The sequence below is a fragment of the Emys orbicularis genome, chromosome 18 (assembly GCF_028017835.1).
Source record: "Emys orbicularis isolate rEmyOrb1 chromosome 18, rEmyOrb1.hap1, whole genome shotgun sequence".
NCBI lineage: Eukaryota > Metazoa > Chordata > Testudines > Emydidae > Emys > Emys orbicularis.
Genome location: NC_088700.1, coordinates 17,910,924 through 17,983,012, shown reverse-complemented (window position 1 = coordinate 17,983,012; position 72,089 = coordinate 17,910,924). Strand labels below are relative to the sequence as shown.

Below are 72,089 nucleotides of genomic sequence, written 5' to 3'. Positions count from 1 at the left end.
CTCCAACACCACTGCCTTCAACACCTGAATTTTACCAAGAGGTTTCACATCCAAGTACTGATCCTGGCCTATGCCTTCTGACAAAGCAATCACAAACCCAAGGTGATGCAGCTACAGGAGACATAGTGAGACTCTACCAGCTAGTTCATGCATGTGAACATTAAGATCTTTGTATGCAAAAAGTTCTGTTCCCAGTCCACTAAAGAAGCAGCTTTCTTACTGGGCTATGTCTAGGACAAGAAAATGTTGTTCAAATTTAGATTAGGGTTTGGGTTTAGGATTTGGGTTCAAATGTGATCTGTTATGGTGAGAATTCAGTCCAATTAATTTGTGATCTGCTGACATAACACACTTCTGGAACTCCCCCTTCTGGAAGAGCTAGACTCCAGCTGTTTGATTCAGACACAGCTTGTGGATTCAGGCCATTCCCCAGTGTTTGAGGGTATTTCTGGTCTGGGCTTTGGTTCAGATTATTCTCTCCTGGTTTAGTTTGATAACTGCCACCATCAGTAGTACAAGTAGGGTGGTACTCTTCACCACCCAGAGCCGGCAAGAGATTTTTAGGGGGTACAGGGTAGCAGAAAGACTTGGGGCTAACCCCTGCCTCCAGGGGGCTGCGCTCTGCTCCTTAAAGGAGCAGAACACAGCTGGGGGGGCATTCATTTTGTATATGGCTTTAACAGCACAATGCAGATGCTAACAAACTTAAACAAAGGCTTTGTTTACATTTGTTAGCATATGTATTGTGCTGTTAAATTGGTCATGAGTCCTCAAGAGGGGAGGGGTATGTGTGTGTGTGTGGGGGGGGAGGGACGGAAGGTGTTTAGTGTTTTTTATTCTGTTTCTCCCCATTGGCCTGAATTATCCATGACATTCATACTGCATCACATCAAGTCCAAATCATTAGAGGAATGCCTCTGCTTGCACTGACCAGAGGATGTTTGGATTCTGATGTCAGCCCAGTTCTGCAGCCTGACAGGAATCAGGTGTTGTCCCCAGTGTGCATCGAATTTTTCTTTGCAGCCAAACTAGTCTAACATGCATTTTGCTAGCTGGAACTGGAGCAGCAAAACAAAGAAAACAAATGCCTCATTTTCCAGCTTTGTGGGTCAGAGAACTATAAGTGAAGATTATAATGCTGGACACTGACAACCTTAAATCAGCTGCCTCAGGAATCTGCCAAGAACTTTGCTGAAAATATGTTCCTCATCTTAGCAATGGAGCTAAGACTTATCACACATCTGCCCACCTTTATTCGAATGACGCTCCTTCTGATCTGACAGCTCAGGCATTGTCAGTTTCACCTAGAACAATTTACAAACTTGGAACCTAATCCTATAAACCCTTAATCATTTGATCAATCCCACTGAAGACAATGGGACTATTTGTCCTCAGCAGACTTTCCTGTTACAGGGGTATAAGACTAGGGCCTTGGCTACACTGGCAATTCACAGCGCTGCACTTGCTGCGCTCAGGGGTGTGAAAAAACACCCCCCCTGAGCGCAGCGAGTGCAGCGCTGTAAAGCGCCAGTGTAATCAGCGCCTGCAGCGCTGCACGCTCCCTCGCAGCGCTGCAAGCTATTCCCCTCGGAGAGGTGGAGTACTTGCAGCGCTGCGAGACAGCTCTCGCAGCGCTGGCGGCGCGACTACACTCGCGCTTCACAGCGCTGCCGCGGCAGCGCTGTGAATCTGCGAGTGTAGCCAAGGCCTAGGTCTGTGAAATAAAGAAATGTATTAATTAAGCAATTAAGCAGTGAACATTCCTGAGAAATGTCAACTCAGGACAGTCTTTATGCAAAAGAACAAATGGACACAAATCTGACATCAGGAATCATAACATTCAAAACCCAGTAGGAATACACTTCAGTCTCTCTGGTCACTCAATAATAGACCTAAAAGTGGCAATTCTTCAACAAAAAAACTTCAAAAACAGACTCCAACGTGAAGCTGCAGAACTGGAATTAATTTGCAAACTGGATACCAGCAGATTAGGCCGGAATAAAGACTGGGAGTGGTTGGGTCATTACAAAACCTAAACTTAATTTCCCCGATACTAATTTCTCCGAACTGTTACTCACACCTTGTCAACTATTTGTAATGGGCCACTCTCTTACCACTTCAAAAGTTATTTTTCATCCCTTGGTAGCCTGCTGTTAATTGATTTATTTTGTTGGACTGACCTCACACTTGGTAAAGCAACCCCCATCCTTTCATGTATTTATACCTGCTCCTGTATTTTTCACTTCATGCATCTGATGAAGTGGGTTCTAGCCCACGAAAGCTTATGCCCAAATAAATGTGTTAGTTTCTAAGGTGCCACAAGTCCTCCTTTTTGTTTTAACTCAGGAAATGTTGAGCTGGGCCTGGGACCCAGAGTTCATATCTGAAACTGCTGGTGGGCAAAAAGAAGGAGTGTTCATACCTAGAGGGTTTGATTTGGTTTCAACTATATTGATAACCTGCTGGTTTACATATGTCATCAAAATATGAATGCTTAGCTACAGTTTATCCCAGCTAGCTGAGTCTCTTGGCTCTGCAAAACTGGGCTGGGAAAGTGTAAAACAAGGTTTTCTTGTAGCCTAGGTTGAAAATTTTTCATCAACATTGTTTTTCAGTGGAAAACTGGGTTTTGACTTAACACTCCCCCCCCCCCCCCCCCCCCCGAAAATGCCTGCTTGATGTGGCAAATGTTAACTTTCTGGTTAAAAGAAATCAAAATATTTTCCATTGAAAACATTTTGGTTTTAATTTTTGTGATAAAATAAAGCACTTTCCAACCAGCTCCACTTTTTGTGAAATTGCCGGTATATCTTCCTTCTACTTGGGCAAAAAAATCTACTAAAAACTGCCTTTCTCACCGTATTTCAGCTCTTCGCTACTCAGCTCCAGGAAGCGAAGAGAGACAAGAAAATGAAAAGTAAAGGCGTGGGGAGAAAGTTAGTCAAATACTTTTGGTTTTGAAACTAGTTTCAGTTCAAGTGTTGATCAAAGTTCCAGATTAGTTGTTGTTGACAACTTTTAATGCCTGCCTGAATAACAACAAGCTGATAAGAAGGGAGGCCTCTTTGGTAATGGGAGCTGCAAATGAATTGGTGAAAGGCACAACCTGTACTGAAACTATCTACATGTTTCCACTCTCCGTCTGCCTGTCTGTGACACTCTCTCTTTCCTCTTTGGTGAATATGATTTACAGTAAAAGCACAGGAAACTGAATGATTTCCTCTTAGGAAAGCACCTCACAAAGAGGTAATATTGCAAGTAGTGAAGTAATATCTGTGAGTAAAGTCGTCAAATGATTTGGCTTCATCACCACCTGCTGCATCCTCCAAGGTTTCAGTAAAAGACCTGATCCCAGAGTGAGAGGGCTTTGATGTGGTCATGAAAGTGCATGACATTCAGAAGGTATGAGAGTCCTCAACTGCTCCTAGTGACAGCCCAAGTACAAGCAGCTTTGGATTTTCCATTGTTTTTGTGACAAAGCATTTACTTGATACATCACATGCGATACCACACCAGAATCTGCCACGATCACCCACCTTGAGTAGTACCTTACTCTGCAAATAGGGCATTGATGTCAGTGGGACTACTCATGGACCAAGACACCACTCAGTGTGAGAAAGGGTGGCAGCATCTTTCTCTTGAGAACTGTGGTGGGCCTGTCAGACAAACGGCTGGGTAATCTGCAGTGTCCTGTGGGTGTGACACTGCACAGCTGCCATTTTGCATCTCACCCCCCCCTTCCCCCACTCCTGTGAAGAGCAAATCCTCACACGAGCTTTGGCTGTGGGACCATCACTGTGCGGCCGCCATTTTGGATCTCCCATCCTGTGAGGAGACAGTCCCTTTCAGAAGTTTAAAAATCTTTTTTTCAGATACCTAGAAACGGACAGCTGAAGTTTTCAGAGAGATTTGGGCACCTGGCTCACATAAAAACGAATGTGATGTAGGCATCCAAATCCCTTAGTCAGCGTTGAAAAATCTCAACCAAAAACTTTCTGAAATTTCGAAAGCTGTCCTGACTCAAGAGCCGTTCCCCCTCCAAGCAACTCCACAATGGCAGCTGCAAAAGGTACAAGGGTGGATCTCAATGGGAGCAAGAGTCCTCTACACGTCAAAAGTGATGGCATGGTAAGTGGGTTTATGTGTATGTTTGTGTGCATGTATGGGTGTGTGTTTCGTGGCATGAGGGATGGCAGATTAGGAAAAATGGGAATTTTATATTTTGTTAGGGATAACAGTTTGTCCACAAATATAATAGAATGTGACAACTTTTCTTTCTTTCTTTCATACCCAACCCCCTCTTCTTCGAAAAACACTCTATAAAATACACAGTCATCATGATGGCAAAAGATGATTAACTTTGGCTGTTCCTTTCTCCACCCTGAATGCCATAAAGCGTCTAAATCCAAATGAAATCATTGTGGAGTAAATGAGGCAGTCAAAGGTGATGTGAATTAAGTATTACTTTGCAGGAGGTGGGGTAAACTTGATGGCGAACCATTCCAAACCCAGTGGGAAATTCCTTCGCTCTGGAAGTGCCGGATACCTTTCAGTTGAAAACAATGGGGTTGAGGTTCCCAAGCTGCTTTTGAGCTCCCAAAAAACCAGGAGTGGTTTGTGAGAGAGGAGGATGGCCTAGTAAAGCAAAGCTATTCTCTCTTTTCCATTTTTTTTTGGAGAGGCTCCCCTCACCTCTCATCTAACCCAGCCTTTTCTTCACCACAAGAAAGATTGCTCTGTTATCTTGATGAGATTCTACATAAGTAGTCATTCGTTCATGGTGCGGCTGCCCGCTTTTCCAGGAATTAAGATAATTTGTATTGTTGTGTGGATGATGTCTGCTTGCACTTCCTCTGCGACAATCACACCTTGTTTATTAGGACTCATATGTGTCTTACCCACACACAGCTTCTCTGGCACTAGAGGCTGAGATTTCTTTACCTGTGGAGGCAGGCGGGGAAGTACCTTAGGGGAAGCTGTACGCACAAAGACAGGCATTATGAGAGTTCCTGATCAGACATTTTCAAAGAAATGTGTTCCGTGAGAAACGTGTTGCATGGAGCGCTGATGGAACTATCCCCACCAGCCACTGGAGCTGCTGAAGAGATTGGGATCAGTACAAATTAATCATTTTTTTGTCTTTCCTCCAGTTTCTTTTTTACACATACAAAATTCTCCAAACCATAAAATGCGCACGTACGTCTCTCTAAGTTAGGTTAGCAGTAAAAGTTATAGTCTGGGGGAGATCTGTGGGTTGGTGTGAGAGGAAAGAGCTGAGCTTTATTTGTTTTGCTTCATTTTTAATCATCGCCTACATTCTCCATTTATCTTCCCACCAACCTTCTTTATAGAATCATTAGCAACCCTGCTATCTTTAATCTCAGGGGGTTACACAATCAACTACTATGGCAGGGAGCATGAACCGAGGAAGTATAGTTGCGTGGCTAAAGCAGTTGACCGGGACTCATTATCTGGGTTCATTTCCAGGCTCTGCAACAGATTCTTTGTGTGTCCTCAGGCAAATTGCTTCCTCTCTCTGTGTCTGACTCTCAGTTACAGAGACAAGCACAAAGCTGTTTTCATTCAGGCACTTCCACGTCTCCCACTACACCCATCTGCCTACTCAAACCTTCTTAAAGAAAGACATCCCAAGTTGAAAGTTGACGTTGTCCAAATAATAATCCCCTTTCCACCTCAGAGTGACTGCAGGACATATGGAAAAAGCGTTCCTGCTTAGGAAATAGAAAGGTCCTGCAGTTATAGACATCAGTAACTGTCTGGACTACCCTTTCTATCCAGGAAAGGGTCCAAGAGGTAGGTCTACCTTGTCTCAGGGCATGCTGGGAAGTAAACTCCGCATGCAATCCCATGCATTTTCTCTGAAAAGCACTTGCGTGGGGCGACTCTGAGAGGAGAAGGCTCTTGTGAGAAGACATATACTATAGCTAGTTCAGACTCTTATGTTTAAACATTTGGTCTGGTTCTTTGCTTTGTTTGTTTTACTATTTAACTAAGCAACAACACAGGCAAAAATAAATTCTGCTAAGATTGATGAAAATAATACAAAATAATCTTCCATCCTAACGTACAAGTGCAATCTTGTAATTGTATAAGCCCTGTCAATACCCGCAGCATGCCCTCACCAATCTCTGAGCTATAGCTTGCAGGGGCTTTTCAATAATGTCCCCATCGTGAAATCTAACACCACCACCAGTAAAGCCAGTTCCCAAACTATTTCTGACTGTGCACTTTCCACTGGAGGAGTTTCTCTGTGTTTCTCGAAAGATGAAACTACTCCCATAAGTAAAATTACTCACGTGTGTATTTTCTGGATTGGACCAATCATACTGTTCCCCAGGGTATGAGCAGCTCCTGCAATACCACAAGCATTTCTTGGGCACTGTGGTAATGCAAATGTTCAAGCCAGCTTCTGTGTCAAATTTCCTTCTAAACATCCTAAGGGGTATCTTAATCAAGACTTTCTCTTAAAAAGGGTTAAAAATTTAAAAACAAATCAAAAGAGACAGGGATAACATTTTTAAAAGTGCCTAAATGCCATAGTACCTTCAGGATATGTCCACACTTATGGTGTGTGGAGTACACACACTGCATGTCCAGCTAGAACAGATATAAATAGCACTGTAGCTGGGGAAGGCACAATTTAGGCGGGTAGGGCACTTTACGTGCCTGAACCCCCAGGGTATATACATGGGCTCTCTATATGCTCACGCAGTGCCTCACACAGCTACATTGCTATTTTTAGCACTGTAATGTCCTGCAGCCAGAGCCTTTCTCTTCTGCAGCGAAAGGCTCTGGCAGTGGGGAAAGGCTCTGACAGCTCCCTGCTGTCAGACCCTTTCTCCTCTGGCACCCCCCCTTCCAGAGCCTTTCCCCATTGCTGGAGCCTTTCACAAGGCATGTAGCTACATGTGTAGTGCTTGTCCTCTACACGCTGCCATAAGGGTAGGCCGCCAAAGTTCCATTTTCAAAAGGGACTTAGGGCCAGATGTTCCAATGTATTTAGGGCCCAGATCTTCCCATTGATTTCAATAGGAATTAGGCAACTAAATAGTTTTGATGAGCTGGGCCTAGGTGATTAAGCTGAGAAAGGCATCTAGTGGGATTCTCAAAAGCACTTAAGCAGGTTAGACACTTATCTCCCAATGGGAGATGAACGTCAATAGGCATTAGGGTCAGATTTTTAGGCACCTAAAGATACAGATAGGTTCCTAGTAGAATTTTCAAAAGTGCCTAAGCACCTAATTTCCGTTGCTGCCAATGGAAGTTAAGCACCTAGGTGTTTTTAAAAAATTCCATTAGACACCTAGCTGCATAGTCCAGCATCTAAATTCATTTGAATATATGGCCCATATGCTCCTAAGTCACTTAGGAACTTTCAAGAATTTTATCCACAATGACTTAATTTGAAAGTGGCTTCTAATTTCTTATTTGGGAAAAAAATAACCTAGCTGCGTCTCTAGATCAATCTCGGCAGGTTTTACATTAACTTAAAGCTGAGAGCGTTCTCATAATTTTTGCAAAATGACTTTGTCAAGTTAAAAATAGGGACGGAGGAGGGACAGCGAGAAAGAGTGTCCTATAACCTATAAAAGATGCTGTAGTATGTTTTTTGCTCCTGAATTAAAATTGTATTAGGTCAGTGGTTTTCTTTTGGCATTCATTACTTTGAGGTTTTGCCAATTTCTTGCTAGCCAGTGGCCCTGAAAAATATCAGGCAAGGTATCTGTCAGTGAATAATTACTGGAAATATCTCTTTCCTATTCAGTTTATTAGCATGACTTCTGTGACTAGGTGGAAACCTAAGCTGGTCTATACCAGCTGTATTTGGATCTCCCAGATGAAACCTAAGCCATTAGCATAACACAACAATGAGATAGAGGTTGTTTTGGGATGTTTCTAGTAACGAGAAAATCAATTCTATGCTTTTCACCTCATTCTTTGCTGGCTGAATGTCTGCAAACAGATTGAGAGTTTCTTAAATTTGCTTGTTGTTCAAAATTATTCAATGACATTTCACATTAACGTGAAGAATGGTCTCTGTAGTATTCAGGCATCTCTGTGTGACTTGAGACCCGGGGGGAGAGATCCAACAATGGATGCTTTGCTATTCTTTTCTGGTGTCTGTCATTTGAAGGGCTCACTCTGTGCTTTGACAAATAACAATGGGGAGCGTAATCCATCCAGCACCTTTCACCAATATCCCTTAGTTTCATTTCAGTACTCTAGAACTAGCAAGGTGCCTAGATTGATTAGCCACGTGGAACTCTGATTCAGAGATGTAAAAGAGAGGCTAAACAGCTTTGAATTTTGGGCCAGGAGTACCTCCTTGTAACATTAGGGTAACCAGACAGCAAATGTTAAAAATCAGGACAGGGGGTGGGGGGTAATAGGAGCCTATATAAGAAAAAGACCCAAAAATCGGGACTGTCCCTATAAAATCAGGACATCTGGTCACCTTTTGTAACATGGGGATGGTGGGGATGATGCTAACAGATGAAGGATTTACACGTGCAGTGAAACACAAGGCCTGGTACATTAATCGTGATTAGAGAGCGCTCAGCTATAACGCAAGATAGAACTAGTGTGCCATCTGCTGGTAAAAAGAGATAGAAATAATGCTAGCTGAAGTCTGAACAAATTAGCCTGGGAGAGAGAGTTTGAGTCCCCACCAGATGTTGGGATGGGGGAAGATGTGAACAAAAAGATCCCTCAAAAAATCGTTGGCTAGTATTAGCCAATACACTTGGCCACTTCCCCACAAAGAGGTTTGCTGTTATCACCTTTAACTCATTTAACAGCCTCCCTGCATTTCACTCTCTGACCTTCCATGTCTAACATTTGTTTTATGGTGAGTAACTTGTGCATTGTGTGAGATGATCATGTGGGAGACTCATAAAAGTGTGTTGTATTGTCTTGGTTCTTGCAACATGTTCTGTTGTTGGGTGCTTCTGAAACCTAGGCACTGAAACCTGATAGTGAGGCAGATTATGGTGAGATTTATTGCTCATGTCTGCTTTGCTTAGGTAGCCACATATCAGTGGCTGGCTACACTCTCCACGTACATTCATTCACAGCATAGATGAGTCTCAGCATAAAACCTTGGATGGATTTGCTAGTAGGCAGTCTCTTCTTTGGTTGCTCCAAAGTCCTGACCAGGAAACTGCAGGGGAATGCCCCCATGACCTCACAGCTGTCAAGCAGCCAAAGCTCAAATGTAAGAAACCAACTGAAGGATGCAAAATAATAGAACAGCAAAGATTCAAGTGATGATGAAGGGGGTCAAGAGGGGAGATGTGAGTTTTTCCAGTATCTTTGTTCACTTTTTTATACCGCTTCAATTCAGCAATTTCTGACCTAACCAAACAACTGCAGTAACAACGGATTAACCTTACCTCTGTATGGGACAGAAGAAAACATGGGTCTAAAACAAGGCGTTGCTGATAGGTCCTTTCCTTCTTTATCAGACATGGTATGAAGATGTGGGCTGGGTTCTGTTGTGTCCCAAGTGAATGCCAACCTTTCATTCACATGCTAAGAGTCAGGGTTAAAGGCAAATGACTAACATCTTTCTCTCTAAGGCACCTATATGACTCCCCCCCTCACACCTATTACCATAGCATCTGAGCATCTCCCAATCTTTCATGTATTTACCTTCTCAACGCCCCCCTGTGAGGTAGGGCAGTGCCATTATCCCCATTGTACAGATGGCAAACTGAGGCACAGAGAGACTAAATCCCAGAACCTCTAAGATAGTTAGGCACGAAAATCCTATTTCATATACTTTATCAAATACCTTTGAGGATCTGGGCCTCAGTGACTTGCCCAGGATCACACAGGAAGTTTGTAGGGGAGCAGGAATTGAGCCCAGGTGTCCTGGTTACATGCTAGCACCATAACCACTGGGCTATCCTTCCACTTCAGCTTTAGTGAATGCATCCAGCTGTTGGATGGATGTCAGCACAGCTCTGCCAAAGTGGGATATTTTCAAAATTGTCCAGGGAATTTAGGAGCATAAGTCTCATCAAAAGCCAATCCTTTAGGTGCTTTTGAAATTCTCCCTGAAAGTGAGCTGTCCAACCACGCATGGGGGCTTGTATAAGGTCTGGGATGCTTTCTTCAGTGGGCTGTCTCTACCTTGATTCTTCCAAAATCTCAGTCCAGAACACATGGGCTTTGAATCACACCCACAGAAGTGATTGTTTCGTAGACATGATGAGTTATCTCATGAGAAGTTTTCTGTTGAACAGGGGACTCTCCTGTTCCTTGTCAATCTCTAGTCTCTCCTGTAAAAGATTAGGACTGAGGAGGCAGGGGAAAGTGCCTTCAATGCCAGCACTGCTGTGAGCAGCCACAGCTCCGCAACTGGATGTTGCTTTACACATCTGTGCTCATACCCTCAGCCACAGGCTCTGGGCCAGAGAAGGATCAATCACATTAGGGGGACCTTGTAATGGAAACAGGATTTGATCAGTTTCAAAGGATTACACTATGGCAACACTCTTGGGGGCTGGGAGAGGGGAGAATCTTGTAAACAGAGCTTTAAAGGTGGCCTTGAAAAGAACAGGGTCTGGTAAAAATGTTTGCAAGAGGTGTTGTGGCATAGTTGAGGCCTTTGGGAAGAAATGTGGTGGAAGACAGATATATTTTATGTCATTAGCTAATCACACGTGTATTTTTAACCTAACCATATTTTAGCTCCTGCGTGATATAGAAAGTTCAGGTATTTGAGGAGAAAAAAAAGCCCCTCTTGGACAGAGTTTTGCAGGAAGTTGTTGCAACAAGGCACGACCACCTTGGCCAGCAGTGTGAGGTCCTTGTTAGAACAGATCTGCTCATGTCTGTGCTCACAGAGCAAGCATTTTCTTTCCAAGCCACAATCCAGAGATGGCAGAGGAAGAGTCAGAAGCCCACAACTGAGGAGCATGGTGAGGGCAAGGCAAGGAAGAGAGACCAGGGCTTAAAACAAAAGGTCTTTTATTGTCTTTAATCAAAGAGTATGGTACAGAGGAACTACACAGAGGCTTCATTCATTTCTTTCTTTCTTTTTTTTTTTAAAGGAGCCCTTTATTTACACAGGTGTTCCACATCACCATTTTGTAGCTAATCCCACCTTTGCATTTTGCTTGTTTTGTTAGTGATTCCCACCTAGTTGAAAGCAAGTCAGTCAGTTAAATGGTACAGCGAATGTGCTTCTGGCTAGGAAAAAAGGAACACCCTCTAAAAACCTTCGCGAGCATTCCATTGCAATGAGTCCACCAGAATACTTACACCCAAACACTGACAAAAGGGAGCATGCTTTCTGAATAAATTTAGCATCCTGATCATTCTCAGCCTTCTTTACTTAAGGAAATATACCCTGGACGTGCACAAAGTTGATGCATGAAGAAAATGTAGAGGTTTTTTTTAAAAGTAATTGTGCTTTATTTAAAAAAAAAATACAATCAGACACTGTCCTGCTGTGTTTCAGAAAGCATGACAAAAAATGTTGCTTATTATTATCATTATTATTATTATTATTATTATTATTATTTTGTCGTTATATTAATATAAAATTAAGATTTTGCTTATGGTTTAAATTGTACTGCTTCCCTTCCCCCATCTTTCTCTGCGATACATGATATATCTCTCTATATATTTTAAAAAAGCTTTCCAATGACCAACAGAAGTTCAACTAATAATAATAATAATAATGATAATCATACAAATTTGTGTGTGTAAAATATGGCTGGTTCTCAAACTACCAATGTACAACCTTTCCCCCCGCCCCTCCCTTGAGCTGCCCATGAGACCATGGAAGAATCTTGTCACGGACCTTCTGAGGAAAAAAAACCCTCCCAAAATCTAAAATCAATACAGAACCCTTGAGATTGTTGTCTTTGGTGTGAAGGGCATTAACCATGGGCAGCAAAAGCTGGTCTGCAGAAGATGCTGTGGTTGCATAAGGCTGGTCACTCAGACTGTAGAAGGAGCCCCAGTTAGGCCAAGCGTCATTGATGCTTTGGTAAGATTACCAGCTGCCTTATCCCCCTCCCCCGTGTTATTCCAGAAAACCCTCCCACTACCCCCACCCGGCGTCCCAAACTTTCCTCCATCTCCGGGTTTTATGCTCTCTTTCGTCTCCCTTCTAGATTCCGGAAGCTGATGGGTCTCAACTTCATTTCTGCAAACTGGATGGAGTATTCATGGCCCTTCCAGTGGAACCAGTTAATGCCCTGCAAAAACACACAGGCAACATGACCCCATATTAGTACAATCTGCATACCTTGCTCTTATATAGTGCTTTTCAGCCATAGATCTCAAAGTACTCTATAGCTGGGGAAACAGAAGCACAGGAGCGGTGAAGTGACTTGTTCAAGGTCACCTCAGTAGGCTAGCAACAGAGCCAAGAACGGAAGCCAGCTCTCCTGACTGCCAGTCCAGATCTCTATCAACTAGGCTATGCTGCCGGTACATGTGTTATTCTATTCTTTAACCTCATAACAGAGAAGTTGCAATATTTATTATGCTCCTGTATTTCTGCATTATAAACGCATAGATTGTAAAGCTGGAAAGGACCATTACGATCATCTCATCTGACCTATGCAACCCAGACTATAGAATTTCACATAGTGATTCCTGCATCAATCCCAATAAGTTGTGGTTGAATTAGGGCATCTTGCTTAGCAAGAGATCTCCAACCTCAATTTAAAGGCTGGTGAAGAATTTACCACATCCCCTGTTCCAACTCCAACTGCACAATCTGTGAATAGAACAGCAGTGGGTTCCCCACAACTTTTTGTCCCCGAGAGCAACTCCTGGTGTGAGATTAATGAGGCTGTAGTAGCTTTGAGATCCATCAAAGCCAGTATTCCTATGCCGTTCCTTTTACTGACCCCTGCTGGAGGAGGCAGGGGCTTGGGCTAGAGTAACAGTGTCACTCCTCCACGGTTCTCTCCTATATTTACTTCATTTCCAACAGAATGCTCTTTTTTTAAAACATGAGAACCTGTATTTGAAGTGATAAAAGCTCCAGCCCCAAACATTCCCATGAACTCTCATGAGAGAATGAACAAAGAAGGTTGAGAACATGTTTGGATTGAACCGTGATTCTCGTTTGGTGAACATGATTTAATATACCCCCCACCCCATGATTTATTCAGTTTTAATGATGGGGTTTCTCCTGTCTCTCTGAAGCACTATATATTGGCCACAACAAGAGACTGACTAACAGAATGAATGAACCAGTGGCTTGATTTGGTATGGCCACTCCTACATTCCCATGCCTGGTGGATCGTTACGTAACATGGCAAACTCACCTGACTGTGGCTGTTGTCACCGTATCTGCCCATCAGATTGACTCGGTGACAATTCTTGTACCAGAAAGCACCTTTGTAGGACAAAGCACAGTTTGTGATGGCAGCGTCATTGTCCTTATCAAAGGTGGAGAAGGACCGTCCATTGTGATAGGTCATGGAGTCACCTATGTAGGAGAAACAAAGAGAATGGTGTCAGAGTTTTCACCTGGCTTCTATTCTGCATGTGCAAATGATTCAATGGTTAGGGGCAACTTTGAGTTTTTTGGGCATAAAATACCTTGGTTGCTCCTGCTGAAAAACCTGGCGGTGCATATCACAAGTTTTGCAGAGACCACTTTGAAACCGTGGTCCTGAATTTCACTTGAAATGCTATTTGCCAATAAATAAAGGAGAGATGCGCCCACACTGTGAATTTTGCCTCTGTATCCAGATTCTGAACCCACCACAAGCTTCTTGGGCTTCAGATCTGAAGTTTTGGTTCAGGCCCATCTCGGCTAAAAATAAATACCAAAAGTAAACGAAGGCCAGTCCACGGAGCTATGCTGATCTACATCAGCTGAACATCTGACCTAAACATCATCGGTGTATAGACTTCAAAAAATGACAAATATACACATTTTAAAACTAAGTAGTTTAAATGGATTCCCCGTTCACTCACTGCACTTGCTGAATCCAGGATTCAAGCCCTCAAGGTGCAGCGTTTCTCTTGTTCAAATCAATGTTATATTGTTTAACAACTGCAGCAGAGCAGGGAACTTCATTTCTTACGCTACTTTAGGTGTCAATAATGTTATCAGGAGACACGAAGAACCCCTAAGACCTTTAACTTCAGCCTTGACAGATGCTCAATTGCCTTTCCATTTACCTCTCAAAAATGCACTCACCAAATTTAATTCTATGCAATGTGTCCTTGGATCTGGCAACGCAACAATTGTCTGAAGTGAATTTGATCTCCACGGTCACTTCTACGGCTCTGTGTAAAATTGCTTTGGGGCCAATTTCTGCAGTTCGTGCACTCGGGACTCAATCCTGGTCCTCTGTCCAAAGCCAGAGTGAACAGACAGTGCAGGGGGATCTTCATGTAGGTCACTAATGGAACGGAATCTCCCCTTTAGGAGGTGGCACAGCAGTGATGCTGTTACTGTAACCCATAAGCTGAAACAGCAGATTCTACCTCAGTCTGTTTGCCCTATAATGGGGGAGTTTGACTAATGGAGCTGTATAATTGCTAAGCCATTGGCTACACTCCTGTCCCTGCTACTCAGCTATTCAGAGAGCCACCATGGACAGCTGCAAGGTGCATAGTCCCCAGAGAGTTCTTTCTGTGGCCAAGCACAGCAGAATCACAGTATTTCTCTTTTGTTTAAGCCCTTATGCTCCTATGGCACAGGATTTAGCCCTTGGTCCTTACTCTGTCAACACTGAAGCCAAAGACGGGGCTGGACATGGTCTGCAGGCCTGTGCTTAATGGGATTGAAGGAGGCAGAGGAATTCTTCAGTAACATTATCAAGCATGTTATAACAGGCATCAGCGGCACATTCTTAACAAATGGCGCTGCGGCAAGCTATTATAAGCCCTATTAATGACAGGTAGGTATTGCTAAAACGAGACATAGGTCTGTTTTAGATGTTTGTTTACATTCTGTCATAAGCATGTTATAAAATGTGGCATCTGAAGGAGCAGAGCATTTAGAATGGAATCATAGAGGAAAGCGATCCTTTCGCATTTTCCAATCTCCCCCCAAAAAGACTTACCTGCTGTGACAACAATCCCCGTTGTTGCTCTGAACCAAATGGAAGGAAATTGTAGCTCCAGCCAGATATGGAGAAATGCATAGCCCTCCCCCCCGTCCTTTCCTGGCCTATTTCGAGTCTGAAAAAATATCAGTTTTAACCCACCTGCCGTTCCACTGTATCCATCCACTTTTAGCCGATAACGGGTCTTGGAGTCTCCCACGCTAAACCTGTCATAGAGAGCGTAAGCTGTCTCGCCCTTGTCTCGCAGATCCACACGCAGCTCATACTGGCCCTGGGAAGTGATTTTGTGGAGGTTCTCCAGACCTGTAGTAATGAATGGATAAATGAGTAAAGAACCACTGTGTTGTCTCTCTCGATCTTCTGTCCTAACATCTTATCGCCACATATTACATCTTCCTGCCATGAGCCTCTTTAGAGAAGCCAATATTGTGGTCAGCGACGTGGCTGTCATGCCTACAAGTGACTCATTCTCTTTTGTTTCAGAAAGTTCTTGGCAATCGCTTACCTATCCAGAATTCATCCTTGGGATCTCCAAACCCAGCAGCGTAAGTCCTCCAGTTCCTGTAGAAATCCTCATTTCCATTGTGGCGCCTCAGAAACACCTAAAACCCCAACATGCCAGTAGCGTTATATTTACAACAGTTGTGACTTTTACACACTAATGGCTTCCCTATACCAACCATCCCAAAGCAACATGGGCACTGACATATTTCAGCCCAACTAGTATGATTTTAGCAGGCCCACTGAACGTTATTTTTAAACAAGGCCCAGGTTTCTGCTTGGGCTCCAAGCCACCTCTGTATTTCGCAGCCTTGTAGTCAGTCCCTGCCCTCTGCTTTCTTAGCACTCACTCAAAGCTCAATATCACTCAGCCAGGTCCTTCGGTATCCTTCAACCTGTTGTCCATGAAGCCTCAGTATTTCTCAAGTTCCTTTCCTTCACTCTTTGACACTTCTCAGACTCTCAGGCCCACCTGGCTTCTTTGAATTCCACAGATTCTCAGCACCGTACTTTGCTGTTCTCCTTGCCTCTGTTTTTACTGCCCTGCTTACCCACCCTTCAGTGTGACTGCAGAACGAATGCATTCTTCTCAGTCCTCGTTTCTCCTGCAAAGTTTTGGAAGTGGCTGCACCTCTGCTTCAGTCTCCCACCCTGACTGCAGTCGGATTTAGAACTAAAAGTTAAATTTCCCAAGTGTTTTGGCACGTTAATGCAACATCATTAATAATGCAGTAATTGATTGAGGCTGGGCCCTGTCTCATGTTCTTGACCCAGGCACAAGGCAATAGTGACATAGAGGTTTTGGATCCCTTCCCGCAGTATACTCACAATCCATCCACCTCCATCAGAGTTCATGTCACAATACACCTCCATAGGCTGTGACTTGTTTCCATTCGTATAAATGGTGTAAAGTCCAGAGGCACTTTCTCCATTCAACAGAGCTTGGGAGCAGTCTCTAGGGTAAGGATAGAGAAGTCCAACTGCACACAAAAGAAAAAAGCAGAGAACAGCGCTTGAGAAATCATTTATGAAAAGGGATGCATCTTCCTGTCATTTAGGTAATTAATTTGTGAGCTCTTTCTGGTGACAAGGCAAATGAATCTATTTCATTTAGAAGAGATACTGCTAAGAATGGAGTAATACACTAGTGGTGCACAAACTTGAAAATGTGCAATGGAAAAATCAACTTGACTGTCCACAAATCTGGATGAAAAAATACTGATATTTTGCAGTTATATAGCACATTCCTTCTTCAACTTGCTCATTAACTAATGAATCCTTACAGCACACTGGGTGCATTAAACATTAGTGTCCTTAGTATACAGTTGTAGAAATTAAATCAGAACACTTAGGTGACATGGCCAAGAAGGAGTCAAGTATCAGAGGGGTAGCCGTGTTAGTCTGAATCTGTAAAAAGCAACAGAGGGTCCTGTGGCACCTTTAAGACTAACAGAAGTATTGGGAGCATAAGCTTTCGTGGGTAAGAACCTCACTTCTTCAGATGCAAGTCTTGCATCTGAAGAAGTGAGGTTCTTACCCACGAAAGCTTATGCTCCCAATACTTCTGTTAGTCTTAAAGGTGCCACAGGACCCTCTGTTGCTTATGGCCAAGAAGGTTTCTCAGCTGGTCAATAGCCCAGCCAGGAATAGAGCCCAGGAGACCTGACTCTAAATTCTAGAAAAAATCCTTGATCCTATATTCACACTCTAGACATTATTGTAACAATCTTTGTGCAAAATATGCCTTGTGAGGAGTTGTTTAAAAACTAACACCACACTGATCATTAATAATCTTATGTAACATGTGTACATAATGCCTATTAAGTGTTATGAACACAAGCTGAAATTATGACTGCCATTTGTTTACTAGACAAGTTTGGGGAGTAGGTAAACTGGTTTCTCAAAGACAAAGGACACATTGATACTTCTAGCCAGCTGTCATCAAAGTTGATTGGTAGCCACCTGTCAAGTTGCCAATCAAGGGGGGTGGGGCAGGAACATATCAATCTGCATTTTAGCAAACAACAGCATGGAACCTTTTCTCCCCAAACCTCCATGTCTCCTTCCTCACAACCGGAATAAACTTTATCTAGGGGTAACTCTCAAGAAAATGCATTTCAAAGGGTGACTGGACTATAAAAGTGAGGGGCAAAACACCCCAATTCATCTATCTTTCACCTAAGAAGACAAAGGTACCAGCTCTTTGACTCTGAGGGGAGATCCTGACCTGAGAATTTGGTCAGCCATGTTGCTGGAAATGTGGTAAGGATTTTACCTTGAACCAAGGCTAGCTTGTTAAGTTTTAGCTACTAGAAAGTGTGTTCATCTTTCTGTCTCTTGTAATCATTTCTGACTTTCAGATCTGATACTTGAATTCACTTAAAATCATATTTTCTTTTGTTAATGCACTTGTTTTGTTTTTTAAGCTAAACCAATCCAGTGTTGAGTTTAAACAGAACGGTTTGGCAACTCCAGTTAAAGTAGCAAACTGTTGAACATTGACCCTTTAGAGAGGCAATGGACTTGTAATATTTGAACAGCCCAGGACTGGGCTGGACAGTGCAGAACACACATTCCTGGGAAAATTCGGGACTGGGAATTTGTTGGGGTCACTCTGCAAGTAGTCACCAAGGCTGCTGGAAGCCAGAGCGTGACTGGAGCGTTGCTGACAGGCTGCTGGGGTCAGAGCTGCTGGACCAGAGCTGGAGCTATACACAGACACTGAGGGTGTGATTTGCATGCTGGAAAGCTGTTTGCGAGCATCCCAGGTTGGGAGCTACAACAGCAAAGCGTTGTGAAGCACCCAAGGTTGTGGACCAGGTGGTGACACAACCCCTAGTCTGGATTGCAACCCAGAACTTCACTATATATAAAAAATCAGATAATACATGCCATAAAGACATATTTAGGGACAGGTTTCTAAAACTAGGCCTCCTGTGTATGCCTGTAATTTTGAAGGCACAATTAACTGCATTTATATGCCTACCTACCTGCAATGTGGGCACAATCATGTAGTTAAATGTTTAAGTGACATCACTTGTGTCTGCAACTACCTGCAGGACAAAACTGCACCTTTAATGATTTGCACGTATGACACGTGAGAGTATAACAGTGGAAGCATGGCTAAAGCCAAGATGAAAATCAGGACTTCTTCAATAACAAGTGTAATGCAAAGTATGTTATAAAACAAGGCATGTGAAGAAAACCAACAACAATGGTGCATTTTTTTTCTGACTACAACTTAATAGAGGCATAGGTGCGGTCAATACAATTTCAAACACAAAAAAATCCCCCAAACTATTAAAATGTGAATGTTTTGGGCATTTTCTTGACATCTTTGAAATGACTGAAAAAAACTATTGATTTTAGCATATTTGGTGGAAATAACTGCAACAGGTGTAATTAAGGGATGTTCTGAAAAGGTATATTAGGTGTATTTCTATTATTAACACTTTTATAGTCTCAAAGCCAGCTGTGTAAATGTAACTCAAGGTCCATTGTGTATTATGTGACGCCCTCTGCGCCAGAGGATTTGAGTCCGTTACAGCTCCCTACTACAGGCCTCCAATTCAGGAAAACATCCCTCCTCAGGACAATTACTCAGAGGGGAGGGTAAACACACTTACTCATGTGCTTGCCTCCCCACTGAGGTCAACAGGACTCAAGCATGTACTTAAAAATAAGCATGGACTTAATTGTTTGCCTGAATAAGGTACTAGCTCTTTAGCTGGAGCTGTAGAGATCTCCAGTTACTGGTCGTGACCAAGAAGGCAGATGTCCTTTATTGCATTATTATTGCATTCAGCTCACTGGAGAGCCTTCCCAGGTAGGATCAGAACGAACACTCTAGGGTAGCAGGATGAAAACTGAGTGAACTCAGTGGGAAAGAGAGAAGGGAGAGGAGAAGCTAGTCCAGGGGTTAAAGCTCTGAGGGCCAAATTCTACCTGAGTGCAAGCCACTCCACCCAATCAGGCTGTGGGTGGGTGGAGTGTGGAGGGGTTGACTAGCTGAATTCCATCCTTCCAGTATGAGAGCAGTGAATGGGGCTGCTGCCTTGTACAGAGTTTAAGTCTTGCAGGGAGCCTTGCGCTGGCCTTCTACACAGAGACTAGCCGCTCGTGTAGATGCTTAGGATCCCGGGTGGGGTTGTACGGTCCATGCTGCTGGGCCTTCACTGTTAGTGTTTTTCAAGCTAGCTCGACCAAAGCTAGCTCAAGCTACATGAACTATAGTCACACCTCTGATGGCAGTGTAGACCGTACTCACTGCCCTAAGCATACTGCAAGTATCCACTGCCCTTTGACTTCAATGGGAGCTGCATCTGCCTATTCCAGAGCTCAACTTGGTCCTAAGAATGGAAACGCGTAGATAATTCCAACCCCTCATACAAAGCAAAGGCCTTACTTGTGGTGAAGATAGTCTGGATTAGCTTGCTCTTCAGGGCTCTGTTCAGTGCCTGCAGTTTCACTGTGTACTGGGTGGACGGGTTTAGCTCAGACAGGCTGTAGGAAGTTGCCTCCGGTCCCAGGATGACTTCCTGTTGGGAGAATAAATCCTAGAGAAACTCTGAAATGAATAAACCCACAGACTGGAACGGTTACATATTTTAGATTTTCAGATGCCTTTTTATGTAAATTATTGATGGTATTTTTAACCGTTTCAATGATTTATGATGAAACGTTATTCCTACGAGATTTTTACCAGGCTAACGTCCATTGGTAGCATGAGAAAGGTTGCCTGGAAATGAATGTTTAACATTATAATGTTTAAGTAGTGTAGCTTAAAAGCAAGCACGGTAGAAGTTAACATGGCTTATATATACACACATTATATACTGCCTGAGGGGCGAAATTCATCAAAAATTAAGCTGGATTGTCCTTTGTGGTATGTCTGTAGATGCTACTGAACTGAATTTCCAAACATGTTGATTTTGGACAACCATCTTGGAATATCTAGAAGAGGCCTGATTTTCAGAAAGTGCTGAACACCCGCCCTCTGAAAATCAGGTCTTTAAAAGTGGCTCAAGTTGAGCACCCAAAATCACTAGCCACTTTTAGACACATATGCCCATTGCCTTTATTCCATAGACTTTGGATGGGAGAAGGCAGCTGCTTGCTGTCTGATTTTTCTCCCTATTGCGGAGAGAGGGAAAATAGGCTATATGTCGTCCAGGCTGTAGCTAAGTTTTCATTATAGGAAAGCACTGAGACATGTGCTTAATGTTAGACGTGTGCTTCCGTCCCATTGACTGGCATTTTCTGAGCAACTCTACCAGCATGTCTCCCAACTCAGAATTTGTGAGTTAGATCCAAGTGCGGTACCTTGACTTTGCCATCAATAGACTCGTAGATAAGGAGATAGCCGGTGACAGAAGCCCGTGGAGGCCTCCACGACAGCACTGCTGTTTCTGACTGAACCTCAATGGCACTCAAATCTCTTGGCGCATCCATGCCTAGAGGAGACAAGATACAGTGAGTGCAGGGCTGGCTTGATGGCAGCAGACAATGGAACCTTGTCACACTGCACGGGGCTGCAGTGCCGGGGAAAGGCTTGACACTGCACCTGTAGTGAATTTGGTGAAGACTGTCTCACTCTTCTGCGGTCCCTTTACTGCATAGATCCTCAGGATATATTCGGTTGCAGGATGAAGGCCATTAAGGTCATATTCCACAGTGTTCCCAGACACCGTCTGAGTAACTTCTGGCTCTACACAGCAAACACACAAAAGATGGGAACAGAGAACTTTCGTTTACGGGCCGCTAGAAGTCATGGCGTCGGTGGCAAGCACTCCTCAGAGAGAGGCTTCACACCAGCACTCCGTTTGAATGACCACATCCTGAGCTAAGGGCTGATCATTCATTGGATGGAAACCCATTTTCCTGAGGTGTTTCAGGGCGAGGATGAAATAAGCAGAAGCAGTGGCTCAGTGGAGTCACTGCCACAACCCACACTAAAGCTGAATGTAAACTGTTAACGCTACAGTCAATTCCATACAAAAGTACCAGCGCCCCCTGCTGTATGTGTTGAAAATAACAGTGTTTTCTCTTCACCTCAAGGATAACACAGACACAGCTCTGCTGCTGCTCACCGCCTGGATTAGGGATGGACAACTTACTTAAATGAGGATGCTGTAACATGCTCCTAACCAGCCTTCACCCCTCAAATTCAACCTTCCTCTCCCCCCTCCCAGTTGCTGAATCCAGTCCTGAGCACCATTCTCACTGACTGCCCTGTGGTCAAGCTCAAAGATGCCCCCACTGACCCTTCTTACCATCCTCAGCAATGTAGGAGATGATGTAATTGTCCACTGTGGCAATCGCTGGCTGCCAGACTGCCAAGGCCTCAGAGTCTGTGATATTCACCGCTACCAGTCCTGATGGGCTGTCCAGAGCTGAAGGGACAGATAATACCATAATGAGGGAATTATACGTATTAAGGGCTTCCCTGCTGCCTCTAATATGCTGTACCAGGCACATAGTGCTAACTGTGCACACACTGCTGCCTTTGCATGGTCCTCTTTGGGAGGGACGGGGGGGTTTACTGGAAAGATGTCATGCTTCACAAAACAGCACTGCTGCAGAGTGAGGTCATCATGGGAGAGGATTAAACTCATACCAAGAGGCTGGCAGCGAGAACTAATTATATTCAAAGTCTCAGTTCCACAGACTCTCAGATAATACTCTTGTCATCATCCACCTTGGGGCCTCTTTCAGACCTGATACATTTCTCTCCCCAATGCTCTCAGTCCCAGACAGGTTCTTGGGGAAAACTCAGACTACCGAGGCTGGGGAAAGGACTGAACTGATGGCAACTCATGGCCATTACAACCGTCTACAGACTTCTAGCCACTATTGTTTTGAATCACATAATCTGCCTTTCTACATTATTCTTGTGGGGATTGCATCTTCCCTCCTTTTCATGCCTCCCATCAGAGACCTTGCACTGGGACCATTAGCTGCTCCCAAGGGTGAGGGATGCGAAGTATGACCTGGCCTCCAGTGCTGAGTGCATTGCCCTTTCCTCGCAGTGCTCCATACCCCTATGAGCCCAGGAGAATGATGAATCAATTAAACTGCAGCTGGTTTCCAAAGGGACCTGGGGGAAACCCTATCCCTGATTTATTTAAAACTATGCTAGACAAGAGAGATGAGAGAGAGGATGGTTTTCTGGGACTGGGCTGGGACTCAGGAGAGCTGAGTGCAATTCCTTGTGCCTCCAAACTCCCCGTCTGATTCGGGCCAAGTCACTTAATCAATCTGTGCCTCAGTTCCCCATCTGTAAAATTGGGCTAACGATGCTTTCTTTCTGTTTTGTCTGTTTAGACTATAAGATATCTGAGGCAGGGTCTGTCTCTCACTACAAGTTGGGACGTGCTTAGCAGAATGGAGCAGTTAAAGCCTCTAGACTCATCTGCAATGCAAAGAATAATAAACCACTAGGCAAAATACAAACAAAATAAATCCTCTAATCGGTATCAGGGGATAGCTAAAATGTGACTTGGTTGGTCTTTTTCATCTCTGATTTTTATGAGTCTTCTGTATGACACATGAACTTGAACAAACTTATTAGGACCTTATTTCTTTGGGGCATTACCTGTAGTCAGAATTCCAGAGATTGGCTCGCTTTCTTCAAACCCTTTGATGGATATTATACTGACAGTGTAGTCTACACCTGGGATCAGTTTCACCAGCTTGGTCCTAGTCTTGGTTCCATCCACCGTCACAACATTGGGAGTACCTAGGAGCAAACCAAATGTCAAGGCAATGATGAAATGATGTTCCAGCTAGTGTTTAGGCTGTGGTGCTGTGCTCCAAACAAAGGACTTCATTTCCAGTACAGAAATAAGTTTCATGGAATCACAGAAATGTAGGGCTGGAAGGGATCTCAAATCTAGCACCCTGCACTGAGGCAGGACTGAGTAAACCTAGACCATCCCTGACAGGTGTTTGTCCAACCTGTTCTTAAAGACCTCTAGAGAAGAGGATTCCACAACCTCCCTAGGAAACCTGTTACAGGGCAGAACTATCCATATAGTTAGAAAGATTTTCCTAATAACTAACCAAAATCTCCTTTGCTGCAGAGTAAAACCCTCATTTCTTGTCCTACCTTCTGTGGTACAGAGAACAATTGATCCCCATTCTCTTTATAACAGCCCTTACCATAACTGAAGACTATTATCAGGTGCCCCCCCCCCGTCTTCTTTTTTTATGACTAAACATGCCCAGGTTTTTTATTACTCTTTCCACACAGGTCAGGTTTTCTAAACCTTTTGTCATTTTTGTTGCTCTCCCCTAGACTCTCTCCAATTTGTCCAGAGCTTTCTTAAAGTGTGGTGCCCAGAACTAGACACAGTACTCCAGCTGAGGGCTCACCAGTGGTGAGAACACAATAGTAACCTCTCCTGTCTTGCATACAACACTCCTTGTTAATATGCCCCACAATGATATTAGCCCTTTTTAACAACTGCATCATGTTGTTGACTTATATTCAATTTGTGATCCACTATAATCCACAGTTCCTTTTCGGTAGTACTGCTCCCTAGCCAGCTATTCCCCATTTTGTAGTTGTGCATTTGATTTTTTTTCCTTCCTAAATGAAATACTTTGCACTTGTCTTTATTGAATTTCATCCTGTTGATTTCAGACCAATTCTCCAATTTGTCAAGGACATTTTGAATTCTAATTCTGTCCTTCAAAGTGCTTGCAACCCCTCCCAGCATGGTGTCATCAGCAAGTTGTATAAGCATATTCTCCATTTTCCAAGTCATTAATGAAAAGTATTGACTAGTACTGGCCCCAGGACCCATCCCTGTGGGACTCCAGTGAATTGTTGATAACTATTCTTTGAGTACTGTCTTTCAACCAGTTTTGTGCTCACTTTATAATAATTTAATCTAGGTCATATTTCCTTAGTTTGCTTATGCGAATGTCATGTGAAACTGTGTCAAAAGCCTTACTAAAATAAAGATATATCACGTCTACTGCTTCCCCCCATCCACTAGGCTGGTAACCCTGTCAAAAAAGGAAAGTAGGTTGGTTTTGCATTCTTGACAAATCTATGTGGGTTATTCCTTATCACCCTATAATCCTCTAGGTGCTTACAAATTGATTGGTTAATAATTTGTTCCAGCGTCTTCCCAGGTATTGAAGTTAGGCTGACCTATAATTCCCCAGGTCCTCTTTGTTCCTTTTTTAAGGATAGGTACTATGTTCCCTCTTCTGGGACTCTGCCATCCTCCATGAGTTCTCAAAGATAATTGCTAATGGTTGCGAGATTGCTTCAGCTAGTTCTTTGAGTAACCTAGGACAAATTTTGTTAGGCCCTGCTGACTTGAATACATCTAACTAAGCTATATATTCTTTAACCTCTTTTTTCCCCTATATTGACTTGTGTTTCTTCCCCCTTGCTGTTAATATTAATTGCATAGAGTATCTAGTCACCACTAATCTTTTTAGTGAAGACTGGAGGAAAATAGGAATTAATCACTTCAACCTACTTGATGTCATAAATTATTAGTTCTCCTTCCCCACTAAGTAAAGGACCTACACTTTCCTTCAACTTTCTCTTGCTCCACTGTATTTAAATAACCTTGTTTTATTACCTTCAATATCCCTTGCTAGGTGTAATTCATTCTGTGCCCTACCCTTCTGAGTTTGTCCCTCCATGCTCGTGCTATGTACACACAGGGCCAAATGTCCCCCTTGGTTAAACCCACTGACGTCAATAAGATTGAATGGGTGAAAACAAGGGGAAATTTTGACAGTTGAGGATCAGTAAAAATGGTCTCCCTGAAACATAAAATCAAAGGGGCTGGTTTATTCATGTTTTTTTTCTCCTAGTGGTCCAAATGCCAACATTTGAATACGTGTAAGAAAAAACTAAAATCTCGTGCACATGCACTGCCCCATTTTCATGTGCAAAATAGGTAACTGTCACGTGCAAATATAGGTATTTGCACATGCAATTAAATACAAAGAAATCAAAGAGTCTTGTTGTATATTTGGACCTCTTTGGTTTTGTTTCTGGTGGGAGGTGAAGAAAGGCCAGATATCTATTCAGTCTCTCTCCTTGGCCCACTTAATCTCAGACCAAGACACAGTGCATATTAGCCTGAGAGGTTCTACCTGCATAGACAGGGACTTGGGATATTTATTTATTCCAAATTCTGGTCCTACTCCAACAAAGCATTTAAACACATGCATAACTTTATGCTTTTGAGAAATCCCAATGATATCAATGCGACTACTCTTTTGCCTAAAAGTTACACATGTGCTTTGCTGGATCAAGGCCTAAATCTTAGTTGAAAAACCAACCCCAGTTATCTGATGTTGGTGGTTTCCCATTTTGTAGTTTCATCCCTATCTCCTTCCTGTTCTGTTCTGTGGCACTTCCAGTGTGTTTCTTTTAGTCCCTGGCCCTAGCATGCTCTTCACATGCTGTTAGCTGATCTTTCCACCCAGAGGTCCCATGAGTTGTGCTAATTCTGCTGCTCATCAAGGAAGTCTCACGAAAAAGACAAGTTTCCCATTTGTCAGTGAAGCACTAAAACAGAGAGATGTCATGGTGGATGGAATGAAACATCCTTGAGGGATGTTCAAAAAAGCGTTGACTTAGAAAACACAGTTAAAGCCACAGATGAAATTTTAAAAAACAAACTATTTTTAATCTTCAAGGACCAGCTTTTCAGCATGATGCATGCACGCTGAAGTGCTTAGGAGCCTAAACGGGAGCTGAACTCTTTGGAAAATCTGGCTCCAATTATGGGTGCTGCTGAGCACTTGGAAATCTGGCTTTTTTGCAAATCTGCTCCATGGCATACTAGATATGCCAGTCATACAGTAAGGGTACGTCTACACTACCCGCCGGATCGGCGGGTAGTGATCGATCTATCGGGGATCGATTTATCACGTCTCGTCTAGCCACGATAAATCGATCCCCGAACGCGCTCCTCGTTGACTCCAGAACTCCAGAGTCGACGGGGGAGCGGCGGCCATCGATCCTGCGCCGCGAGGACGTGAAGTAAGTCAATCTAAGTTGATCTAAGATACACTATTCTCGTAGCTGAAGTTGCGTATCTTAGATCTATTTCCCCCCCCCCCCCAGTGTAGACCAGGCCTAAGTCCACCCACTGGAACTGGTTAAGTGCACACTAATTGTGCCTGCCAGCTGCTGGCTAGCAAGAGAATTGAACCTCAGTGTCCTTCTGATATGGAGGCTAGACTGCTGTGTACCAAGTGACTGACACCAGCGTAACCCTAGTCTCTTCCCCTTGCTCTCTACTCTCTTTAACCAGTGCACCCTTATTCCTTTCACTACCCCACTGCTTCCTCACCTCCTGTTATGGGGACATATGAAATCCGGAAGCTCTCCACTCGGGTCCTTGGAGGCGACCAGCTGACTGTGGCTGAGTTTTCAGTAATGTCAGAGAAACTGATTGCCTTGGGCGATCCCACAGCTGCCGGTGGAGTCAGAGGGAGAGGAAAAACACACCACACAGACACAGAGAAAGAGTTAAAGCATGTGCTTATCAATCATTTTTTGCTGGAATAACAATTGACCTCAGCCTTCTGTCCCAGGAGCTGAAGCTATAAATATCTAGTTCAACATCACGCTAGAGAAACTTCCACACAGCTAAGGATTTTATTACCTGCTCAGAACAATCGGTCCTGATTTTGTTTTCCAATAAAGTTACAGCCATGTCCAGCCTCATAAAAAAGCTATTAAATGTATTATTATTATATATTACTTTATTAGTAGTAGATAGCAGGGAATAATGGTAATTGCAAGGGCTATGGAACAGATCCATTTTTTGGTTTGCACTTTATAGTGGATAGAATTTGTTCTAGCCATTATTTTCTGTATCCAATTTCGCTTGGTCTATTTTTAGTTTTTCATTGAACATCAGAGGCAGCCCATCCTTACACCCTGAAAAGCATTTGGGCACAGCAGTCTTCAGAAATGGAGAGAGGCTGAGCCCTCTCTCATGGTGCCAAGTTCCCAGGCAGGCAGGCAGCCCACAAAAGGTCTCGAATCTGCAGTCTTGGTGCATCAAGGGCTCCATCCCGTGAGAGGCTGAGTGCCCTCAACTCCCGCTGATACCAAAGGGAGTGGAGGACGCTCAGAAACTTGCAGGATCAAGCCCCAGATAAGATCACAAACTCCAAGTAACTTCTAGCCCAAGTCAAAATCACTGAAGGCTCAGAATGCAGAGAGAACATAGTAGCCCAGTGGCACCAGAGGGCCTCCCGGCTGTGCAGTGTGTAGAAGAAACCATTCACTGCCCGTGGTGGAGCACTATTCTGGACTATATTTCTCTCTCTGTAATGGCATGCAGAAGGGAATCAGGGGCAGCCAGTGGGACCACAATTACATAGATCACTAGGACAGGCTGCAATATCACCTGGGGTCTGGCTGTGCAGCTCCCCTGCACCCTGCTTATGAAAATGGGGAGGATTCCATCCCCTCAACCCCAGAGTAGAGCCCCCGGCTGAAAGCTGCTTGAACTTGAGCTTTGCATATGAAAGCAGCATTTTACCCAGGGAGCAGGAGGGGAAAAACACATTCCCTGGCTGGGAAGTGACCGGATATGTAGAGCCAGAGAACAAATCGTTTAGAGGGAGGAGGACAGGGAAGGAATTCTTTTGGCTTTCATTCCTATGGATAAAACCACTGTTTCGTCTCTCTCTCGCACTTTCCAAAGCAGGGGGCATCACTAAGCAGAATTTAAAGGGGCCTAGGCAAGGTATGTACATATTGAGAGCAATGCAGCTGATGTTTCGGCTGCAAACGCATTTGGGTTGGAAGCTGTCTTGTTCTGTATGGCGCTGAACGCATTGTTGGCACTTAACAATCAGTAAGAATAAGAATATTCACTGGTTGGTGTGTACCCAGCCGTTAAGCTGGGTTTATGGCTGATTTGCATTGCCAGAGCAACACAAAGCAGCCAGAGCATAACAGTGAATATGGCCCCATATATATTTTTGCATAGGTGGAACCACTGGGGGTAGATAGGTCTTATGAGGGATGGGGGAACTGTGAACCTTTTGAGGCTTTGGTTTCAGTCTCTCTCACTCACACACACACACACACACACACACACACACACACACACACACACACACACGCCCTTTTGTTAAAAACCTGTTGCCCTTCCAACCCTGGCTCTTAATAAGTTTGTATACACATTGGCTGGAATCAGACATGTAAATCAGACTGCATGCACCACTCAGATAAGTAGAAAAACATGTGTCGAAGAGATTCAGTCTGAAGACGTGTTCTAAATTTTTGCCACATCTGAGCAGTATTTTAACCAATTAGATCTTAGGCATGATGAGGGCCTCCCAGCACTGTGGGGTGACAACTCCTGGTGCTTGAAAGTTCACATTCAGCATTTCAGTCCTAATCTGCCCTTTTGACTGTAACAAACACAATCCTGATAATGGTTAACAAAAATAAATAGCACACACAAGAGAAGTCCATTAGCAGAAGAGTGACAAATACCAAACACAAGCTATAGTAAGAGGATGAGTGGAGATAAGCCAGGGTGTAGGGTGAAAGGAAAAAAGAAAGGGCCTGTGGGTGAAATGGCTTGCAAAGAAAGAGTTTGCAGAAAAACGAGTCATAGAGGATTGTGACTTCCAGGTGCTCCTGGGAGCTCCAGCAGCAGGGCACTAAATCAATAGAAGGGAAAGGAAAAGAAAACAATGTGTGCTCCCCTGAGAACTGTAAATTATCTCCACAGCTCAGCTGTCCACCTTGGGCCTGCTGGGTTTGTTCAAAAACAAGAGCGGGGGGCGGGGCTTAAAGACAAAGCAAATTGGGTTTGGTAAAAGTGCACTGCACCAAAATCTGCTGCCGATTTAGCCATAAATCCACGATCGGGGGGAAACAATGAAGAAGAAAAAAACATGGATGAGAGAGAGCTGGAAATAATATTGATTTAGTTTTGCAATTCAAGTGAATTTAGTAGCTGCTGAAAGCTGATGGATTGATAGCCCTGGGGACTGAAAGCCTCTGGTGGGACCAGATCCTGACTTCCTAATGCATGGGTGAAATTCATCCCTGCATGGAGCACCCCTGAGTACCACTTCAGCCCCACCTGTGCCCTATTCTCAGCATTTATGTGATGTATGGCCTGTACGGTGCCTCTCTGCATGGGGCGAATTGCTCCCTGTTTGAATAGTCCCGTTGATGTCAATACTGGACTAGACCCTTGAACCACAACACAGGTGCAGCATGGGCAGTGACAGTGCAAAGCATTTTAGGTTCACTTCCACTGCCAGTGTGACTCTGTGCCGTGCTAGAGGGGCCACAACTTGGTGTGAAGGAGAAGTTCAGTTTCCAAATGGACACTTTATCTTTGGTCTTTCTGATGGGTATACGAGAAAGGCTCTATGGCCCAGTCCCCTGAGTCAGGCTCTATGGCCCAGTCCCCTGAGTCAGCTAGTTCATCTGACAATGACTGTCCATAAAGCTGGTTAAACAAGTTTTGCATGAATATTTTCCTGCACAAAAATGCAGTTTCAATAAAACGGAAATGTTCTGCAGGAAATTGTTGAGTTTGGCTACATGTTTCTATTTTCCAATCAGGGGAATCAAAATAATTTTGAATGAATATTTCAAAACCAAAATGACATTTTTGTTTCCAGCCGTTTTTTTTTTTTTTTTTCAAACAAAACGTAAAGATCTTTTTGGCACATCAAATTATTTCTTTTTGATCAAAAATGGCTACATTTTCCATTAAATCTTTTTGATATTTTTCATTTCATGACATTTTTTGATATTTTGTCTTTTGCTTCCTATTTGGAAGGGAAAATAATGGTGAAATGTCAAAATTCCTCCAAATATTTCTTTACCATCATCGCAGAAATGCTGTGAAAGTCTAACAGACAGAAGCTAATTAGATTTCTTGGTGGCATTGGCTACTGTTGCTGGGAGTGGCATAACCGTTAGCCTAAACCATTTAACTGGGATTTTATGGGCCCGGCTCTATTATCAATTATCCATGGGCTATTTATGGGTGTCTGTCTTCTGTACTATTAGCTTCAATAGCTGACATGCTCCTAAATCTTTCTCCCAGGGCCAAATCAGAATGTAGGCATGAGGAAATGTATAACTGCCTGTGGTTTACCATAAATAGTCTGTGAGTCAGTGAAAATGGGGACATGCTGCTAAAAAGTATAGTTGACTTTAAACATCACCCTCTCTTGTGAGTCAAACCTGTGGTTTGACAAAAGGCTGTCTGTGATGGATTGGTGTTCTGCTTATTGCAAATGCCTCAGACCGTAAGTACGTTTGCTTGATGTTTGCTTAAGGAACATGGTTGTGATCAGTTGGAAGCTGGTCACAAGTGTGCATTCCCCCTCGACCATGGGGGACCAGTTAGATGAATCATGGTGCCAGGCAGTCTCAGTGGATGCTTTCCAACACTGATCTACCATTGGCTCTTTTCTTCTCCAAACACCGGCTAAAGGTTATCAAGCCAGATTTAGGGCCTGATTCGCATTTTCACCAAGACCCCTTTATACCACTCTGGCAGTTTAAAACGGCCTGGATGTGAGAGTGGATTCCAGGAGAGATTTGAAAGGCACACACGGGAGTTAGGCACCCAGGAATCAGGCTTCAGGACCATGGCATTGGCATTACTCAGGGGCGGCTCTATGTATTTTGCCGCCCCAAGCACGGCAGTGAGGCAGCCTTCGGCGGCATGCCTGCGGGTGGTCCGCTGCTCACGCGGATTTGGCGGCATGCCTGTGGGAGGTCCACTGGTCCCGCACCTTCGACGTACCCACTGCCAAATTGCCGCCGAAGCCGCGGGACCGGTGGACCTCCTGCAGGCAAGCCGCTGAAGGCTGCCTGACTGCTGCCCTCACGGCGACCGGCAGGCCGCCCCCCGTGGCTTGCCGCCCCAGGCACACGCTTGGTGCGCTGGTGCCTGGAGCCGCCCCTGGCATTACTCCATTGCTGTGCCAGCTTAGCTCCATTGAAGTCAATGGAATTCTGCCTGTGTAAAGCTGGCATGATACAGCGTAGAATCCAGTCCTGTTTTTTTTTTAAGCAAAATGGCACTAATAAACTCTTGTGTCTGCCTCTTTCCTTGGGGATCCCATTAACTGTAAGACTCAGCTAAGTAAGCACTGACACCAGGGTACTGTACTCACAGTCAAGGTAATCTATAGTGTCCTCTATTTGAGGACTTCAAAGCACTTCCCAGACACTAAGGGCTTGATCCTGCAAAATGCTGAAGACTCCTGTGAACTGCTGAGCATTTTTATCGCCCATTAAAATCAGGGTGAGTTGAGAGTGCTTAGCCCCTGGCAACCTTGCAAATCAAGCCCTAATTGAGTAGCCTCTCAATAGCCCTGTGAGTTAGGTAAGTTTTATCATCCATCTTTCACAGGTGGGAAACTGAGGGAGAGTGAAGACAACTGACTGTCCAAAGTTACATAGCAAGTCATGGACAGTGCCTGCAATAAAGGCAAATCTCCTGTCTCCCAAGCCCTGTGCTCTAACCACTAGACTATGCTGCTTGTCTTCAGATAACAAGTATGAAATAGCCCTCCTTGTGTTGTATTAAATATGGTGAACAAGACCAAGCAGAAGAGCGTGCTCCATCATATGGAGCAGACTGCAAAGAAAAGAAATCTTGGTGAGAGTTGTGGGGGCAAAGGACTTTTAAAAACTTTGTGAGAAGTCAAACTGGATGTGAGAGGGACAGAAATTAAAGAGACAGACATGCACATCATGCTTTTCTCCCTCCATTGTAGAGACAATACCTGTGGTAGCTACTGCATTTATGGGCTGGGAACGTCGTCCACTGATAAGTCCATAGAGTTCAATGTCATACTTAGTACCCTCTTTCAGCCCTGTTATATCTTGGGTGCGTTCATGGCCTGGAACAATTAGTTCCCGTGGGTCAGACTGCCTGTCGGTATCCCTGATTTTAAGAACAAAGCTGTCGAAGACCCCATCATCTGCAGTCCAGGACAGACGGAAGCCACCTGGAGTAGCATCTGAAACCAGAAGGTTGTCAACCTCTGGTTCTGCTTCTAAAAAAAGGAGAAGATAGCAGTAGGAAGACGAAATTAGATTTCCCCCCCCTACCAGTTCATATGACCTGCTCTAGGTCAGATCAGAGCACGCTGCAAATATCCATCCACAGTTCAAAGAGACTGGAATAATCTGATAGCTATAAAAAAGAAAAAAAAACCTTTGGATATTCAGGAGTTATACAAGTACTATACAAGATATATTTGAGTGTGCGTGTAGAAGTGCCCAACTTTTACAATACCCCAAAGCAGAACAAATATCTCGATACACACCATTTGCCCCGTCATACAATATTAAAGATAATAATAGTAAAAGTGATGTTTATTTGTTCTCTGGCTTCCACTAGAGTTACCCATCCTTTGTGAGACCTTTATGACAAATAAAAACAAGGCATTGTTAATAATCTGCAGCTGTGCCTATACTGTTGCTTGCTTCTCCCCCTTTGATAGGAGCCCTGTTGAGGAGCCACTAAAAAGTTCCTTCATTCCTAACCATTATTGCATGTGGTTCTGGACTTCTTGATGCTTCTGATCTAGACTACAGTGTCCACTTTTCCTTTGGAATCAATGCTGAAGCAGCAATGGGAAATCAAGAAAATCTATATCCGCAATGCTGCACACTTAAGTCCAAAGAGGTTTATCTAAAATATCTAGTAGAGGAATCCACCTAAGAGGATTCCAGCAGCTAACTAAGATGGTTTCTCACTATTATTGTGGTTATCTGCCCCATAGGGTACTCTAGACATCACTAGCTGTAGCAATGCTACCAGAATAGTAACTGTTTAACAGTATCTCCAATCCGGTTGTATTTATCACAATAAAAGGTCCATATTTATTTTCTCACCAATGTTCAGCCATATAACTCGGGCTGTGCTGGTGCATGGAATGAGCAAATCCTGTTGCTGAGACTTGGTGAAAAGAACCAGTCAGCTAGCAATAATTGTTCAATAAGGCCAAAAGGCAGCTGGAAAAACTCAGCTACGATGAGAATGAGAACACGGGCAATGCTTTGTTAAGAGATGCCCAACGCTATTGGTTGTAATGATCCTCTTGTTTATTTTCTGTGTGAGATTGGCATGGAGAATGAAGGGGAGGAGTCCATGGGCAGGAAGCCCAGTATGACTCTCCTGAATGGTCCTGACGGATAGACAATTGAAGAATACCGAGGTACCTGATGGCTTATAACATGGTGGACTCCTGCATCTGGTCTCCTTTCTCCAGCTAAGGGTTCTTGCATGGAGCAATTTACCCCTCCACCCTGTTCCGCTCTTCTCCACTCGACCCCACAGAGACAGAACATAAAGAGAATACCAAGAAACGTAGAAATGGGATCACATTAGTGAACCTCTCAAACATGATGAGGTATGCGTAGCCATGATGAAAAAGTATATGCAAAAGCCATGGTTTGTTTTGCAAATGGATTGCACACAACATCTTCCAGGTGAGAAGAGAAGCATGAAAAAGAGGATGGAAAAGAACAATTTGCCCACGATAATATACCTGTAACAGCCACAGTGCTTATGGGCTTTGTTTGGTGCCCCTTGGCAAAACCATAAAGCTTAACCTCATAGCCAATGCCAGTAATAAGGCCTTTAAGCTCCAGTTGCCGCTGGGCTCCTGTAAGGAGGAACTCCTGTGGGTCCAGCAGCTTGCCAGAATCCACCACGATTACTAGAAAGTTGTCAAAGGCATTCTCCGATGCCATCCAGGACACCGTGAACCCATAAGGATTAATATCAGAGACAGTTAGGTTTTCCAGTGGGGGCATGGACTCTAAAAGAAGGGAAGGTGCAAAAAAACAAAAAAGAAAAGAAGCAAAAAAAAAACAAACATTGCGAGTTAGACAATGTCACAGCTTCCAGCAAACATCAATCACAAGTTTCCCCCGAAAAACACAAGATTTAATGGAAATGCATGGCCACTACAACAAGGCAGGGATATTCAAAGGAGCCTAAAGAAATTGGGTGTTCAATTCCCACTGCATGCCAATGGGATTTGGGTGCCTACTTTCTGTAGGTCCCTTTGAAAATCCCCAACCCGAATACTTAAACAAGTTTCTTCAATTTCACATGCACACAGAATCAGTTGTGAATAATAGAGGTTTACGATGATTTGAATAACACATCTATTTCCATCCTCCCCTCTCCATCACCATTGCTTTAGGGACAAGCCTCAATTTTGACATATCTCACAACTTCACACCAGTATCGCCTGCTTTTCTTTCCAGTGGTTGACCCAGCGGAACCAAGGCTTAAGCCAACATGGGTCACTGCAAGCGTAAGATCTAAACAACTGAAGGATTGTTTCTTTGAGAGATTGTGCTAGCAACAGCCAATGACAGCAGGTAATGGCTGAAGAACAGACTGGCTAAAAATCTTAATAGCCAACCATTCCTCCCCTCTCTCCCCTTTAACTGATATGTTGACAACTTAAAGAGATTCCAATGCTTATTCTGGTAGTTTTCAGACCAAAATGGCACTAGTTAAAGTTCAGAGGCATAGGGCCATTGGTTCAAAAGAGGCTCTAAAATAAGTGGCCAGGCTTTCAAAAGAGCCCAGCCTGTTGAGCTCATCTGAATATCTGGTCCCAGGAGTCACAGTGGGAGTTACTGGGTGCTGAGCATTTTTGAGGATCTAGCCCTGATGGTGGGTGCTCAGCCCTTGGCAATCTGACCCTAAGCTTTTTTAAAAATCTGGCTTTGCTGTCTCATATGGCCCACTCATGGAATCTTGCAATCCTTCCTCAACATGATCACTTACTATAGTGGAAGTTTATCCCTAGTAAGAGTTGAGTGGATTTGGTCCTTGACTTCCCACCCACCCACCCCAAAATAACCCTGCCTGCATTTCAGTATGTGTGACTACAGAAAGAGCACTGAACAGTAGAGATGGGCCCAAACCAGAAGCGTGGATCTGAAACACGCAGCTCAGGCACCTGACAAAGTTTCTGAGCTGAATTCCACAGCGTAGGCCATGTCTACGCTTGGAGGTCGGAGTGTGATTTTCAGCTCGCACACACATACTGGTGCGATTTTGCATCGAGCAAGCACACTAAACAGCAGCAAGGGGCAGCACAGGCTTTGCTCCGAGTACAAACATACCTGTAGCCCACAGCTAAGAACTAGAGGTGGCCAGCCCATACTGCCGCTGGCCGCTACCCAGGCTATCATGGCTACACTACTCTTCCTAGTGTGCTGATTCGATGAGAGCGAGAGCAAGTACTTCTATGTTAACTGGGAACTACATCCCTAGCTCCAACTGTAGACATAGCCTTAGTCTGATCCAGGAGCTCAGATACGGACCTACAACTTCCAAACTTTGGGAAAGTTTGGGTTTTGATCAGAATCGGAACTTCTAAGCTTGAGCCCATCCCTATTAAAAAGCCACATGGCTCTTCGAAAACTAGGCATGAACAGTGAAGTATTTCTTACTATTATCAAGGGAAGGACCAGAGAAACAACTTTGGGGCGGCCTGTGGCCTTCTTGTAGGAACTGAGACATTGTTTCCCTCATTCTCCTATCCACAGTATTAAGCCACTTAATAATCTATAAATCCTCACGCTTTGATGGCTGCATAGTGATGTGCCAACGGCTTTGTTAGAATTTGATGCATGTGGAGTGCATGACGCGGGCAGACCAGGTGCCAGCTCTTGGCAAGGCTTTAGGCCTCAGCTGAACACTGACAAATTCAATGCTGGAAACCTGTCTGTTTTACCTGTGCATTAGTATGGTTTAGATGGGTATTGGAATTATAACAATGTGTTTAGTGTTTAGACTTTGTGAAATGCTTGTAAGTTGCTGCCTGCACTAATCTCACTTACAATTTCTTTATCACATGCTATAAGTTAATATTTAAGTTTTTGCTGTGTAACTGTAAAAATGTTTGCTCTGAAACTGTGAACCCAGCCAGGAGGGTTCATTTCCTGTCCATCAAGAAGGCCTATCAAAACTAAATGGGCCATTGTAGGACATCACAATACAAAGACTTTGCTAATTGCTCCCCGACACCCATGAAGAGGCTACCTGCAAAAGGGCTAGTTCCATTCTGGAAGAAAGAACTAAAAACAGCTGACAAGAAAAATTTTCATCTCTTTTGCTGTTTGAACTCTCACAGGACAGAAAAGAGAAGCCGAGATCCCCAGGGTCTGGGTTAGTCCTAAAAGACATTCAGAGCTGACAGATTACTACAACTGTGTCACCTTCTGAAACCATAGACTGGTTTGCATGCATGTTTGCCTGCTTTAACCTTGTAATAACTCTTTCATTTCTTTTCTTAGTTAATAAATCCTTAGATAGTTTACTATTGGATTGGCTACAAGCGTTGTCTTTGGTGTCAGATCTAAGGTACAAATTGACCTAGGATAAGTGACTGGTCCTTTGGGAATGGGAGTAACCTGAATATTTTGTGATCTAAGGTGTATAGCAACCAACTATCACTAAGTCCAGCTTGCCTGGGCGGCAAAATAGACTGGAATGACTAAGGGGACTGTGTGTGACTCCATGGTAAGACTGTTATAATGCTTTAGGAATTCATACTTTTACTGGGTCGGTGAAATCTAAGCATAGAACATACAAGCAGTTCAGGGTCTCTGCCCTGCTTCTTGATACTCTGGCGCTTATGGTCATGATCCAGACAGCATGACAGAGTGGTTTAAGGGATTTACACTCATCTCCTACTGAGCATCCCCAAGAAATACTGGATTCAACTCCTCGTGGATTTGGTTTGCTGGAGCCTTGATAAATAAATAAAGGATCTGAAACACTGAAATTATTTCTAGAAACAGGTTTACATGCACTACAGGCAGACAAGAATTCATTGGCTTCCAGGGAGCATAGCATGCTTACCTAGATCAGGGAAACTTGCCTTCAAATGTAGCAATGCCACATTTGCTATAGGGAAGCATCTGTACTTTGGAGCAGCAAAGAACAGGACTGGAGAAGGCAAACACTGGTTCATTTGTAAGACTCTACCATCAGGGAGGGAGGTCATAGTCAGTGCTAACTGCATCCTTGGGGCTTCGGTGAAGTGCTTGTGCAGACTGCCTTATGTAAGGGAGGCTAACTAAGCATAATGCCTCTGCTGATGGTGTTACCTCTGTGTATTACTGGAGTGAGGAGGAAAAGGATAGATAATGAGACATGAGCTTCTGGATGCATGCACATGCAGGATGGCTGTTTGGTCGAGGCAAAGTATAGAAAGAATGGAGAGAAGCTGTAGTGACAGCCTCTGTTATTGTGATATGATGTGCAAGGAATGCTTAGTCTTCAAGGAGTATAAATGGACTGGAGGCAGCACTATAATACATGCATGGCTGCCGGGTTATTATATTAGATCTGATCTGGGTAAAGAGTGAAATAGCAACAAGAAATGGGCTGAATCTTGACATCCTCTCTTACTGCCACATGTAGAGGTTCAGATAGCTCAGAGCATTGGCCTGCTAAACCCAGGGTTGTGAGCTCAATCCTTGAGGGGGCCATTTAGGAAACTGGGGTGTAAAAAAAAAAAAAACTGTCTGGGGATTGGTCCTGCTTTGAGCAGGGGGTTGGACTAGATGATCTCCCGAGGTCCCTTCCAACCCTGATATTCTCTGATTCTTAAATAGGCACGAGGGTGCCTGAAGTCCTGGCCCTTTCAATCGCCATGTGTCATGCAGAAAGGAGATGCCCATCTCACAGATGATTAGTGTTATTCAGTGGAACTGACCATGGAGGACAGGCAGAATTTTAAAGGCCAGGACTGCTCTAAATATCCAAGAGTTGAAAAGAGGCTAGAAGGCATTCAGGTTAGATAAATGGGCCCATGAAGTTAACCTTATGTTTTGAAAGCTCGGAGGGGAAGGTTAATTGCAGCTGAAGTTAGGAATAAAGATTTGGATGGGTTCTTAATTCACCTGAACCTGTTCTCCTCTCCCTCGCCCTAAAACTGGATGATCTCTTTAAGTGTCAACATTACTCAGTTTCACAGAGAAACAGCCAGCACAGTTCTCTCCTTTCCTCCACATTAATCAATGTTTGGTGGTTGTTGTTTTTTTTACACAAAAACACACACACACAAAGCAGCAGCCTTTAAACGGGTACCTGTCACGACAAAAGCAGTGAGGGGCTCTGTGTGGACCCCTGCATTGGTGGTGCCCTGAATGTTAATATCATAGCCAGTGTAATCTGCCAGGCCTGAGATGCGAGCGCTGCGGGCCCTTCCTGACACCGTAAGCTCCTGCGGCGCGTGGGTTGCATAGGAATCTCTAACATTTATAACAAACTTTGCAAAAGGCCCATCTCTCGCGGTCCATGAGAGGTTGAAGCTGTCGGGGGTAACGTTTGTGAGTGTGAGCGTGCCCAGCTGTGGCTTGGCCTCTGAAGGAAAAGGAACACAGGGGAAGAGAAAGCATTACTTAGAGCAGGGCAGTGCTTAGTAGCAGAAGAGAGTTATGGCTATTGAAGGGTGTAGAGAAACATAACCAGCCTTTACCATCTGCTGAGCAATGGGTGAAGAAACAAGGAGCTGGGCATTACAAATAGCCATTGATAAGGGCTTTTAATTTAACCTCTTGCAGGTGTTTATTAGTTTTAATTTTTTTTCTTGCTCTTTTTTGTTTACTGTTAAATATATTCAATGGTCTGGTCTAAACTTGGGCCTGATTTGCGGAAGTGCTAAGCACACACAACTCCCCGTGAAGTCCAAGGGAACTGCAGATGCTTAGAACCTCTGAAAATTAGGCTCTCGATGACTGCACAAATCTGAACCGTGACTACTTTTGCAGAAGGCCAACTCTCTAAATTATGGGACACTTCATGTTAAAGTGCTTTACCAAGCAGGTCAGGATCATTATCCTCACTGTCCAGATGGGGAAACTGAGGCACAAGTGAGTGAAGAGATTTGTCCAAGCTCATACAGCAGGCCAGTGGCAGCACCCCATTCACTAGGTCCCACTGTGGACCACTGAATGGAGGACACAAGATCACTGCAACCCCCTTTTTCAGGCCTTTATAATTCTTCTTAGGGAAAAATATTCCCTTTTGGCATAAATTTCATTCTCATCCTCAAAAGAATAACTTGGGAAATTGGAGTCAAATCCATCCAGCTTTCACATAATTCAACAATGAGGAATCTATTGAAACCCCATTTGTTAAAATGTTTTGGGGACATGAAAGTGTTGGTTAAATGGAGTCAGTGATATTCAGGGGGAGTTACTGGGTAAGTGACTCACGCTGGGGGACGTAATCATGACAACAACAGAACGATTAAAGAACAGAGAGCGACCTATAATTAACTGACATATGAACTGACGTAAGTTACCGCAATTTACCCACCCAAGACTTAGGTTAAATGGGCCAGAAGAGTTTGTTCCCCATCCACTCTGCTGCCTTGGTCTAGCCCAGGAGCAGGGACAGCTCAGTGACCCCAATTAAGGATGCATGCTGGGACTGTCATCATGCAGAGCCAGCATGGTTGGTAATGAAGTTGTCATGGCGAGAGCTCGGTGCCTGGGGAGATGGCGGAGGAGATCAGAAAGTATTCAAGATGCAAACATACGTAAGGGAGAATGTGGTGAAACCAGGCACGGTGCTCTCAGTCCTGCATGCAGATTGAAGAGAACAATCTTTTCCACACCGAACCCGAAACGGGCACATTCCTTCACATGCCATTCGCACCCAGCTCAGGCAGACCCGTGTCATGGCATCCCGATTTCAAAGGTTACTACATGCAACACAAGTTGAAAATCCCTCCAGGCAAGGCTTAGTGAGTTCCCAACATCCGGTAGTCACCATCAGCGTTGGAAAGGCTCTGGCATCCACTGGAAGGCACTGTGGTGCCCATTCCCCTACAAGACTCACTGGCACCCGTGCAAGTGATAGTGTACGGGGCCGAACATCAAGAAGGGATGGACTTCCTTTTCAATCCCAGCTCACTGCTGGGGGGATGGGTAAAGATGCCAGGCAGAAAAAAACTCTTGGTACCAGCACTAAATAACTGGACCACTCCATGCAGTTCCTGTTGGTCATTTAACATGCTACCCAAAGCACCAGTAAAAGATACAAATGCCATGAGAGACATTTGACCTTTACAAACAAAGAACCAAAATGGCATGCAGTTGCCTTTCTGGTATGACAAGGACATAGCGCCCATTCCCGTGATAAGAAAGATCACAGGCAAATGAGGAGAGAGGGTGTGGAATGAACACAAAGAGTATTCCAAGTCAAATGCAAGGATGTTCCAGAGAATCATCTGGAGCAATTCAGTTATATATACAGAGAGCTTGCAGATAAGTGTATATATAAATAAACCAATCAAAGGTTTACCATTGTGCTTCCTTAATTCTGGGGACACTTTTCAGCCATTTCCAAGGTCCCAGATCCGCTACTTTCAAAGCAGTCTTGGATTCAGCTTATTCCAACCTGTCCCCATAGTGACCCTTTCTTTAATTTATTAACGAGGGCCATCTAGATGAGGAAAAGTGATGTCACTTTGGAGCCACGTTCTAGAGCAGTTTGGTGGACAGGAAAAGAAAGAATAGAAAAAGTAAATCTGGAAGGTGAAATACCTGTGGTAACCAGTGCTGTCAAAGTCTGAGCACCTTGGTCATCAACTAGACCATGCAGTTGGACAGTGTAATTAGTGGCGGCTCTTAGGTTGGTGATTACAAAACTCCGTGAGGCCCCTGGCACCGTGTGCACCAGAGAATCCAAAGGCAAGTCAGAGTTTATAACTTCTAAAACAAAGCGATCAAAGGCAGCATCCTGAGCTTCCCATGTGAGGGACACACTGTCTGAGGTAGCGTTTGAGACAGTTAGTTTGCTAAGGAGAGGTTCATCTACTAGAGGAAGAAAAACAAATGGAAATGTGTCGGAATTATTAGAACCAAAAATCAAATCAAATAAAATCAATGTCAGAGGAGTCAGAGATGGAAAAGACCTATTTAATCACATTTTCTGCACCATGACCCCTATCATCTTAGCCAAAATCTCACCAGGATCCCCCTCCCATTTAGCAGTATGAGCAGCATGGGCAGCATGATTTTGACCCACTGACACCTGTTTGTAATCCTCCTGGGGGTCATGATCCCCAGGCTGAGAAACCCTAATTCATCCCTCTGCCAGGATACCACTCCCCGCTTACAAATATATCTGCTATTGACTTGATCACAGATTCTTCATATTATGTTGAACTGAGACTGGCATCCTAAAGTTCCACAGAACTGTCTGTCAACCACGTCAGCAGCAGCATCACATTGTTACAATTCCTCCAATTTATACAGATTTTAAGATAAAGCAAGGTCTATTCCTGGCAATCTGTGAGGAGATATAACCTGCATTAGTTGTATAATTGGTCACAAGGTTAATGTAGGCACCTTGTTTTGAGATAACTTTGTGCAGGGAACCATTTGCAGAGGTCATATGAATGGAGTCAACATGGGTAATAAAAGATCGCTGCATGTGATACAGTACCCCCCCTTGAGTAATCCATCTACTTTTGTACAACGATAGGATTCCTTCTTTCCTTTGAACGACTGTGCTACAGAGAGATCCAGATGTGAAACTTCAGTCTGTTCTAGGTGCTAAGAGCAAAATCCATACCTGTGCAGCCAGCCAGCCCAGGGCCGTGAACCACTTCAGTCCCATGTAAAACCTAATCTGAGGTTTTAAATGGGATTACAGTAGTGCATAGGCCTTATATAATTCCTCTGCCATGGAGTCAATTTCACCCAAATCCCATTCAAAAAGTAGAAAAACCTCTGCCTATATATCTGCCTATTCAAGAGAAATAACCCCCCTAAATGCAACATAACAGATACAAACACATGTTGCAATGCTGAGGTGTGCCTAGAGAAGTATTGGCTCCACACTCAGCCCCTGAGCAAACTTGTTGAGGTTCTTCTCTGTACCAGAAGTGGCCCTTGCTCAGATGAAGCCGAGAGGAAAGAAAGCTGATTATTTCTGTTGTGAATAAGAACACCGCTCATCGCCGTGGTTACCTTTCCCTGCACTGGACGGGCGGGTTAAACATAATTTTACAGGTTAAAATAATGTCTGCAGCTCTTCATCAGAAGGCGTTGTAGGGTGAGGTAGAGGATTTGGTGCCGGGTGGTTGGCTGGGGAAGGTAAGGGTGTGGGAAAGGTCAGGTCCTGTAAAGAAGAGTTAGGAGAAAGTCGAGTTAGTATGTGAGGTAGGTTTATATACCTGTAGTAGCTGCAGCACTTATTGTCTTTGTGCGGAAACCACGCGTGCTCCCAGAGAGGTAGACAATAAAATCAGTTTTGGGGGAAAGCCCTGAGATATGAGCAGTCCTTAAGTTGCCTGAAATGTTGTACTCCATGGGCTCCAGTAACCTGCTAGAATCAATAATTTCAATGGTAAAGGTCTTGAAGGCCTCATCCGGGGCTGTCCAGGAAAGGTTGAAGCTTTCGGGGGTAATGCTGGAAACCATTAGTTCACCAACTTCGGGTTCTGCTGCTAAAGAGGAAAACAAAATGAGTGAGAATTAGATGCCCCCTCTAAAGCCTTATGTTCCGAAATGCCGTGCTTGCATCTACAGCTGCCAAAGTTCTACGTTGAAAAGGGGAATGGAGGGTTGGAATAACAGGTTGCTGCAAGCGGACGTGAGCCAAGGGGAAGAAAGTCAAAAAGAGAAAGCATCTAACAATGCTGCATCGATGAAAGCTGTAAGACTGCAATGGTCGTCCATGCTTCTGAGCGCAGCCAAGCATCTTTCAGTATGTCTTCACTGCAGCTGGGACCATGCTCCTCAGTGCAGGTAGACAGACAGACACGAGCTGTACTCAAGCTACTGTGCTAAAAATAGCAGTGTGGCTGGGGTAGCATCGGCAGCTGCTCAGGCGAGTCACCTGAATACCAACCCACATGGACCCTCAGGGTACCTACTTGGATGGCTATCCCAAGCCTCCACCTATGCTCCCCACTGCTACTCTGCTATGTTTAGTGTGCTAGCTCACGCCGAGCTAAGTCATGTCTGTTTACTAATACTGGGAAACACATTCCCAGCTGCAGTGTAGACGTACCCTTCGAGGTCTGAGCATGAAAGCAGATGCGTAAGAACACACTGAGGGCCTTAAAGACTTGGAGAATACACGTCACTGTTTTAAGGTAAGCTGAAACTAGATCCATGGCTTGGTCAAGGAGAAAGGGTCGAGTTTCATTTGAGCTTTTCCTCTCTCCCTTCCTGTTTAAAACACACGAAAGTTGGCATCTAGTCCTGGAGCTTGAGCCAAAGTACAAAGCTGTGGTAGCTCCCTGGGGCTTCCTTCCCTTCTGCAGACATCCCTGACAGGCCCCCAAAAGGCGCAGAACATTCTGACAATGGAAAATCCCCCGGAAAGAAGTCTTGAAAAGCCAGGTGGTGAGTGTGACTGGAATAGGAGGGAAAACCCCAGTAAGGTGTCCTCTGCTGTTTCCATTAAACTAAAAGAGACAGAGCAATGCATAAGCCATACTTCGGCAGGACACTGTGGGTATGTCTACATCAGGGGTCGGCAACCTTTCAGAAGTGGTGTGCCGAGTCTTCATTTATTCACTCTAATTTAAGGTTTCGCGTGCCAGTAATGCATTTTAACGGTTTTAGAAGGTCTCTTTCTATAAGTCTATAATATAGAACTAAACTATTGTTGTATGTAAAGTAAATAAGGTTTTTAAAATGTTTAAGAAGCTTCATTTAAAAGTAAATTAAAATGCAGAGCCCCCCGGACCGGTGGCCAGGACCCGGGCAGTGTGAGTGCCACTGAAAATCAGCTTGCGTGCCGCCTTCAGCACGTGTGCCATAGGTTGCCTACCCCTGGTCTACATGGTAAGCACAAACCTGTGGCAGCGAGTCTCAGAGCCTGAGTCTACAGATTTGGATTTGCTCTACAGGGCTAAAAATAGCAGTGTAGATGTCCAGGCTTGAGCTGGGGTCTGTTTTCTTTTTAACCCCCTAAAGTTTACTTTCTCCACCTAAAGGAGATTTATCTCCATTGTGACTAGACTATAATCTGATATCAACCCATACTCAGAACTCTTGATGGAAGCTTTTAGTGAAAAGTCAATGGCAGTATACAGCGCAAAGCAAGCAATTCATGTCATAAAAACCACTCTAGCCAAGCCAAGTCATGTAACACACCACCGCAACAAGCAAACAGTGCATCCTCATTTTGGTAATTCAGTTATAAATTTTCCTAGTTCCTTCTAGCTGCTGGATAAAATGTGCCCAGAGAGAGCAAACGAGTAAGTCTGAGCTATCCTCCAAGCTAGAGAGCAGTGGCAGCAGGTTACAAAGGGCTTTAAGGATGGGTTCTGAAACAGATCATTACTGCATCTGATGGAAGAGCCACTGCATCTCAGCTTTTGTCACTGAGTAAATGAGATATAGAAAGTCCCATTAATTATAGCCTAAGTATCTAGAAGCGGCAGTGGCATGGAACAATCCAAGGAAGGGTATGTTTGACTTGTTACGATAGAAGTGCACTGTATTGCAGGAGAAATACTCCCAAGGCATAGCTAAACGAGAGTGGTTGCAATCCATTGCAAGTACAGAGCAGGTAGAGCAAATAAAAAAACCCTGCAAGGTGAAGATGAGGGACAAAATCCAAATTGGAAGGGGAAAAAAAATCAAATAGCTGACTGGGCAGGTGGAACATGTGGTCTAGGTTCTCTTTATCTGAGGGTTAATTATTTAGAGCAGGGGTCGGTTGCATCCGAAGAAGTGGGTTATAGCCCACGAAAGCTTATGCTCTAATAAATTTGTTAGTCTCTAAGGTGCCACAAGTACTCCTGTTATTTTTGCGGATACAGACTAACACGGCTGCTACTCTGAAACCTTTCAGAAGTGATGTGCCAAGTCTTCATTTATTCACTCTAATTTAAGGTTTCGCGTGCCAGTCATACATTTTAACGTTTTTAGACGGTCTCTTTCTATAAGTCTATAACATATAACTAAACTATTGTTGTATGTAAAGTAAATAAGGTTTTTAAAATGTTTAAGAAGCTTCATTTAAAATTAAATTAAAATGCAGAGCCCCCCGGACTAGTGGCCAGGACCCGGGCAGTGTGAGTGCCACTGAAAATCAGCTTGCAATCCGCCTTCGGCAGGTGTGCCATAGGTTGCCTACCCCTGATTTAGAGTTTTGTAGATCATTAAAACAATGTTATTTTTTATTTATGAGCTATAGGCCTGAACCCAAACCATGGAACATCTTTGAGCTTTGAGGGATGCAAGATCTGGAGATGAATGTGGGGACTAGTGCCCATCTCTGCTTTTCACCAACCCAGATATCATATTTACATCACTGAAAGGTGAATGCAGATCCGTGAAAGGTGCACAGATGAGTCATAAAAATTACTTTCATTATTATTGATAATTTTAGGCAATTTTTGGTGGTTTAAAGCCTGAGTCTCCTCTCACCTACACCAGCTTTACACCGGTGTAATTCTGTTGACTTTAGTGAAGTTACTCCGGATTTACACATTGTGAGAGCAGTAACAGAGTCATACTGGTTAACAGCCCAATACATGAGATCACCCCATAGCAGTAATTCCATATTGTTTTTTGTGCATTGTTTTGGAAATAACTTTTGGAATCCAAAAAACACAAGTGCTTAATGCCTTGAGTATCTGGGCTATAAAGTCAAGTTTTCACAGCTTTCACAAGGCAATGTCTGCTCTTTCTGATCATGTGCAATGGACATTTGGGTCTTGCAACCAGAGAAGTGAGTAAAATAAGCAAAAAAAAAGGACACATGGGAGCTCCTGAAAGCAAATGACAGCATAGTGGCCTTGAGACTCTCACTAGAAAATCTGATCGTCATGAGACATTTCCAAGCATGATATGTTCAGCCAAGCTTTGATAAGCCTCTAGGATTAAGGGTGCTCATGCAAAAGAGTGCAGACATTCAAGCTCTCACTGGACTCTGTAATAGCTCTGGCCTATATGCCTCTCTGCAAAGAAGGAAGGAGCATGGAAAGTGATGAATGAATTAGAAAGGGTACCTGTTGTGGTGTTAACAGAAAGGGGCTTGGTCCTGTAGCCCTGAATCACACCATAAAGGGTGACAGTGTAGGGCATGTTAGCCTTGAGGCCAGGAACATTCACAAAGCGCAGGCTGCCTGGGACTGTGAGATTCCGAGCTTCTTCTGGATTTTTAGGCTCCTGCACCTGAATGACAAAAGTCTCATAGGCCCCTTCTGCTGCTGTCCAGTTGAGTTGGAAACCATCCCAGCTAACCTTCGATACTGTTAACTTTCCGAGCTCAGGTTCCTCCTCTGAATAAGGACAGAGAGTCAATTAGTTACTCAGATTACAGATTAAAGTAACCAATAATTGGGGTGCTACCTGATGACTTTCCATGCTAATGAATTTCAGTTATAATTAGTGTACCTATAGATGCACTAGAACACACACTTATAGATTTATGTCTGTCCTTGGTAACTCAGTGGAAAGCTTCCTTCAGAGACTTGGCAATGCAGAGCCGTACAACAAGGAGAGAGCAACAATAATAAATAATCATCATTTTAATACTATAATATTTCATGTAGGAGGCAGCTTTGGAGCTTAGAGCATTTTACAAACATTAATTAAGGCTCCTTATGAGGCAAGTCAGTATTTCTATAACCATTTTACAGCTGCCATTAATAATTCAATGCTTGCCACTCTAAAGTGATTGTGATACTGCAGTATTTCCCGTTCCAAGGTTAGACAGATACAGACGTTCATGTAAGTACCGAGGGCTGTGAATTTTATGTTTTTAATGGTGTCCACTTGAAGAAAGGTTGGTTTTGTTTGTTTTAAAAAAAAATCAATTCCTAATTCAAAATGACAAAGAATGAATAGTGGTTTCTCTGCCTGTACCTGCCCATCTTTAGAGATTTGCCCTAATTGTGGGGCTAATTGTGGTTAACACAAGTTTAATGAGGGCAGATAACAATAACTTCTTTAAAAAGACAAGCTTATTACTTCAAAATAAGACTCTCAGGGACATGCTATAGAAAGCCTTCCTGTGGTGAGGGAAGACAACTGACAGACATTAAGCTTTTCAAAGTCACGCTGGAAAATAGCATCTTCTTATCTGTTGGTTATGCATGGGGATTCTCCTCTTTTAATCTGTGGCTAACTTTCGGACTGGGCCCATTCCATAGCTCTTTTCTCTCTTATTTGCATGGCTGAAATCAAGGTAAGACAGCCGTAATAATGATGACAGGGCCTGATTGTGCAACCCTTTACACACGTTGCTGAGCACTTACTCGTGAGAGATGTTCCACCAGGACCTGGTTTTCAGTTATACTCAAGGTTCCCTTAAGCCACATTGGTGTAAGGTGCTTTAAAGGTGTGCACCCATTTTAAGGCAGGTTGGTGTAAAGGGACCTTAGTGGCAATGAGAACCAGGCCCAATGAGATTACTTGTGTAGTTGCTCATCATGTAAAGTAAGGGTTGCACATAGTGTGTGTGTGCTTGCGTGTATTGCATGCCCTAATGGATACAATATGGGCTTAATTTTCAGAAATGCCTAGCCATTAGGAGCGCCCATTGACTTAACCGGATTTATGAATACTCAGGCCCTATATCTCTGTATAGGAAAGTAGTATCACTCAGGTCCACTGAAGCACCAACCAGCTGCCTCCCATCCCCCTGTGACCCTGGAGAGATGACAATGTACAGAGTAACTTTTCACATCAATACTGCTCAAGAACTTTGCATGAGCTGTTTTAACGAAAATAGGGATCAGACACGCATTATGATATAATGCAAATCCTGGCAAGGTAGCACTGTTCAGCTGGAAAGGGAGAATGCAGGCTGGAAAAGAAATCAGTGATCATTTGATGGCAGTAGAGTTAAATAAGACATTCCTTTAAAATCAAAATACACCCCCCCCACCCAAAAAAAAAGAAATCAAGTCACAGCAAAGTCTTTCAAGGAAAAACATTATCTATTTTGCAAATGCCATAACAACTTAAAAGCCATTCAGATTTCCCTGAACATAACGTTCAATTTCCATTCTCTTCCAAGACGCAGGCTCACAAAAACACTTTTCCTTTCCGTTTCCTGTTCAGGGACATGCATGTCTGATCTGGAAATGCATCCAACTCCCATCATGCTCTCCTGTTCTCAGACACAAATCATGCAATGCACCAATTCTGATTGCTGGGGCGCTCAGCCAGCCTCACCCATAAAGCCTGGACCATACATGACAACGGAGATGACGACGACACGGGGAGAGAGAGGAAGAGATGATGTTTCTTAGATTAAAAAAAAAAAGATGTAACACATCATAGAAAAAGATGAGACTGTTCTAACCATTCCCGGGATAGCCATGGCCTGGGTAAATCCTATGTCTCACACAGACAGTGATTTTGGTACTGGTATGTGGACTGGGAGTATTGCTAGTCTATTTTCTATTTCTCCAACTGTATATTTGTATCTTGGTACTTGATCATTAGTGAATTGCACTCAGTTTATACGATTGTTTCCTTTTACTGTTGTATTGTTCAGGGAGAAATGAATGTGCTAAAGGAAAATAAAAGGCTGTTTAAAAACTCTGAAAACCTACTCACAATGTGTTACAATCTTTTTTTCCCCTTCAGACATCATCACTTCCATGGAAACACTGCCGGATACTACCTCCTTGCAATCTTCCTTTTGTTTGGATCAAAATCCAAACAAAACCCAGTCACATATCCTGCTATTTCCATGTGTCTTGTAAATAGCTGATGCATCAAATCCCCTCTTTGCATGCAATTTGTAAAGGGAGAATCAATGCTATGTCCCTTCAAAAGCTGGATGGGGAACTGTCCATGCCACATAACTCAATGCCCTCATTCCAAAGCAATAGAGGTTTTGTCCCATGCAGAAAATATTTTCACAAAGCCTGGCATTTCTGCAATGGCAGCGCAGTGCGAGATGAAACCCAGAATGTCAAAGCAGAAATGAGAACATATGGATAACAAAATCCATAGAAAATACCTGTGGCAGCTAGAGCATCCAGTGACTGAGAGAGCTGACCTTGAGAGCTTCCATGGAGATTAATCAGATATTGTGTGCCAGCTGTGAGATTGGTAAATTCTGTTTCTCGTAGGTTTCCCGGCACAAAGATTTCCTGGGTCCTGTTTAAACTGGGCAGGCTTTTCAGAGTGATAAAGAACTGATCAAATAATGCATCTTGTGCTGCCCAGGACACTGTGAAACTATTGAAAGTCCTGCCTGTTATTTTAAGATCATGAAGTTGGGCAGTGGCTTCCAGGATGGAAAAATCAGTGGGCACTGAAAGCAGAGCATGAGAATCAGTGCTTGGGTTTGTTAAGTAACTTAGCGCAGTAGGTGCTGGGCTGGTAGGATTAAGTGTTGTTTCACTGTCTGATTCTCCAGATGCTGTGACTAGATGTGCTAAACAGAGGTAAATCACAAGTTAAGTTTTCCTTATAAAAAAAAAAAGGCAAAGAAACCAAATGACGCCTAACATCTGAGAAAGGTTAGTTTCTGCAGTTTGCATTAAAGATCTCTAAATACAGAGAAAGCAGATGGGATAACTGATTGTTTGGAGACTGAATCCAGGTCGTAAGCAAAGGAAACATTACAAAGCATAATGTCAGTCTCATACCTGCCACACTCAATGGTAGCTCTAGAGCATCAATCACGATAGCTAGCAATTTAAGGACACTCGTTTTCAGTAGAGATACTGGGCCAGATCCTCAACTAGTGTAAATCAACATAGCTTCATTGACTTCCATGGAACAATGCTGATTTACACTGGCTAAGAATTTGTCCCTCAATCTCTTAAACATGCCTTCTATCCACACAATAGGACAGTTAACGCTGCTGATGGAAATCAGAAATGGAACGCATGCTAGGACTGCAAACATATCAAATACAGACTGAGAATTCAGCTCTAGCAGTAGCATTGCAAAATGTCTTCCTGCCCTAAGAAAAACAAACTTGGAGCTGTTGTCTGTCTGTACACATGCCGCATTCTTAAAAAAAAAGAAGAGAGAATGTGAGCCTTCTTCCTTTAAAGAGTTCACGAGACAAAGAGATGAGCCAGCGCGTGCTCTGTGCGCGGGGTGTCCATGCTACCCAAGAAATTAACATGCCTTAGACCACAATCAGCCTTTGGGGTTTTGAGGGTTACACAGATAAGAGAGAATGCCCATCTCAGTTGGAGGGCAACAGGCAGATAACTTTTCTGAGTCTTCAATTAGCCATGCAGCATTATCTCTTCCTTAGTGGACTAGCCACATCATTCCCCACTGAAACAGCTGACCTGCTTTCTTGTCTCAATGGCATTCATTTAAAAGACAGTGAGCAGCCTTCCACCATCAGGCAGATCAGCATGGGTACGTACCCTCGATTCAATAGCTGTCTCCAAACTGACAAGATACTAGCGTAGCACAAAAATGTTTGCAGAAGAGAAAGAACAATTTAAACATCTTGAAACAAAAGCAAATAAAAAAAGGTGATATCTAGAAAATACATTTCCAGCACAAATACTCATGTAAAGTACTTTTCTGCTGACCTTCAAGAAATCTGAAAGCCTATGGGAACAATTCACTTATACTGGTCACGCATCAGTGTAACTCTATTACTGACTTAGATAGAGTTCCACGCCAGTGTGAGACCAGAACCAGGCCCTATATACTGTATAACTGAAAGGCAGTAGCTTTATTATCATGATAGTACATTACCTACAATGACCACTACTACACTAATTCCCATTTTGCCAGTGAGGATACTGAGTTAGTCTATAGTTATTAACTGGCTTTATCAGAGTCATTATGTTAATGTGACACCCCGGGGGTGAGGGTGGGGCTTGAGGAAAGCATGCAACATCTAAATATTAACATACTACGAGTCTGTGAACTGCTGTTACACAGTTTGCATTTTGCCAAGAGATGCCACCCATTCTTTTCTAAGTATATGTGGCAACAACAGAATCTGAGGAGTGTGTTAATTGAAGGCAAATGCTGCCTAAATGTTGACCACTCTACATGCGTGCTGCTAGCTAACATATATTGTAGAGTACATCCAACTACACCTCTACCCCGATATAACGCTGTCCTCGGGAGCCAAAAAATCTTACCGCGTTATAGGTGAAACCATGTTATATCGAACTTGCTTTGATCCACCGGAGCGCGCAGCCCCACCCCCCGCAGAGCGCTGCTTTATCGCGTTATATCCGAATTTGTGTTATATCGGGTTGCGTTATATCGGGGTAGAGGTGTATATAGACATGCATTGCATACATACACAGAACAGCAGAATTAGGAGAAGAGCAAAATTATCACATAGATACAGGATCCATTATGCAAATTGAAATGAAGATCGTGGAGACATACAGAAAAGAATGCACAGCATGGAAAGATGTGAGCGGAAAAGGCAGACTGATTTTATACATCCCCTTTGCACTTGCTGCAGAGCTAAACACATCACTGAGGGGAAAGGGTGACAATTAGAGCTAGTTGACAATTTCTGAATTTCAGAAATTTGACAAAAATTTCACAATTCAGAAAAAAAAGGGAAAAGGTTTCAGTGATATTGTCACAAAATTCTAGCCCTCCCCCTATTGGTTTGAGCAGATTCAAAGTTGACCGAAGGTTTTCAATTGCCAAAATATCAAATTTTGAAATTCCAAAATAAAAAGGGGAATTTTTGAAAAAAAGTCACAATTTTCTTCCTTTTTTTCTGTCCAGCCCTATGGAAAATGACTCCATTTTAATTATCTATAGGCAAGGACTTAATTTTTCATGCAGTCTGTTACTAATAGAAAGAAGGATGGTGGAATATGTGAGAACTCCAGTGAGTAACTCACACGAAGGGGACACCCTTGCAACTAGTATTGAATTCTGGATCTTACTGTTACCAGTAGGTTAAACATACTGCGTCAAATGCTGCTCTTAGTTTTGCCCATGGGACTCCACTGACTTCAGTTGGAGTTGCAGGGCATAAATGGGCCCATGGCATGCAGGTAAAACTACACTGTCATATTATTTACAATCATTTTATTGCAAAACTAGGTAAGGATACTGTTTGGGGGTTTAACAACAAAACCCACAAAGGGGAAATGAATGGATAAGTAGGGAGAAAACCTAATTAGCTCCAAACTAACCCATAATAGAAAAATGTATGGCTTAGTGTACAGACATAGAACTGAGACAGAAATGCAAAATAGCTGGATACGTGGAAAACATCCAGGTAATGTAGCTAGTGATAGCTATCAGTGCCTAAGAGATTGTTAACGACTAGACGAATGGACAACAGAAAATGTAAGTAACAGTTTGATCGTTGAATAACAAAGTGGATGGGTGGCAGAGACATGTGAAGGTAACAACATTTAGATAAATGGACAAAAGAGAAACAAACTAGAAGCCCTGGATGGATGGGTGAGAGCCAGACAGAATGTCACCTAGTAGAATGATGAATGAATAGCAGATGCAGAGGAATTCAACACACGGAAGGACATTTGGATGGACAACAGATAAATTGCTATGAGAATTCCTTGTCAAAGTGAAATACTGTATCTATATTTATTATCCTGAGGGTAAAACTTTCAAACTGAGCTGTCCCTTTTATACATATAGCCTATCCTTTCCTATATGGATGTTCTTGGGTCTTCTAGGGGAATTCCATTTTAATTTCTCACTGGTACTTTCACTATGAAGAATGTTAATGCCCTGCCTGGATGTCAGATTTCTCTGGGTGCTTGGGACGGAGCTGGGAGTGTTCCTTTCTACTATTTCTTGTTTCTGTCTTTTGTCTTTTGCTTTATTTATTGGAAAGAAGTGGCCACAATCAATTCAGTGCCAGATCTCCCATCAACCCAAGTTGCTGGGGGGGAGGGATAGCTCAGTGGTTTGAGCATTGGCCTACTAAACCCAGGATTGTGAGTTCAATCCTTGAGGGAGCCATTTAGGGATCTGGGGCTAGCAAAGGGTAGAATCTGTCTGGGGATTGGTGCTGCTTTGAGCAGGGTGCTGAACTAGATGACCTCCTGAGGTCCCTTCCAACCCTGATAGTCTATGATTATGCCTCAGGGCTCTCACCCTCCCAAGATAGGATTTCAGCATCAGGGTCAACTATGAAACCTCCATCCTATTTTGGGCCCTCCATTTAAATATCCCTCTCTTCTGTCTCAGCTAGATGGTTAAGCTACCTTCGTACCATTGGAGAACAACAAAGGAAGTAATTGGTGGCCAGGATCTGATTTAAGGTCTTGCTTGTGATGGATTAACAAACCACAATGGCTACCATTAAAAAGTCTGTATTGCCAGTAGTCGCTGCATACTGATGTCTGCAATACCCATTTATGCCTTTGCTTCAAACAGGAATCAGATGTGGTAACTGTGTAGCATCTGTTGGCAAATTACTTTTCAGTGGTAATCACTGTAGGTTCCTGTCAGGCTGACTCACCTATTCATTGTTGATAATGTTACTTTGAGCGTGGGAAAACGGGGACACAACTTCAGACAAGCAGAAGCCATAAGAGAAAGAGGACTGGCACAGAATATTGTCAAGGGTCCTCAGCAGATAGAGTGAATCTTCTTTAGTCATTCAACAGAGTAGGAAGCTACCTTCTCCAAGCCATGCTCCCATTCAGCTCTTGACCTGTAACTCACTTCCAGAGACAAGAGAGCATCTCATCGAAGACATGCCAGTAGTCACTGAACAATCTGTGCACCGTTGCAGAGGAATGTTAAGAGGGCTCCCAGCTATTATAAAGTCCATTCATTTATTTCCACATGCCACTCATGCATAACGTATTACTGTCCCTCCTTCTCCAGCATCCACATTATGCTACTCAGGCACTGCTCCAGAATTGGAGCAGGGAGAAACAAAGATGCAATCTGACTGCTCAGTTTCCTCAAAGCTGGGCTATGTGGGTTATGCCTCGATAAATGTATTTGGAAAGATATGCTGGAGAAATGGTCTTTCCAGCTAATACATGGCTTATTCCCCTTTGCTTATCATATCATTCTAAACTGCAAACATACCATGCTCTTGGGTGGAACAACTAACAAAGTGGACCATGATTAGGGACCCCTTAGTTAATAACTGAAAGGATGTACCTGTTGTAGCCACAGCTTCAAGAGGATGGGAGCGCTGTCCTCCAATCATTCCGTACACCTTGATTTTATAGGATGTGTTAGCCTGGAGGCCATCAATCACAGTGCCTAAGGAGTCTCCGGGCATGAAGACTTCTGCAAGGGGCCCAGCTGCCCACGCCACCTCCTTGTACTCCACCACAAAACTAGTGTAGGCTCCTGAGTCCGCCTTCCACGAGAGACTAAAGCCATGCGCTGTCACATTGGAGACCACAACATCCCTCAGCGTATCCTCCCCCATCCCAGAGGCCTCTGAGCTCCAAGATCCAGAGTACTCCTCTGGGCCAGGAGTCGGCTCCCACTTTAGATCTAGACTATGTGTGGCTATAAAGAAACAAACAAGCAAAGGGTAGAATATGAAATACTTAATTCCTTCCTTTTTTCAAAGAACAAAAGTCAATGAACTGTGCATTTCATACTGATCACCTGGCCGTGAGTAGAACCATCTAAGCAGATTTTGAAACCAGGACCTTCAGCACCAAAGCACAAACCTCTACCACATGAGCTAAAGGATCCATTCAGTTACTTGGTAGCAGTAGATGACTGTTATCCACTAATGGGCTGGCCACTGAAGGAGATTGTGACACACCCTTTGCCAGCGTGCTACACAATTCGCAAAGATTCTTAATTTGTGTGTGTGTATGTGCGCACGCAAAGGGGGTGGGTGTTGTTTATATTCTCAGAGGGAGATTGAAGAAAGTATGAGGGAGAACCAGCCAAACATACAATGCATAAGAAAATAATGTCTTCAGCTCAAGGGCCGGAGCAACGCCTATCTTACAAGATTTCAGTAGGAGATAATTGACTGATGCAAACAAAAACAATCCTGCAAAACAAAACCAAAGGCTCCCTGACCTCTGCAGGCCTGACTGAACAAGTCAGGAAGGATTAAGGAGAAAGACTAAAATACACAACATGGGAAAAGGAAGGGAACTTTGAAAGCAAATACTTACTCCCTGCCCTAAAGCAGATTGCATTCTATAAGCTGCATATGAATCAGTTTCCTATAAGCTGCATATGAATCAGTTTCCTTCCCCCCCCACCAGTGAGGAGGACAGATCTCTCTTTTAATGAACAAGTGTTTCCAAGCTGCGCCCCTGGGTTCCTCCACTTCATCCTTCCTAGGATACAAAGAGCTAGTTCGGTCCTAGCCATGCTCCTGGTGCCTTCCACTTGAATCAGTTACTCTCTGCTCCCTGCTGTCCAGAGCAAGCACTCCCCTGCCGCCCCATGGTGAAACGGCGCGAAAGCCATCTATAGCTGTGGGCAGAGTGTGTGAGCTAACAAGATTTGTTTTGCTTCGCCTGAGGACTGGAGGATCTCACACATGCTGGGACATGGACGGAATAATGAAAGAAGCAAGCCCCCAGTTCACACACCCACAAGATCTTATTTTACAGCTCCTGATTCTTATGCATTTGGGATGCATCCGTCCCCAATCAAGGGACAGATCCCAGAGAAACATTACATCAACTAATGCTGCTGCCTCTCAGGTGTTGCTTCCGGAGCTTCTCGGTTTATTCATGGGCCAGAGCAAACACTTAGAACATTACACTGGTTTCATGCATTTTTTTTTTAAATATACCAAGAAGATAAAGACTAAGGCTTGGGGGCTTTGATTCTGATGCTGGAAATGACTAGCTTGTGAAACTCCACAGCAAGGTCCTTCTGATGTATGTTGTTTAAGCCTTTTCACCCTCTGTGTATTTCCTGTGAGGGTCTGAAGATTCTTCAAAGAGAAGGGGGAGAAACAACCCTGGAAAGATCAAAGCTTTCTTCATCCCTGCAGTGTAGACCTTCCGCTTTGTTCTGTGTGTCAGTGCCTCCTATGTTTTCTCCCACTTGGCTACTGGCCTTATTTATTCATCATACAATTTACTTAATGTGGATGTTTACAGCATATGAACTCTCAGCTGTCTTGAATTATCCAATTCTGTAAACCATTTATAGGTACAGTTGGCATGAAAATTAAAATGGAAAATAAGGTTGGGTTGGATTGGATTGACTGTGTGGCAGCAAAATAAGGTGCCTACTTTAATTTTCAGACTTCACAATACCAGGCAGTGTTCTCTTGTCTACAACTGCTACTTTGTAAGATCTGGGATTTCTTGCATGGGTTTGTACTCTAGATGGAATTGAGGGAAAGAAGATGAAACTCTCAGGCCCAGATCTTCAGCTGGTGCCAACTGATGTAACCTCACTGTTTTCAGTGCAGCTACGCTGATTTACACCAGGTGAGTACTAGCCCACAATATTTAAACGTAGAACACTCTGAAAACATGTAGGAGCTGATTATCTTTTACCCTAAGGCCGTAGCCTGACATAGCCCATTTACACAATGAACTCAACAAGAAACCCCACTGTCTTCAGTAGAAACTCCTTGAGGAATAGGGTACTGCTCAAGGTGAATACTGGTGGAAGAATGGGCTCTTTTTTATAGAAGTGTAGCAGTCATGCTAGCCAATGGACTCAAGGGACTGAGACTAGCATTATGACATCAGCTTTCTTATGCTATTGAAAGAGAAAAATGGTGACAGGCAAAAGTGGAATTGTGAGGGCTCCAACAATGTTCTGATGCTTTCAGTGTCAAGAAAGGCTGCAATGAAAATTCATTAAGGTGTGTGTAGGGGAATGTTAAAGGGGTGTGTTGTTAACATCGTAGTCCCCCTTCTTCTTTGATTGCTAGAGTGTAGGGAAACAAAATAAACCATTAGACAGACGCACACAAAATCGTCCAATTTAAAGCAAAGAACGAGGTTGTACATCCCCTGCTGGAGAATAAGTGTATTGCGTGGGTCTCCTTAAGGGATAAGCAAGCACACAACAGAGGAGATGGAGAGAAACAAAGGGATAAGGAAAAAGCAGAGCTACACCTCAGTTAGGCTTTCACAGAGAGTAACCAGGTTTTTGCAGCCAGCTGACGTGTTCAAAGCTGCTCCCCAGCAGCGTCTTGGAAAGCCGGTGACATTCTGCTTGGACCATCTCACCCGCTCGTTAAGAGGATCTGACACAGTGCACCCATTCAGACCCTGTTACTTACCAGTAGACTCCTTCACCATTGTGGGTTTGCTCTTGTGCCTGCCTTTCTCTGCCACTAGGGTGATGGTATATTCTGTACCAGGCTCCAGCCCTCGCAAGATGTAAGAGGTGCTATCTGCTGGTATCTCAATTTCAATCTTCCTCCCAGAGGGGATCATGTAAGTGAGGCGGTAGCGGTCAAACTTGGCCAGTGGTCTTCTCCAGCGGAGGGAGAGGGTCATTTCAGTGTTATCACTGACCGCCAAGTCCTTGGGATTATCCAGATCTGCACGTTAAACCACAGAGGTTATTTATACGTCAGAATTTTTTATGTTCCTCGGTGCAGGAGCTGTGTACTGCCATGTGGGTATTCTGTCAGCTAACTGGAGAAAGAGCCATAATTATACCTGCTGCCTTAATAGATTCATTGTATAACACTAGCCTGATTTCCCTTTCTATGCCTTTCAGACCCTATTCCTTGGTCTAAGTAGTAGCAGGTGACGTTCCGTTTATATGCAAACCAAACTGAATCCAGATCTCCCTCACGAACATTCATTTCAACAGGGCTGCATGGAAGAGAGGCAGAATCTGACCCCCTGGTTTATTCATTTTTTAACAACATTCAGTTTCAGCCGGTAATTCCCTCATTGAACTGTGTTTTGAATCTAGAGCACAGGTTCTCAGCCTGGCAGTCATGGGGAGAGTGCGTGCCACAGACAGGTATCAGGGGGTTGCAATCACACTGCCCTTCCCACAGTGATAACAGAAAGGGGGATACCAGTATGGAAACAGAGGTCTGGATACAAAAAAGGTTGAGATCCATTGAACTAGAACAAGTTTTTAGGACGACATCCAATCCTGGTTAAAAGACTCCCAGAGATGGAGAATTTGCCACGTCCCTCACTAAGCTATCCCAAGGGTTAATTGTACCCATTATTAACATTTTATATATTTGGAACTGGACTATACCAAATTTTGTGGGATTTTCTCTTTTCCCCAGCAACAACATTCACTTTTAGTGGAAGAGACCATGAGGACTGCACAATTTACGAGACAATTTACAATTTAGGGGGAGGGATAGCTCAGTGGTTTGAGCATTGGCCTCCTAAACCTAGGGTTGTGAGTTCAATCCTTGAGGGGGCCACTGAGGGATCTGGGGCAAAATCAGTACTTGGTCCTGCTAGTGAAGGCAGGGGGCTGGACTCGATGACCTTGAAGTCCCTTCCAGTTCTATGAGATAGGATATCTCCAGATTAATTTATAATTTTATATATCTACACTTGGTCCCTAACTGGGGCTCTTGAATGGCTCTGGCTTTCTTTGCCCTTTCACCCCGTGTGGCCAAGAGAAAGGATCATCTCACCGGTTGCAGCATTGATAGTAGCGGGAGTACTTTCTCTGTCCTGCTTCACTGCTGTCACTCCAATGCCATATTCAGTTCCAGGCCTCAGACCTATGGTGAATGTGTAGAGATGTGTCACTGTTTAGGGATGGTGCTAGATAAAATGTTTCTCGGTTTTGTTTTTCATAAGAAAGCTGTAGTGTGTGGTGGCGCGGGATCTTTCCTTTTCTATGAACATTAAGAGCCAAATTTTCAGGCAGTCTCTAGCTGGCCTCCAATGTGGAGGAAAAAACTTTTGCATGCACAGTCAACTTGATTATTTATTATTATTATTGCATTACCTAGAGACTCCAACCAAGATCAGGATCCCTGTGTGCTAGGCACTGTACAAACATCATAAAAAGTGACAGTTCCTGCCTCAAAGAGATGATGATTTAAATAAATTGGACTTGCACGAGTGTGCAGACATCCATGTTGAATGTGAAAATCCCAACTGACTAACTTGCAGGCAAGAGGTCAACTTGCAAGCATAAAAAGGTGCATGCTTACTTTTGCAAGCACATGCAAAAGTGGCATGGAGAACCAGAGACTCGGTGTCAGATTTTTAAAGGTATTTAGGTGCCTGGAGATTCAGAGAGGCACCTAGAGAGATCTCAATGTTACCTAAAATCAACTGCCATTGATTTCAAAATGGATTTGAAAATTCCACTAGGCACCTATCTGCATCTTTAAATACCTTTAAAAACCTGGCCCTCAGGCTGAAAATGTGGCTCTTGACAGGAACAAAGATACTGTGTACCCAAGTTAGTAAAAAATGACATTCCTGGTGTCTAAATCATCTTCAAAGTCTTTTACATCCCGAATATTTTCTCTACCATAAAAGATTCAAATACACTTATTATCCCAATCTGCATGGATTTTGGTGTGTTTTTAAAGTCTCTTTCATATATTCACATTTCTCTTTACATCTCTCCAATGTGACTCTTTATAGCTCTACATTTTTGTAAATTCTTTGTAATCCATTCAGTAGATACAGTAATTTACACTAAGTGGGTCTCCTGTTCCTCTGTTGTGCATATATAATTCTTAGTGTCGGGGAAAGTTCTGTTCATAGCAAAGGAAAAGCAGATCTCTCTAGATAGCTTATGGGACCCTAATGAAAACAATGCTGTTATTGAATATTGATGCAATTATGTTGTGATTATATAAATATTATGGTGTGCTGAGGCACCAGCTGGGGACTTAAAGCCCAAACTCTGGTTCAATTCAAAAGCCCTTTACTCATGGCTAGTTTTATTAACCTAAGATTTCAAAACAGCCAACAGCTGGGAGGGGAGAGGACAAGGCCTTCTCCTTGCAGAAGCTTCCTCTTTGTTTTTAGAGCCCTGCCCCAGATCAACCATGTGACAGGCAGGGTACCTCGGTTCTATTTGTAACCTCTTACATGCCTTTACACCTTGCCACAGGTCATCATGGTGATAGGAGGTCAGATCTCCGGATGGTTACTGGTGCCAGTTACATTAACAGCAATCTCACTTTGATCCTACCTGTGAGCGTTGTCTTGGTTGTGGCCTGGTTACTCCTTGGCACAGTTATCTCAGCATGGTCTCCACCTGAGATGGGAGCGAACTTGATTCTGTAGTTATCGATGCTGGCTTGACTGTTCTTCCACTCCAAGGTGATACTGTTGTCTGTCTGAGACAGTCGCTTCAGGTTCTTTGGTGCATCCAAGCCTGAAGAGGGGAAAAAAGGTTTTCTCTCTCAGGACAGAAGGAAAGAATGATTCATACGCCTGGCATATGGTACCATCTACAAGATGAGATCAATTTTCCCACAGAAGTTACCACTTCAAGGAAAGCAGACACCTCCTGTGAAAATTTTTCATTTTGTTTCATCGAAAACCCAATTTTCCATCCCATAAAAGTTGTCACGGAAAATTGTTGACCAGCCCTGGAATTCAGTATTCAGAAGATACACTCCAACCCTGGCCTAAAGGAGTCTCATCTCTTGGAGTGAAATAGGGATTTTATCTAAAAATTCCATGAGCTATCATTATTCACTCCCATAATGGACTCAAGTCCTGCTTTGGTGAAACAACTCCATCCTGGGGCAAGAGAGGATTTCATTCTCCCTGTTCCATTTATTCCCCAGCATTGTCATAGGGCTCCATTAACAGATCCAAACCATGACTGCATGCTAAATTGCACACCTTTTACAAAAACAACAACAACAACAACGAGTCCTTGTGGCACCTTAGAGACTAACAAATTTATTTGGGCATAAATACATAAATACATTTGTTAGTCTCTAAGGTGTCACAAGGACTCCTCGTTGTTTTTGCTGATACAGACTAACATGGCTACCCCTCTGAAACCTTTTACCAAAACATCCCCAGCATAACCAAAGGTGAAACTGAATTAAAAACAAAAAGCAGGCAGTGGATTCCCAGGACCAAGGAAGGAAAAAAGAAGAGAGTTCTCTTCTAATCCACAATGGATGTAGGCAGAATAATACATCTGTTCAGAATTAGACACTGTGGTGATGGCAGTTATAGGAAAACTTTAGATCAATAAACAGACTGGCAGGCAGATAAGGTAGGAGGAACACTGTTTGTTGATGGGGGAAAAAATGGGAGATTCAGGATAAAAGTATCAAAAGGTCCTATATGATCTGGGAACCTAATTTCATTTTTCAAAAGAGATGCAGGCACTTAGGAGCCTAAGTCTCTTGGAAAAGCAATGGGATCTAGGTTCCTAAGTCATTTTTGAAAATTTTACTCGACTTCCATAAACCTCTGTGACTGGTACAGTGCTGTGCTGGCATAATAACTGAAGTGAAACAACATGCTACAGCTAATTAGCATGGATGTGTTGATGGTGATTGGAGTAAAGCAGAAGACAAGAAGCTATGACCATCTCCGAACAAACTCTTTACCTGTGACAAAGGTTTCCTTCACAGGGTCGCTAGCCATGTCCCTGCGCCGAGAGATCAGCGTCACCTCATACTCTGTGTGTGGCTTCAGATTCCCAATGGAATACTGGCTTTCATCCTCAGAGAGGTCAATGGTCGTCCTGCCCCCTGGAACATCCTTGGGTTCGTAGGTGAGCTCTATGTCATCGATTTCAGCCAAAGGTTTGAACCATGTGATTAAAGCTGTGGTGTCTGTCACATCCCTTGCCTCAATCTGGCTCGGGCCATCAAGCTCTGTTATGGAAAGAGGAAAAACATGAACTTTCTGATCCCATCGTAGAGAGATCAAACACAGTCTCGACATTGACCCTTATTCGTTGAATCAAAGGCCTGGTCCACACTAACCCCCCACTTTGAACTAAGGTACACAAATTCAGCTACGTTAATAACGTAGCTGAATTCGAAGTACCGTAGTTCGAACTTACCGCGGGTCCAGACGCAGCAGGCAGGCTCCCCCGTCGATGCCACGTACTCCTCTCGCCGAGCTGGAGTACCGGCGTCGACGGCGAGCACTTCCGGGATCGATCTGGGATCGATTTATCACGTCTAGACAAGATGCGATAAATCGATCCCAGAAGATCGATTGCTTACGGCCAGACCAGGAAGTAAGTGTAGACCTGCCCAAAGCAAACTTAAAATGAGTGGCTCCTATTAGCTGAAACTCATCTTCATGTCGACTTACTTATGGCCCATAGCATTCTACCGATGCAGATGGAAAGTGCTGTGTTATGCAGGAAGGAAAAGGGATGTATACGGAGCCAGTCCTACACTGGCACAGCAAGTATAAGCAGAAGTCCAAGCAGGTTCTCCAGCTGCACCAGGAATCCTGATGGTGCCAAGTAGTTTCCATGTGGTGGGTTAAGGATGCGGAGCCTGTTTCACTTTGTTGCACTCTCTGAACAGGAATAAAGTGTATGCTGGCCCACTGCATCCTTTCCTCCCCAGACAGGTAACCCAGGGATTCCTTGTGTCAGCTACTTCAGCTCTTCCCGGCTACATGTTTTCAAAAGGGGAAACTTTTGAAAGTGTGGCTTGGTTTGCCTCCTGTTTAGCATCTCCACAGAATACACCAAATAACAGAATAGTACTTACTTGTGGTAAACACTCTAGACAGCCCAGGTCCTCTGGTTTTGTTTTTCACTACATGCAGGGATACGTTATACTGTTGTCCTGGTGCCAAACCTGGCTGCATATATGATGTGTCTGGTCTCTTCAAACTGTTGGTTATGTCCCCATTATCTTCCTTTTTCTGTAACGCACAAGGCACTTGGTTAAAACTGAAGTTGGACTAACTGCTTTTTTATTCGTCCAAACTCTAACATTTCCTGAAGACAAATTGATTTTAATGAAGTTTTTGATGGGAAGGTTTCTGAGGTCCATGAAGGGGCTCTCTGGTGATTTCCAGAGAGACAGCACCGAATCCAAAACAAACCTTTTGGAACAATTCCATTTTGTGAAAACATTGGAAAAGTTTGGTTTTCATTCCAATGAGGAACAAAAACAAATATTAAAACCCTCAAAAGGTATTGTGAAATAAAATGGGCATTCTCTGGCCAGCTCTAGTTCGAATGCAGCATAAAAAAAACCCAACACTCTGCATTTGTACACGGAGGCGTCACGGGATGAGCTTTTTCCTTACCATATTTCGGAAGACGAGCTCCCAGCCATCAAATGAAATGTTCAGAGGCTCCCACTCCACCTGCACAGATGTCTCCCTGATGGATTTGAATTTCAGGCCTTCAGGAGCAGGTAGATCTATGAGGAGAAAGAGCAAGAGGGTAGCTGCATGGGTCATAGTGTCCCCACAGATCAGAGAACTAGGTATTCACAAACAAGTATCGTGGTGAAAATCACTGGGGATGTTTTAAGATACTACAAAATGCTTACATAGTACAGTGATGGGTGCTATAGAAAAAACTGGATAAGATAGATAGATAGATAGGTAGGTAGGCAATTAGTACAATGAACAAACACATGGTGGACAGCTATCAAAGGTGGGTTCTGTAGATGGATGGATGACTTTTTTTTCTGTCCCCAAAGATGCCAGAGTTAATTTGGGACCCACCAAACTATAGGAAAATCTATCCACCATGCTGACTCCTCCCTCCCACCTCTCCAGCCACTGTAGATAAAGCTTTAGCAAGACTAAAAATGCCGTCAAGAATCTTCCTTCCCTTTTGCAAGGAAGGGGGATTCATAGTCCAACTTCCCTACATTTTTTCTTTTTTAGGACTTTTTAAATCATCTTTGATTTCCAGACCCCCCCCAAAAAATCTGCCACACCCACACATATGTTGATGCCTTTTAAGAGACATGCATAGCTATGTACTTGCCAATTTCGTAGTTCTGTGGTACACTGCAGCAATATATGTTAAAGCAGAGGATCAGACTTTAGTCCCTTCTACTTACAGGTGGTAGTTCCCTTCCTTAGAACCTTTCCAAGCACAGTAATTAGCACATTCATGCAGTAAATCATCAAATATATTATATAGACTCACAATGCTTCTGCTTTCTTAAGTGGGCCAACTGGAAGTATATGAGCATATTTCGGTGGCAAGATTGAAGCATGAGGATAAGGAAGAGTGAATGCACTTATTTAATCTGGCCTTGATGGTGCACATTACTCTTAAAAATAAAGAATAATATTCTACAACAACAGCTTATAATAGTGTTATTATATGGCTAGAGGGCCATTGGTGTAGAATAGTACGGTATGGCATGCCTTTCAAAAGGCTGAACCTTGCAGTAGTGAAAAGCATTGAGATATCATAAAGAAAGGTGAGATAGATGTGCAACGAAAATGATCTGTACTTGGAAGCATTGAAAATCCAATTACAATAGTATTGAGCCAAATACTTTTACCTGGATGCATGAAAACAATTTTACAGGCAGAGTCCCAAAGCCTTAAATTGTAGCCTGTCATGACAGAAGACAGAGTTTTGGTTTACAGGAACCCAATGATATTCAATGGAAGGCCTCGTGCAGAGCAGGAAAGCTCCAGTACTGTCAGAGCAGGAAAGCTCCAGTACTGTAATTCTATCGTTTTGAAGGCATACCATTGCAAGAAGAGATTGGAAAAGAAAACTGAGGAGACTCTGGCTTGGACCAGACTTTAAGAGGAATACAACAGAAAAAGAATAATAATAAAAAAGAAAAGTCCCAAAAAAATAAAAGAGACATGAAAATGTATATTAGGGTGAAGAGAGATGGTCAAATATAGAGATTTGTGTTTATTTTAAACTCACAGGTTGCCACCCTGGCACTGATTGGAATACTCTTCTTGTTCTTTAGGATGGCAAACACACGGATAAAGTATTCCACGCCAGGCTCCAGTTCACGGATGGTAGCAGATGTCTCGTTTCCAGGCACCCTGAACTGCAGTTCTAGGCCACCAACACTGGTAGGAACATAGGTGATGAGATACTCATTGACTAGATTCTCATTCTTCCATTCCAGATTGACAGTCTTATCTGTCACGTCTGTCACTGTCAAATCGCTTGGAGGGGACACTGCCAGGGGGGGAAAAAAAAAAATCAATGGAGACATTAAAACAGTGGGCCAATTTCTGCTCTTACACCTCTGTGCAACCACTCTTCATAGTACTACACGCCCTCCTCTAATGGCTGATGCACAGAGGTTTATATGGCCACCAGAGATGCCTGTTAGGGGACTTAGTGATTTATCTCAAGTGCTAATGGCCCATGAGTTTACTGCTGAAGATCCTGAGTTCAAATCCTACTGTCAGCTTGGGAGAGGCCAGCTATCTGGAATTACTCCAACAATTTGAATTATTCCAGATTTTCATGGGTGGGAGATCAAACTGTGACTCAGGATTCTTCTGCTGAGAGGAAGCTGAAGGAGATAAAGAATTGGAAATGTCACCATAGGGACAGCAAAAGAAACACAGCAGGGTTTCGTAGCCCAAGAGTTACAACTCCTATAGGAGTGACCGCACGTTGTCTTAAGGGCCATGGCTTGTGCCAAATGACAAAACTGACTCAGTGCTGACTCAGCTTTGCTGACCAGCAAGTCAGAGGGGATGGGAGCCAAGACTGCCCATTCCACAGCTGATTTACTCCCAAGGAGCAGTCAACCAGCTGAGCTCCTTGGTCTCTCGTTGCATGGTGCCACAGCGTGGCATGCACTCTGTTCTGTACTCCTGAAACAGTTGCTATGCTGCAGATGCAACCCCCCACTTTCCCAGTTCAGCATGAACAAGAGGCGACATACATAGAAAATGCATCTTTAATCTGCAACCTGGCCATCAGAAATATACAGAACTCAGGCTGTCAACCTGTGAAGTCTTTAGCCTACACTCCGGTATTCCTGGAGGGCCGAAAGTCTTATTTTCAAGTCAAAGCTCACTCTACACTTTAAAAATCTACTTCCCTTGGCAAATCCAGCTGACCCCCTAGTTCTAGGACTCTTTAGCTTCCCCATGGCTGAGCAGATGTATTTTAGATACAACCAGTACAGAAGAATACAACAGAAGAAGTGTCATGGGAAAGTAAAAGTGCAGGAGGCATGGGGAAATGAATAGAGACTGGGAGTGGCTGGGTCATTACACATATTGAATCTATTTCCCCATGTTAAGTATCCTCACACCTTCTTGTCAACTGTCTAAAATGGGCCATCTTGATTATCACGACAAAAGGTTTTTTTCTCCTGCTGATAATACCTCATCTTAATTAATTAGCCTCTTACAGTTGGTATGGCTACTTCCACCTTTTCATGTTCTCTGTATGTATGTATATTTCTTACTATATGTTCCATTCTATGCACCTGATGACGTGGGCTGTAGCCCACGAAAGCTTATGCTCAAATAAATTTGTTAGTCTCTAAGGTGCCACAAGTACTCCTGTTCTTTTTGCATATCCACTGAAGTCCATGGGGATTGTACAGATTTATACGAGGTGAGAAACATAGCTATAGTGTCAAGTATCAGAGGGGTAGCCATGTTAGTCTGAATCTGTAAAAAGCAACAGAGGGTCCTGTGGCACCTTTAAGACTAACAGAAGTATTGGGAGCATAAGCTTTCGTGGGTAAGAACCTCACTTCTTCAGATGCAAGTCTGAAGAAGTGAGGTTCTTACCCACGAAAGCTTATGCTCCCAATACTTCTGTTAGTCTTAAAGGTGCCACAGGACCCTCTATAGCTATAGTGTTAGCCTCACCAGCCTCTTGGCCATCGAGTGGTAACTATTAGACCCAAGAACAGTAGAGATGACAAGAATTCTGGTCTCACTCACCTTGGCCAAACGCTGCCTTAACCCCACTGACTTCACTGGGGTCATTCCTGGTTTACACCATCGTAAACAAGATCCAAATCAGACCCCGGCTTTATAAGAAAAACCCTTAACATCTCCATTCGCTGATGGATAAACAGAGGGTAATTTAAGGGTGGTTGGCTGTCTGAGACCAACACTAAAACCTACCATTGGAGCAGTCATCCCCTTCGTATCCATCATCACAAATGCATTGCCCATCAATGCAGCGGCCCATGTCATTGCAGTTGTTGGGGCAGGATCGCTTACTGCAGTCCACTCCTCCAAAGCCCTCTTCGCACAGGCACTGTCCGTTGATGCAGCGACCCCGGTTGTTGCAGTCACTGGGGCACCGCTGTTGGCTACAGTCCATCTCTGTGAACCCATTGTCACACTCGCACAGCCCGTTGACGCAGAGCCCCCGGTTGTTGCAGTCATTGGGGCACCTCAGCTCAGCACAGTCCTCCCCCATGTACCCCTCGTCGCACACGCACTGCCCATTGATGCAGCGCCCGCGCTCATTACAGTTGTTGGGACACCTCAGCTCTCCGCAGTCCTCGCCCACGAAGCCCTCTTCACACACACACTGCCCGTTGATGCAGCGCCCCCGGTTTTTACAGTCGTTGAGGCACCTCAGCTCCCCGCAGTCCTCGCCGATGAAGCCCTCGTTGCACACGCACTGCTTGTTGACGCAACGCCCGCGGTTGTGACAGTCATTGGGACACTTCAGCTGGCTGCAATCCTCGCCTGTGAAGCCCTCGTCACACTCGCACCGCCCGTTGACGCAGCGGCCCCGGTTGCTACAGTCGCCGGGACACCGCAACTCACTGCAGTCTTCGCCCATGAAGCCCTCCTGGCACACACACTGCCCGTTGACGCAGCGGCCCCGCTTGTTACAATCTTTGGGGCACTTCACTTGGCCACAGGCGGCACCAGCAAAGCCCTCGTTGCACACGCACTTCCCGTTGACGCAGCGCCCCCGCTTGTTGCAGTCCTTGGGGCACCGCCGCTCGCTACAGTCGTCGCCCACAAAGCCCTCATTACAGATGCACAGCCCATTATTGCAGCGGCCGTTGTTGTTGCAGTTGTTGGGGCAGGTCAGCTCCCCGCAGTCCTCCCCGGTGAAGCCCTCGTCACAGTAGCAGGTCCCGTTGACACAGCGGCCACGGTCGTAGCAGTCATTGGGGCAGATAAGCTCGCCACAGTCTTCACCCGTGTAGCCTTCGTTGCACACACACTCTTTCTCCACGCAGCGCCCACGGTTGTTGCAGTTGTTCAAGCAGAGCGGCTCACTGCAGTCCTCGCCAGTGAAGCCTTCGTCGCACACACACCGCCCGTTCACACACTTTCCATGCTCACTGCATGCCACCGGGCAAAGCTCTTCACTGCAGTCCTCACTGGTGTACTCCTCAAAGCACAAACAAACACCATTGATGCATTTGCCTTGGTCACTGCAGTCATTGGGGCAGGTGAGCTGACTGCAGTCCTCCCCAGTGAAGCCCTCATCACAGATACATTTGCCATTGACGCAGCGGCCTTTGTTGTTGCAATTGTTCAGGCATTCTGGTTCTGAGCAGTTGGGTCCTTTCCAGCCAGGTTCACAAATGCAACCACAGTGCTCACTGCTGTAGTTCCCTCGTCCGCTGCAATATGGTGTGGTGTCCACTTGACCTGTATCAATGAATCAGAAAACTCATTATACCTAATGAGTTGTAGTGTGTGTCACAGAAGTTAGACACACAAGATTGCTACTAAGAGCACTCTGGTACCACTTATATGGGACGGGTCACAGCTACAAAATGTTATAATCTTGTATAAAATGGCAGGGGTCATCATCCACTGAACCCAGGGACAACTGTTACCTCTTCTCTTAAAAAAATGTTAATGGTGGCAGAAGTGGGATGGTGCCAATGTGGATAGTGAGCTTGGATTCATGGCCTGCTCACACAAATATCACATAGTGATTAAGGGTTGGGTGAATCTCAAAAAATTTGGCTTGGATAAATATCCAAAAGTTTTTTGTAAGATTACACACTTCAGGTTTGGGTTGTGCCACGTATACTCTGAAAATGGCTTCTCACACTTCATTCCGCTGCTCTGACAGCCCCGACCAAACCCAAGAAGAGCAGAAGTATGTTTAAATTTTAAAAAAGCGATAATGGTAAGACATTTTTTAAAAAGACTAAACTTTCTATAATAACCAGTGATTACAGGAGCTTCAGTTTTGGGCCCCCAACTGAAGACACCTGAATGGGGCTTGATTTTCAGTGTGGCTGCTCAGCATTTTCTGAAGATCAGGTCTCTTCAAGGCATCTTAAAGAGCCAAAATCCATCCCCATTTCCCTTGTAAATTTGACTTCACTGACAACTCTTTAATTCACACTAGCAACAGGGAAGAGCTGCTGCCAATTACCGCATTTTGTAGATTAGCAGGTATGTCCCTTTCATTGGTTTTATCTGCCCTTCCCGAAGACCCTGACACAATGTCTGATGGAATTTTCCTGACAGTCCCATTAGAGATCTTATCATTATATACCATACGCTGACCCCAAAGTAGGACACCATATAAGATGCTGTAGTGTGTATAAATAAAAATCTTTAGATGGGCTGTAGGTCAAGGTGCTACTTTAACGTTCTGTCTTTGCTCTTCTGTGTGACCCATCCTCTCAACATCAATAAAATAAAAACTTTCTTGCATCCATTTGTTCCCCTTGACCCTGGCCTATAGTCTATTGTGAGCTGTATTTTCATTGGCCTTTACTAGAGAACAGTTGGAAGCAAGAATGAAGAGAGCTTCCATTTTCATTGCTACATCGACAGCCTGTACTGGGACTAGGAACCAGGAATTCCTGAGTTTCAATCTCGGCTCCGGCAATGTATTATTTATTATTAGTCATGTTTATTACAGTCATACCTAATGGCCAGCCAAGAATGGGGACCCATTGTGCTAGGTGCTGTACAAACACACTGGCTATGCTGCCTTGTGAATATATAGTCTTGGTGCCTCATTTACCCCATCTGTAACATGGGGATAAGGTGGAGTGGGGAGGCAGGGAAGAGGAATTTGAGTCTGGGCAGCACTTTGAAGTTGCAAGGCATGACCCATTGATGGATTTCCGGCAGGCCAGTGGATAATACTTTCCGTCATTGCAAAATGATAATCATAATAATATAGGTCCTGATTCTCAGCTGCTGTAATAAAGCATAGCTGTGTTGAAAGCCCAGATCACAAAGGTACTTTGGCACCTAAGCCCCAGTTTTGGCTGCGCTGTGATCCACAAAACTCCCACCGAACCTTAATCCAGACACCTACGTTTTCAGGATAAGAGGTCCCAAGGTGCCCATGTTTCAGCCTCTGGCCTCACATGCTGCCGCCTCCCTCTAGGCACGTGGCTGCCGATCTGCAGTCTAAGCCCCAAAGGGATTCATGAACCGGGGGATTCATGAACAACAGTTGTCTGGCTATGGCCTGTGGATAATCCAACTCTTGCAAATGTATCTTAACATTTCACAAGCTGATCAAAAATATTTCCAATTTGGGATTCATTTCCCCCTGTTTTTCAACAAGCTCTAATATGTATTTGCAGCCAGGACCCAGGACCCTTCGCCCGTCCGTCTTACCTTCTGCTGTTAGGCTGCTGGGGCAGCAGCCAGCACTGCTGGAGCACTGCTCTCGTAGAGAGGATACCAGCCCCTCCAGCTCCTCCAGTCTGCTCAGCAGATCCTTGATGTCAGGAGCAGCCGCACAGCCACAAGCCCGGCGGGGGATGTTGATGCGATGTGTGAAGACAATCTGGTTCCCCTCATTCACCGTGTGCTCCTGGTAGGTCTTGCTCGGCTCAACCTGGGACTTCAGGTCTGTGTCCTCATTAGCTGAGTCCAAGTCCACCGAGCAGAGGGAGCCCATGGGTACGTTAATGTTGTAGACGTGGTTAAAGACCACAGACTGGTTATCCTCTGGCAAGGTCACGTTTAACCCGGTCTCCCGCTTCTGCCGGATAATTCTCTTGATGAGCCCACCGTTGACATGGTGGTGTAGCAAAGCTATGATGGCGCAGGTCAAAACCTGCATGGGAAGCCCCATGGTGATATTCGGCTCCTTTGGGACACTGTTGGTTCCTCAATGCCGTTTTGCTTTCACAGTCCGGAGAAGAATTCGGAGAGCCAGCTCAAACGAAATTGGATTTCTCTTCCCTTCCTGATGTACTTTCCCCCTATAACAACAATGAAAGATGTATAGAATGAGTTACCACCGTACCTCCCAATTAAAGCTCCACAATACTGAAAGCACAGTGGCCTCAAAGAGTTCAGGAACACCACTGCTGACATCAAGATCCAGTCAGCTTCAAGTCACTGAGCTTGCATTTAAACAACAACCCAATCCATCCCCTTCCATCCAAGACCCCGGTGCATTTGCAAATGAGTCCCCGTTTTACAAGGGAACATGCCGAGACACAGAGAGTTGAAGTGATTCACAGGGCCAAGAATGGAACCCAAAACTGCTGAGTCCCATATTGGACAAAAATTCTACCCGCCGGGGCACACGTGTAAATTCCATTGCTGACAATGGGCGCTGTGCATGTGCACCTGAGGTAAGAGAATCTGGCCCCCTGAAAGGAGTATTGTGAGCAGTAAGTTTGGGGGCTATTACTGAAGGATACTCGGTTTTTATAAGGGTAAGAAGCAGAACGAGTCAAAACATAAAAATCAAGATGATTTCCTTTAAAAACAAATGGAAATGCTACATTTTGATGCCATTCTAGTAAGAAACTAACCTTCCCTCCCTCCTCTCACCCA

The 72,089-nt window shown here is 44.0% G+C and overlaps 1 protein-coding gene across 1 annotated transcript; it reads right to left on the bottom strand.

Moving 5' to 3' along the window:
• Positions 1–12,122: 12,122 nt before the first annotated feature.
• Positions 12,123–71,376, bottom strand: TNC (tenascin C). The gene is made up of 28 exons (XM_065418683.1): positions 70,914–71,376; positions 67,464–68,963; positions 65,275–65,538; positions 63,669–63,784; positions 63,122–63,278; positions 61,994–62,263; positions 60,607–60,792; positions 59,081–59,170; positions 57,740–58,003; positions 54,664–55,023; positions 49,571–49,990; positions 46,602–46,874; positions 42,804–43,076; positions 41,167–41,439; positions 38,702–38,977; positions 34,125–34,397; positions 32,352–32,624; positions 26,909–27,031; positions 23,170–23,313; positions 21,848–21,967; positions 21,139–21,282; positions 20,898–21,028; positions 19,981–20,113; positions 16,404–16,555; positions 15,580–15,676; positions 15,216–15,377; positions 13,317–13,480; positions 12,123–12,233 (listed from the first exon to the last, which is right to left on the bottom strand). The coding sequence occupies exons 1-28, from the start codon at positions 71,374–71,376 to the stop codon at positions 12,123–12,125; spliced, it is 7,212 nt and encodes a 2,403-aa protein (XP_065274755.1).
• Between the last annotated feature and the right edge of the window lie 713 nt (positions 71,377–72,089).

Coding starts and splice junctions, on each gene's coding strand:
- TNC (XM_065418683.1), bottom strand. CDS start 71,376: ATGGGGCTTCCCATGCAGGTTTTGACCTGCGCCATCATAGCTTTGCTA. Junction 34,398..38,701: donor CACTGCTTTTGTCGTGACAG/GTACCCGTTTAA, acceptor CCCTTCTTTTAG/AGTCCATGCCCCCACTGGAA. Junction 21,029..21,138: donor CTTCACCAAATTCACTACAG/GTGCAGTGTCAA, acceptor TGTCTCCTCTAG/GCATGGATGCGCCAAGAGAT.